Genomic DNA, 68,853 nt, shown 5'->3' with positions numbered 1-68,853 from the left:
TGAGTTCCTGACTCTCCTGGGCTACACATTTTAGCCTGGCGATGGTGGTGTGCACGCCTTTAATTCCATCACTCGGGAGGTGGAGGCAAGCAGATCTCTGTGAGTTCAAGGCTAGCCTGGTCTACAGAACGAGTTCCAGAACTGCCAGAGCTACCAAGAGAAACCCTGTCTCAATTAATAATGGTGATGGTGATGATGGTGGTGGTGGTGGTGGTGGTGGTGGTGGTAGAAGGGAGGAAAAGGAGGAGAACCCAGGCTCTTCTATCACCAAAACAAAACCAGTTTTGAGATGGAGGTGGAGTCAGACAGTGATTTCAGATTCCAGAGTCCCCTTAGCTAGATGGGGGTGGCTTCTACTGTCCCAGCACTCGGGAGGCCAAGGCAGAAAAGGTGCTGCAGGTTTGAGGCCAGTGTGAACTTCATATCTAATTCCAAGCCAGTCAAGGCTACAGAAAGAGACTCTGTTTCAAAAATCAAAACAAAAGTCACCTAGCCAATGTCCCATTAAGAAACTGACGAGAGTTGGGTGTGAAAACATCCCAGCACTCGGGAGACTGAAGCAGGAGGCTGGTGAGAATGAGGCCAAACAAGACCTTGTTATGTCTCAGGACAGAAGGCTAGAATGGAGGGAGAGAGAAAGGGGGAGGGAGAGAGTGGAGAAGAGGGAGGGTGGGGAAATAAGGCTGGCTGTACCAGAAGGCTAGCTCACAGCAGTGGCTCTGTCTGAGGGTGGCTGGGGCAGTCTGTGTGGTTGGCCAACGCTCCCTGGTCCTCTGACTGTCCCCATAAGGTCAGAGAAGCTCTGTTCACACCTGAGTCAGGGCAAAGCCCGTATTCTTTCTATTTACCAACTAATTCTGAACATGCTGGCTCCTATTTTAGGCTGTAGACACAAATCACACCATTTTTTCTTGTGTGGACTGCAAAGCCCAGGAGGGGAGACAGATAACGAGGAGGACAAATAGCAGGAGAGTGTCCTGTGCCGCAGCAGAAGGGGCCGCGGAGACTGAGGCCGACAGAAGGGAGGGGGAGGAGCTGGTGTGTGGGGGCGGCAATGCACTTTGCTGTAAGCGGGCAGGCAAGGACAGCTTCGCCGGGAAGTTGCCACGTGAGCAGCAGCGAGAAGAAAGAGATGAAGGAGGTGAGAAGGACGCTGAGATCTGAGAGGGGACCGAGAAGTAGGCCAGGGGAACTAAGAACAGGAAGTGGAGATCTGAAGGCCGAGGCGGGGAGTTGGGTGAGGAACAGTCAGGAGGCAGAGAGAGGTCGGCAGAATTGGCTTTGCAGCGGGACCAATGGGCAGCTGTGAGCCAGGCCTCAGCTCGGGGAAGGGGTCACACACTGCCCTGACCGGGGATGGGGTCGGGGGTGAGGAGTGTGTGGGGAGTGTGCATGAGTTCCTTCTGGCTGCTGGTAGGGGCAGACGGTAGGCCAAGAACTAGAGTCCAGACTACGACCTACACAGGACAGGGACAGAGGCTGTGCCAGCAGGGGGCAGCACAGGGAGGATAGCTGGATCCTGGGACTATTTCCTAGGGAGAACACAGGCCGAGTGGCACTGGCCTATCTTCTCACCTACTTATGAAGCTCAGGCTAGCAGACCACAAGTCTAGGCCTACCTGGGCTTTGGAATGAGTCCAAGGCCAGCCTAAGAAACTTAGAGAAAAGGGTCTTACAGTGAAATGTAAAAAAAGGGGGAATGGGAGGCTGATGACATTTTTGCACAGCAGTAGATCATCTGCCTAGAATTCCCTCAGTGAGGGGCTGGGGGCGTGGCTCAGTGGTAGAGCCCCTGCCTAGAATCCCCCAGTGAGGGGCTGGGGGCGTGGCTCAGTGGTAGAGCCCCTGCCTAGAATCCCCCAGTGAGCGGCTGGGGGCGTGGCTCAGTGGTAGAGTGCTTGCCTGCATGCATAAGACCTTTGGTCCAATCCCTAGCACCAATTTAAAAAGTAAAATTAAATGCACATCTCACAGATGGTGAACTAAACATCAAAGGATGCACCTGTTCAGCTCAGACAGCTCACAGCCAGCCAACCAGGGTTTGAACTCAGACAGCCTGCTGGCTTCCACATTCTCTGCTTAGGTTTGTGAAGAATTCTTTCCTTTCTCTGGCCAGTACAAACTCATCCACAGCAAGACTAAAAGCTTGCTGGAAAAAAGGGCCTCCTGCTCTGGGATTCAAGAACTGCCTGGCACCTCTCACTGACTGGTGCTCACCGTCCCCTCAATGCCCAGGATCAAGACAAGAACAGCAACATGGAGTCAGTAGGCGGCATTCCTAACTGCTCAAGAGATTTCCAACATATTAGGAATTTCAAGGCGGGGCCTGGGGGGTTGGGAAGATACTGGAAGTGTCGGGGGGGGGGGGACATTAAATGCTTGCTTCCTTCCTTCCTTCCTTCCTTCCTTCCTTCCTTCCTTCCTTCCTTCCTTCCTTTCTTTCTTTCTTTCTTTCTTTCTTTCTTTCTTTCTTTCTTTCTTTCTTTCTTTCTTTCTTTCTTTCTTTCTTTCTTTCTTTCTTTCTGGTTTTAGGGAGGCAAGGCCTCACTTGGTAGCCAAGATAGGGCTGGAACTTACGACTCTCTTGCTTCACCTTCCCAAGTGGCTGCCTGTCACCGCTGTGCTCCCCCAGGCCCACTTTATTTGAAAGTCATGTTCTGTGCTGGTTTTGCCACTTTCAAAGTCTTCTGTTCTGGTGTGCTGGACACCACCAGGTGTGCCCACCACTTGTCAGATATATTTAGAGGTCTGCCATTCCCAGAACAAAATAAAGTTGGGATACAGTCAGGGCTATGTTTTCTGGTCTGAGCCATCATTCTAGAATGTTCAGCTGACAGGGTGCAGGCACTGAGGGGCTAAGTGTGGGCATGGCTAGGTGGTAGAGCCCTGCCAAGAATGCCCCAGTGAGGAGATGGGGCGTGGCTCAGTGGTAGAGCCCTGTCTAGAATCCTCCAGTGAGGGGCTGTGGGCGTGGCCCAGCTGTAGAACACCTGCTAGGCAGCTAAGCACGTGTAAGATCCTGGGTTCTAGCATCAGTACTACAAAGGGTGAGGATGAGGGTGCTGAAGACACTGGAGACACAGGGTATTAGGGAGCAAGGGTAAGCCCTGAGACTAGAGTTGGAGAGACAGATCTGCAAGCCAAGGTGACCTGTCAGTCAGACAGGACCCTATCCCAAGAGTCTTTAGGGTTGGGATTCCATTCTGGAATGGTAGGGCCTACTGATCTCCTTGCTCTGTCATTTACTGACCTGTGGTACTAGGCAAGTCAGTCTGCTTCACAGAGCTTCAGTTTCCCCTGCTGCAAACACCGAGATGATAACAGCCTGAGTCTGCAGCTAGGCCTGAGATGTTAGCTTTCACTACAGCGATGAATTCAGAACATTCCTGACAAGGAACTGAGCAGGCGATACACACAACTTCCACCTGAATGACCCCGATAAGAGTCAGAATCTCACTGTGTAGCCCAGGCTATCTTCAAACTCAGCGTCTTCCTGCCTCAGTCTCCTGAGAATGAAGACGTGAATGCTACCATGCTGACCCTTGCCCCATCCGTGCCTTGCTGCTACATGAAAACGGGCTGTTGTAGGACTTAATGTACCAACCCCGTCAAGTCTCGAGGCTGGCCCTGGCCAGAGGTCAGCGTTTCTGAGTTCAGTCTGGATGACCGAGTCCAATGCCAACTGTTTCAAATTTGTAATCCTGTTTCTTCGAAAAAGCACGCTCCACCCCTCCATTACCGCCCCCTTCTGCTGCCCTGGATCACAGAGCCGCAGCTTGGAGCAGCACTGGGGAAGGAAGACTCAGTCCTTCATTTCACACGTGATTTCTGCCTCGATGTTCCTGTGGCTGCTTCTTCCATGTGCTGCAAACGTGCCCACAGCTCTGAGAGCTGTCCTGGCTCCATCACTACAGGCCACAGATTCTCTCGTCGTCATGACCCACATTGGTATAAAGGGCAGATAGAAGCCACTAGGTCGTCAGAGCTGTCTCTCTGGAATGTGTTTGACCGCATCCCATGATGTATTATGTGTGTGTATATATGTATATATATGCATACACATGTATATTACATATGTATATGTATGTGTATATGTATGTATATATGTATGTTTCAGCTAGGTGTGGTGATGCACTAATCCCAGAACTTGGAAGATGGAGGTTGTTGGAAGCTCAGGAGGTTCAGGGTCCTCTATAGTAAGTTTGAGGACAGCGTGGGTTGCATGAGACCTTATCTCAAAAATAAAACTAAAGACAATATATATAGATAGGATCCTCGTTGCTTACTTGTCTAGGATTTGGATAACAATCATACCCTTTGGAGGTAGATCTTAAAAGCTAAGCCAGGTTGGGTCTATACTTCTTGGACGGGAGTCTCCTGAGTCACTTAGACTGCAGCCTCTCACTTGGACACTTTGCTTCATAACTGCAATCCTGTCACTGGGAAGCTGAGGCAGGAGGATTGCCACAAATCTGAGTCTGAGTGAGTTCTAAGCCAACCTGAGCCGCAGACAAAATTCTGGTTCAAATACCATGAGAGACATTGATTAGAAACACAGTTAGCAGTCCCAAGAATGCTTAGAGTTCCTCATGGTGCTTTTCCTCCGGGACACCCTAGGGATCCAGGCCCTCTCTACTTACCTTGATACAGTGGCTCCTGCTCACTCCGCAGTAGGATGGTCACTGTGGAGAGGGGAGAGGGGAGAACAGGAAGGTTGTAACCCTCAGGGGTAGGGGAGGCCTCAGGAGCTTGAGGAGGGAGGGGTGTTGTCTCACCAATGGCCCAGGACGCGGCCCCAGCGCCTGTCAGGAAGAGCAGGGTAGCCACAGTGAGAGCTACCACCTTGGGTCTGGAACAGCATGATGCAGTCCGGCCACCTGCAACAGACACCAAGCTAGGGCCACTGCCAGGTCGGTCCTCAGCACAGCAAGGGTTGGGCACTGGGCCAGTCCCTTGCCAGGGAATGCAGGGTACCTTATCAGGCCTGGGCCTGTGGTACCTCAAGTCCTATTTTCCAAGGCTGGGCAGCTGGCAGGGCTGTCCCTCTCCTGTCGTGTGGACAGCCAGGTGTCTGACTCCCCAAGGGTTCGAGCTGGGAGGGGGCATGACTGGGCCTCCTGCCCCCACTCCCAGTGCTGGCGACTTCTCCTTTCCAATGACCAGGCACTTCTGGATTCCCCTGGTTGCTTCCTGCCAGCCTGTCCCCAGATCCTCTCTCCTGATAACTTTTCCAGAAGTTCTTACAACTTCGAGGTGCCTGTGACCTCTGATCTTTACCCTCTTTCTCACAAGACCCAGTTCCAAGATCGAATTTGTCCCTGGAAGTTTGAGAACCCAAGTTTGTTGTTGTTGTTGTTGTTTGGTTGTTTGGTTGGTTTTTTTGGTTTGGTTTGTATTTTGAGACAAGGTCTTGCTACATAGCAATGCTGGCATCCAACACATCTTATATTCAAGCTGGCCTCAAACTAGCGAGAGTCTGCTGCCTGCCTCCGTTAGTGCTGGGATGGTAGTCATGTGTCACTATATCTGCCCATATTTTGGTTTGTTTCGTTTTTGGCTTTTGAAAACAGGTTTTCTCTGTGAAGCCCTGACTGTCCTGGGACTTGCTCTGCAGACCAGGCTGTCCTCGAACTCAGAAATCCAATGGCTCCTGCCTCTACGGTGCTGGGATTAAAGACACACACCACCACTAGCTATGTTTTGTTTAGACTCAGGCTTGCCTCTGCTTCCTGAACTCTCTGATGCCAGGCATGGTACTATGCCTGGCACCCACTCTGAAATAGTGGCTTTGGAGAGACAACTCCACAGTTAAGAGCTCTTGCTGGGCAAGCATGGGATCCAGAGATAGGTTCCTGGCACCTGCGTAAAAGGCTAGGTGTGGTGGAGCACATCTGTAAGCCCAGCACTGCTGGGGTGGGCAGACAAGGGGGTGGCTGGGGCTCGCTGGCCATCAGCCTAGCTGCAGGCTCAGTGAGAGACCCCAGCTCAGGGGAATTACACAGAGAGAGATATAGGGCAGGACACACAAGATTCTCCTCTGTGCCATCCCCATTGTGTGCACAGTATCCACACACACTCAAGCACATGCTCATATGCATACGTGTGCACGCACACACACACCCATACACATACATGTACACACATGTACATGCATGTCCACATGTATACACACACGTACACACTCAAACACACATGTGCATGCACCCCCCACAACATACTCATACACATATGTGCACATGCATGCACATATGGAATATGTACATAGAAAATAAAATGCACATATAAATTGCACATATGCACATAGAAAATAAAAATACATAAAAGAAAGGATAAAATATAAAATAGCGGTCTTACCCTTTCTGGGCTGGGGTCTTGGACAAGTGGAACCTCCTCTGTGAGCCCCAGGTTCCTCATCTGTTAAATGAACACGCACCTAGCACACACTTTTAAAATGACTTTAAAGTTCTTTAAATACATCCTCACACCCAAGCCCCAACTGCCACCATCGTGTGCCCAGCATTATCTCTATCCCCAACCCACATCACGGTTCCCTTTTCTCATGGCTCTGAGAGATCAAGTCACAAATCTTCAGTGACTCAGCATGCGGTCATGTCCTGAACCCTGGGCACCCTGAGATCCAGGTTCCAAAGTAGTTCCGCAAGAAACCAAACCTCCTCTTGTGCTGTTGTGCCTGGCATACAGCCGATCCTCGACAGACATTGGTAAACCATTCTTGCTGTGTGACTATGGGCAAATGTCACTGTCTCTCTGAGCCTGGGTGTGTCAGTATGATAAAGCTCTATGCATCTGTCTGTTAAGCAATGTAGGGTTGGGCACCAAGGAAAGGGGAAAAACTCCCCAGGCAGAGATTATCTAAGACCTGCAAACAGAGATGACAAGGGGCAGAGCCACACCACACGTTGGAGGAACTACACAGGCTAATACCTGCAGGCAAGACTGAGGATGTCCCGTTAGAGGGCTCTAAGACCCAACAGTGGGAGTGCAGTGACTGCAGCGAGGTCATGGGAGGCGTGGCAGGAGTAGCTCAGAGAGAAGGGGACATCCACCCCACTGTCCCAGAGATCCTAGCATCTGAAAACAAGGGCTAAGAAAGCTTTGCAGTGACCCCAACCTTCTGCAAAGTACCCCCGAGGCTGTGACAGCCCCAGCCCTCTCACCAGGTCCCTCATAGCACGGCTAATGGTCACGCTACCAGACCAGCATTAGGAAGAGAGCAGGGAGTGGTTCAGGATCTTGCTAGAGCAGTTCCTGTTAGTGGTTTAAGACAAGGTGTCACTTACAGAGGAAAATAGCTCAGTAGCATGAGAACTGGGCACTCCTGATACCTTAGCATAGGACACCGAGCAGCACACTGGGCCCTGGGGCTCCTGCACACTTCCCCCTTTGCAGTCACCACATCTCTTGCTGTCCCAAGCCTGTCTGTCCCACAGCAGTCCTGTGTTAGTCCCTCATTCCCAGGCCCTCCTCCCCTCCCCACAGCAGTGCTGTCAGCCCCTCATCCCCAGGCGCTCCTCCCCTCCCCACAGCAGTTCTGTGTCAGCCCCTCATCCCCAGGCCCTCCTCCTCCCCCACAGCAGTCCTGTGTTAGTCCCTCATCCCCAGGCCCTCCTTCCCTCCCCACAGCAGTCCTGTTAGCCCCTCATCCCCAGGTGCTCCTCCTCTCTCCACAGCAGTTCTGTGTCAGTCCCTCATTCCCAGGCCCTCCATCCTGTGTCAGTCCCTCATTCTCAGGCCCTCCTCCCCTCCCCACAGCAGTTCTGTGTCAGCCCCTCATCCCCAGGCCCTCCTCCTCTCCCACAGCAGTCCTGTGTCAGTCCCTCATCCCCAGGCCCTCCTCCTCTCCCACAGCAGTCCTGTGTCAGTCCCTCATCCCCAGGCCCTCCTCCTCTCCCACAGCAGTCCTGTGTCAGTCCCTCATCCCCAGGCCCTCCTCCTCCCCCACAGCAGTCCTGTCTCATCCCCTCATCCCCAGGCCCTCCTCCCCTCCCTACAGCAGTCCTGTGTCAGCCCCTCATCCCCAGGCCCTCCTCCCCTCCCCACAGCAGTCCTGTCTCATCCCCTCATCCCCAGGCCCTCCTCCCCTCCCCACAGCAGTGCTGTCAGCCCCTCATCCCCAGGCGCTCCTCCCCTCCCCCAGAGCAGTGCTGTGTCAGTTCTACATCCCCAGGCCCTCCTCCCCTCCCCACAGCAGTCCTGTGTCAGCCCCTCATCCCCAGGCCCTCTTTCTCTCCTCACAGCAGTCCTGTGTCAACCCCTCATCCCCAGGTGCTCCTCCTCTCCTCACAGCAGTCCTGTGTCAGTCCCTCATCCCCAGGCCCTCCTCCTCTCCCCACAGCAGTCCTGTGTCAGTCCTTCATCCCCAGGCCCTCCTCCTCCCCTCCCCACAGCAGTCCTGTGTCAGTCCCTCATCCCCAGGCCCTCCTCCTCTCCCCACAGCAGTCCTGTGTCAGTCCCTCATCCCCAGGCCCTCCTCCTCTCCCCACAGCAGTCCTGTGTCAGTCCCTCATCCCCAGGCCCTCCTCCTCTCCCCACAGCAGTCCTGCTTTATCTCCCTCATGCCTAGGTTTTCTTGCCCTGCCCTCAGAGGCTCTCATCCTCCACACAGAGGCAGCTGTCTCAGGAGCCTTCAACCCGGGGCCTCCGTTTATCTGCTGATCACGTCCTGCTCCAGCTGCCAGGTCCAAGCCCCGCAATGCATTGTGTGTACTTAATACCAGATCTGCTCATCTCCCTGGTGGCCCCTCTATACAGAAACCTGGGAAGTGTAAATGTGAACCCAAACTGCCCCTTCTCTAAGAAGAACATTCCCCTAGGCCCCCGTGGTGCCCGGACCCAGCAATTCAAGCCCCCATCAGAATAAGCATGACCTTTAGAGACCAGATAGGTCTCTTTGAATTCTCAGATATACATCAGTAATTATCAAATAGCTAAAACAACTTCTACAGATTATCCCAAACCACAAAACTAACAAAGCCTGTCATTCTAGCTTTCCAGGAGGCTGAGGCAGAAGGATTGTTAAATCTGAGGCCAGCCTGGGCTTTATAGTGAGACTAGGTATCAAAACAAAAAAAAGAAAAAAGAAGAAATGAAGGCTAAGGACATGGCTTGGAAGTAGAGCCCCTGCCTAGAATCCCCCAGGGAGGGGCTGGGGCGTGGCTCAGTGGTAGAGCGCTGCCTAGGATCCCCCAGTGAGGAGCTGGGGCGTGGCTCAGTGGTAGAGCCCTGCCTAGAATCCCCCAGTGAGGGGCTGGGGGCGTGGCTCAGTGGTAGAGCCCCTGCCTAGAATCCCCCAGGGAGGGGCTGGGGCGTGGCTCAGAGGTAGAGCCCCTGCCTAGAATCCCCCAGGGAGGGGCTGGGGCGTGGCTCAGAGGTAGAGCCCCTGCCTAGAATCCCCCAGGGAGGGGCTGGGGGCGTGGTCAGTAGTAGCGCTCTTGCCTAGCATGTATAAGGGCCTGGCTTTGATCCTCATTATTTCAGGAGTAAAAGCAAAAGAACAAGGTTTAGAGCAATCTCTAGTACTACCATGTGGAGAGACCTCACTCTGCCAAGGACACTTCTGAGGTTGGTCAGCCATAGACACCATCTCCCTCAAACATCAACCTTGAGCACCCTGCCCCATCTTCCCCTGCCTGGCATGGCCTCCTTCCTCCCTGATCATTCCTTCTAATTCCAGGTCCCCAGCAGCAGTACTGGGAGCCCAGAGCAGCACACACTTCCAGGGCCATCACAGTCTCACAAACACCAGCAGCTGCGGCTGCAGAGGCTCTAGGGACCATACACCACTCACTTCACTGTCCTTTGAATCCCTTCAATCTGCGCCACCGTTGATGAGGACGGAGCTGTCATCTCCAGCCTCCCAGGCCTGCCCTCATAGAGCACAGAGAGCTGCCTGGGGATACGGGGTGGGGGGGGACATGCTCTGTCTATGACTTCTCCATCGCTCTCCACCCAGGCACTCCCTCCCTTCCCTGCCTCATAGACCCCAGAGCTGATACCTCCCTTCAATCATCTCCAGTGGGAAAACAATGGTCCCAAAGGGGCCAGGCTCTGCCCATCACCTGATTGCTTAGCACAAGGTGAGGGGAGCCCGGTTCACAGCGGACCTCAGCTCATCTCTGGAGTCTGAGCTGTTATCTGAGCAGAGACTGAGAGTCCAGGAGCCCAGACACCGGTGCTTATCACCGGGTCCAGACCTTTACTGCTTCCCATTGAGTCCCCCTCTTAGCACACAGCGACCATCTCCACTTAACAAAGGAAACATGACCAGAGAGGATATGGCATGTCCAAGGCCACACAGCTAGAAAGTGCCCAGGACTGAACTCAGCTAGCCTGACTCTTAGAAGACAGTCAAGGATGGGGGCGGCAGGGGGTGCAGTGGGGACTGTCCCTGATTAGCCATTTGGTCCCCAAGTACAGACAAGGGAGGGAGGGAGGGAGGTCTCCAGTGTGAGCAGCTGTCTTAGTCACCCCTGGGGTGGCTTTTCTGTCTCTCTCCTCTATCCGTCCAGGTCAAGTCCAAAGTCCCCCTTCTGCTCTTTTGCCCACAAAGCCAAGAGATAGAAGGACTATGCCTGGAATTGGAGGGGTCTTGGGTCCTTGGTTCTTGGGTTCCCACAGTGACTGACCTCCATCAGAACACCTCTGGGTTACAACACGTATCTCACACCCCAAGGCCCAAGCTGTTGCCTGTGTGTTCCATGATCCCAACCACCTCACGAAGGGAATATCAGTATCCATCTATACTTGACTGCAGGGAAATGTGGACGGAAGCCCAGAGACGTGAAGTTACCTGCCCAAGATCACACAGAAAAGACAGCAGAAGCAACCTGACTAGCCCGACTTCCTTAACAGAGATCGCAACGGCCGCAGCCCCCACCTCCACCTCCAGAAGAAAACATGTTGTTGGTTAGCTGAGAAATCTCTGAAATGTAAGGGGAAACTGAGGCAAGGCACTAAGGGGGGGTCATATGGGGTAGCGGGGAGGCACAGGCACACAGAAGGTCAGTTAATAGTTAATCAGATAGAAGAGGATTTGGGCCCGGTGGTCTTGAATCTGACAGGACACCAAGACAGGAGTCTGAGTACAGGCTGGGAGACAAACCAGAAGAGGGGTGTCAGGTCGGGCTGAAGCTGAGGCCCAGGGACAGGGGGACTCACCCTCCTTCGCCATGTCAGGGACTCTTGTTAATGATTCCCAGGTTGACCTGTTGGGCTGGGGCGGAACCTAGAGACAGGAACAAGGAGGCACGGCCTGGGGGAGCCTGTCCTGGCTCTGTCCTGGTGCCCCCAGTCCCAGGCTCTCATCCAGGGAGCAGCCGGCCCTGAGCTGGGGCCAGAGCATGCAAAGACAGAGGTTGGGCCCCGGGTCAATGGTGGCAATGTGTGACCAGCCACCAGGGGGACACCTGGAGTGACAAGGCAGAGCCCGGCGGGCAGAAGTTGAACTTCCAGGGGACTTGAGGGTTTTTGAGAGAGGAGAACTTGGGGGAGTCCTCGGATTTCTGAGTTAGCAGGGAAAACAGGTTAACTGGGGTTTTCTGGGATCTCTTAAACGGGCTGCTGGGCATCAGATTGGTGAGAGATGAAGGGCTTCGCATTCTGTGCCTTACCCTGGGGTTCGCCGGAGATGGTGCAGGTTTGGGGTTAGTCTCCGGGCCTGGATAGGGGCATGGTGTCCCCACAGCAGCGGGCAGCCCGGAAGGTAAGGGTGGCAGCAGCGGCCAGCAGCGTGGGGCCTGCCGAGCCTGCGGCCTCACCTGAGGAGGAGGGGGCTGGGTGGGAGGCGGGGACGGGGCGGGGAAGGGCGGACCCCAGGACGGGCTGCCACAGAGGCCACCTGGCTGATGGGGCGGGGCCCGCAGGGGTTGGACCGGGCAGGCTCAGCTACCAGCCAGGCCTCCCACCTCCACTGGGACTCAGGTGTGTCTGTGACAAACTTGGGGGCGCTCAGAGGCCCTAAGGCTAAGATTCCAAACTGGAGGAATGAGGCGGAAAGTTCTGGCTGTCCCCGGTCCACCATGCTTGTAGCCATGTGGTCCTCCATTTGAATTTTCCTCCATGCCAGTGCCCTGCCCTCCTCTGATCCAGTTCATACCGACATGGGCCTCTAGCCCTTCCTGTCCCTAGCGGGGCCCAGCCCCTCCCCCAGCCACTTTCCTACAAGTCACGGGGGCGGTTTGTTTTGGCAGCCGCTGTGCTGCCTGCCCAGTGACCTCTGGAGCCCGGAAAGTCCTGACAGGGGGATGGGGCCTCGGCCCTGAAAATGCAGCACTAGTTGCCCAGGCCCAGGCCCAGGCCAAGTGGCTGGAAGCGGCTAGACGAAAGTGCTTCCGGTCCCACCAGAAGCCAAGGGCCACTAGCGTCAGACCCCAGATCTGAGCCAGATAAACAGCCCAGAAGGCCATCTCCACCTGCCTGTGGCCCCGCTGGCATCTGAGTCACAACAGCTGTCCCCACACAGCAGGCCACCCGCTTGCCCTCTCTGCCTGTCCCTCTACGTCCTCCAGCCTCAGACCTAAAGCCTCTCGGGCAGGATCACGCTGGTTCTGCCAGGGCAGTGATCCTGGCTCCTCTCTTCCTTTGGTCCCCACCACACTTCTGTCTCTGCTCCTGTCTCGTTCTTTCTGCCTCCGTCCATGCTGGCTCTGTCTCAGTGTATTGCTCTTTCCATCCCCCCAAAACTTTTACTTACAGTTCTCAGAGTCTAGGAAGACCCACAAACCCCTAACATCCTGTTGTTTGTCCTGTGGATCCCAAAGCCACCTTCTGGACTCCATGAAATAATGACTGTCAGAGCCACTTTCTTTTCTTTTCTTTTCTTTTTTTGGTTTTTTGGTTTTTTTGAGACAGGGTTTCTCTGTGTAGCCCTGGCTGTCTTAGAACTCACTCTGTAGACCAGGCTGACCTCGAACTCAGAAATCTGCCTGCCTCTGCCTCCCAAGTGCCGGGACTAAAGGCGTGCGCCACCACCGCCCCGGCAGAGCCACGTCTTAGAACCAAACTCTAAGCCACTTCAACAGCTCCGGTTGGCACCTTTAAATGTGGCAGAGTCTTGCTGCTTGCTGGGTATGAAGATTCCCAAGAAACACCATCATGAGGTCCAATGGCTGGGGTTGAGGAGTGGGATGGGGTGGGGGTGCCGAGGGTGTTAATGAGAGAATAGAGACTCCAGTCCAAGAATCTTTTATTTCATGAACAAAAACTACTTCTGTAAAGAGAGGAGGCCGAAGAGGCCCTTCCCAAAAGACCACAATTGAAGGCTGGTGAGAGAGGGCGGGTGGGCCAGGGCTAGGAGGTGTCACAGGGAGGGAACCCCAGGTCCAGCCGGAGGAAGTGGAGGGGAGATGAGGCCCAGAACCTCCTGCCCACTCCTGTCCCTGTCCCGACCCCATCGAGCAGAGGTGGGGCCGGCTGGCCTGGCAGTGCGTGTGGGAAGTGGCCTATGTGCAAATCAGCAAAAAGAAGGGGCGGGGCCTGCCCCCTCGCCTCACCGCCCCCTCCCCCAAACAGGCAGCAAAAGCAGGGTGGGGCGGCCATATTGCTTCACCCATCATGCATGGCGGTGGGAGGGTAGGTGGGAGGCGGTGGGTGAGGTGGGATCAGTCCCTGCTCGCTCCCACCCTGGTGGCTCCACTGCAGAACTGTGTGGCTGGGGAGACCGAAGGGCTGATCCCCACTGCCGGGGGAGGGGGGTACCCACCAGGGGCTGGTCCCCACTGCAGGGCGGGAGGGTACCCGTAGGGGCTGGCCCTTCCTTGAGGCGGAGCCCAGAGCCTGCAGGGTAAGAAGTGGAGACTTAGAGTGTGTCCCTGAGCCCTCTTGGGTGGCGATGCGCAGATCGTCGGTCCGAAAGCCTTACCAGCGCTATTCAGCCACCTGGACGCCTGTACAGTTCTCTTTGCTCTCAGATGTAATGGCCAGGTATTCCGAGCTGTGCAAGGAAGGCAAAGAAGACAGTGACCCTCCGGGCCCAACCCTGAATAGAACTTGAGTCCCTGTCTTAGGTACCCAGAGCTCCTGAGACTAGAGAGGGCTGTGGACTGGACTCCCCCGAGTCTGAATGAGCGTCTTCTAACTACAGGGCACCTCTGGGACATTCAGGAAGCTGTGGAGGCCCAGGACCTACAAGCTGTAGCTCTGCTAACCAGAAGGCTTGGGTTCGAGTTCCGGCTTGGCTGCCTGGTAGCGGTGTCACCCTCCTGTTCTCTGTTCTCTGGGTTTCCATTTTCCTCATCTGCGAGCCACTACTCTATTCGCCTCTGACACAGATACTCTGAGCGGAGCGACAGATGGCGCCTAGGTGGCCCCCGCCCTCCCTCCCAGCCCCACTCACGCGTTCTCCTGCGCAGCAGCTTCTGTGGCAGCGGCAATCTTCTTGTAGCAGTACACCATCTCAGCCACAAGCCATATGGTCAACACCACAATGAGGACGTACATCATGATCTCCGACACGATGGATGCCATGTCTCTGTTGGCTACAGGGCCGGGCATGGTTAGGAGGTGGCAGAGGCCTTAGCTCAGGGAGACAGAGCAGCCCCCACTGTGGAAGTATGCTTGCTGTGTGAGCTCAGGCAAGTGGTTCAACCTCTCTGAGCTTGGGCCACAAACAAAGTAACTATCTTGGATTTGATTCTAGAGGTGTTACAGTTATTCTGATAGTGGCAAGGGGCTTGGATGGGTCTAGGGCCAGAGTGGGTCAGATGTGGCATCTGTGACATTCAGGAGGGTATGCGCTAGCGCGCGTGCGCGCACACACACACACACACACACACACACACACACAGAGAGAGAGAGAGAGAGAACTACAGTCTGTAATTCTGCAAATCAAAACCCTTGAGGCCTGGCAGTGGTGGCACATGCCCTTAATCCCAGCACTTGGGAGGCAGAGGCAGGCAGATTTCTGAGTTCAAGGCCAGCCTGGTCTACAGAGTGAGTTCCAGGAAAGTCAGGGTTACACAGAGAGACCCTGTCTCCAAAAACCAAAATCCAAAAAAAAAAAAAAAAAAAAAAAAAAACAAAACAAAAAAACCCAAAAAACCAAAAAACAAAAAACACCATTGAGTTTAAATCTCACCTCTGCCAGCTGTGTGACTTTGAGAAAATGACTAAGGTTCTCTGGGCCTCCGTTGCTTCCAACAGCAGAAACAGAAAAACACGCCATTATCCCCAAAACCAACCAACAAACAAAAAACCAACAAGAAGCAAAAGACCAGTTTCTCACGACAGCGCACAGCCTGTCAGTGGGTGTTCTTTCTTAGTACTGTGGTAGTTGGGGGCACCTAAGACAATGACTGTAGACTGGGCCTACCACCGGGCTTTGGATTGGCCTTGCTTTTTATTAGCTGTGCCATCTCAGGCAGACGACTCTCTGTCCCTGAGCCCCCTGTCACAGAGAACACTCCCAGTTGCCGGGCAGAGGCTATAGGAGAACGTGGAGCTCGCGGCCTGAGAGCACTGCCCTGCATTGGCTGTTTGTGGGAAGCCTCCATGCTTCCTTCTGCAGTGCTGGCCTGCCTCCTCAGCTTCTCCTCATGGGGCCTAAATTTAAACTGTAGAGGAGCACATCCAGCCAGGGGACTGAAAGGGAAGGGCACTTTGGCACAGGTCCTCAGCCGGATTTGGCTGGTGTCCACCCTGTGTTCCTGGCCCCCGTGGGAGCCCGGATCTCGTTCCCTCAACCCCCTGCTGGTCCCTAAGGTCTTCCTCCTATGAGCCTTGTGCTTGCCACCCTGCCTGGATGGTGCTGCTGTTTCTCAGTCAGAGAGAAGGAGGACAGAGTGTAGGATAGGTGCTCCCCAATTCATTCGTTCATTCATTTATTCACTCATTCACTCACTCATTCATCTAACAGGCATTATCCACGCCATTACCTCAGGCTCTGTGCTAAATTATAGACTTTGTTTGAGAAGGGACTCTCTACATAGCCCAAGCTGGCCTTGAACTCACAACCCTCCTGCCTCTGCATTCCAAATGCTAAGAGTTAAGGCATGCAACAACCACATTCAGTTTGGTTGTCTTTTAGATCTACAGCCCATTTTCTAGACAAAGACTCCAAGGCCCAAATACAGCTTGGTGCTGAGCCAAAGATGTACAGCCAAGATGGGCTCTGAGCTAGGGCTCATCCCCAAGAATAACTGTTCAGAGTGCAAAGCCACAGTCCTGTGGCCAAGGCAAGCCCTAGTTACAGCTGTCAAACACCCAAGCTGTCTTTAGCAAGCTGTGGGGCATCTCGGGAGGAGGGACTGCGGGACCCCCACTTTACAGAAAAGGAGTTGAAGTGGAGGGAGATCCCACTGGATCCCGTGGGGGTGGGGCAATGGCTCCCTCCCCTCTCCTGAGGACTGAACCCAGACATCCGCAGGCAAGAGCTCTGCACTGAGCCACACTATTGGTCATGTGATGGTGGGGTTTTGCCGTGGTCTCCAGGCTACCCTTGAACTCTCTCTACATCCCAGGTTTCTGCCTCAGCCTCAGCTGGTATCACAGACCACAGACTCCATCTCTGCCCTCTTAAAACACCAGGAATCTTCTAAGACTGCCTGTGGAACCACACAGCAGCCCTCTGCTGGCCAGGTTCCCCAGCATCCTCTGAGGCTGTGAGGTTCAGGGCCTCAGGCCTGCCTGTGTGGTACTACTGTTCCCCTGTGCTGCCGGGCTGCCTCGCCCACCTGTGCTGGATGACCCAGTTGCACCCTGCCACCTTCCACACCTGTCCTGTCCCAGAAGGAGCAGGCTCCGCCCTTCATCCATCACCCTGCTTTGGGATGAGTCTCCATTGTGTTGCGGGGTTATTGGCTGATGGCTGATGCCAGAAACACGGCAAGACAAAGAGTGGGGACAACAGCTGGATCTGGTAGGAGTCAGGCAAAATGGCATGCACCCCCCAGGGGGAGAACCTGCATCAAAAAGCCAAAAATAGGAGCTCAGCTTACAGAGTGTTTGCCTGGCATGCAGGAAGCCTTGGGTTACCCCAATACTCAATAAGATGGGCAAAGTGGCACCTAGCTGTAATCCTAGTATGTGGGGGTCAAGAATGAGAATCGGGAGCTCAAGGTCGAGAATCGGGAGTTCCAGGTCATCTTTAGCTACCTAGCAAGTCGGACATTAGCCCGAATACCATTACATCCTGTCTTTGAAAGCCCCTCAGAAACATAAATAAAAAATAAAACATTTAAGCCGGGCGGTGGTGGCGCACGCCTGTAATCCCAGCACTTAGGAGGCAGAGGCAGGCAGATTTCTGAGTTCGAGGCCAGCCTGGTCTACAGAGTGAGTTTCAGGACAGCCAGGGCTACACAGAGAAACCCTGTCTCACCCCCCCCCCCGTACCCCCCTCCACCAAAATAATAAAATAAATAAAACATTTAAAACAAAACAAAATATATATATATAAAAAAAAAACATGACCTATGGTGTCACATGCCTTTAATCCCAGCACTAGGGAGGCAGAGGCAGGTGGACCTCCGAGTTGGAGGTTAGCCTGGTCTACAGAGAGCATTCCAGGGCAGCCAGGGCTACACAGAGAAACCCTGTCTCCGAGAAAACAAACACATTAGCCTTTGAGGTGTGGTATAGGAATCACACTTGTAATTCCAGCACTCAGGAGGCTGAGGCAGGAGAACTTGTTTGATCAGGAATGTGAATTTGAGGTTAGCCTGAGCTACATAGTAGAGAGCATGCCTCAAATTAAACGCATAAGTAAGAAAATTCCAGAATATAATATAATATGGCCACCGAGGTGGCTCAGCAGGGTAAGGTTCTGGCTGCCAAGCCTTACAAGCTGAGTTTGATCTCCAGGGTTCACACGGGGAGGAAGAACTGACTCCTACAAGTGACTCCACAAGTGCACCATGACACGCGCGTGCCATATGCCCCTCCCCCACACACACACAATAAATGAAAACACAGCGGGTAAGAGCACCGACTGTTCTTCCAAAAGTCATGAGTTCAAATCCCAGCACCCACATGGTGGCTCACAACCATCTATAAAGAGATCTGATGTCTAAAGACAGCCATGGTGTACTTGCATATAATAAATAAATACATCTTTAAAAAAATAAATGAAAACATAATACAGAATGTAAAGAAGCAGCATGATAGAGCAGTAGAAAACGCTAGATTCTTCTGGAAACATGAGCTCAACAGAAAAGGCTCTCTGTGTCCTGAGCACAGTTGGCTGTGCAGGCTCTGAGTTTTGACGGCAGGCTTTACGGTCACGAAGGCCTGAGCGGCCACCTCAGCTCTGCACATGGGCGTGCCCTGAGCGAGGGCTCCCATGAGACAGAGGCTGTGTTCTCCAGCTTCCCGCTCATAAGCTGGGGTGTGTGAGGCCTGGCATCAGGGCTGCCTTAGCTCTGCGGAACTCTGCCTAGGCAGGCAAAACTCTACTTTCTGTGGTCACGCCCACCCCACACGCAGCATGGTGACGTCCCCGTGACTCCCTTGAACGTGCCTCTCACTTGCCTTCTGTACCATTTTGATGAGAAACATTAAAAAAGCTAATTATAAAAAGGATCCCAGAGGCTCTGGCTGACGGAACACAGACACACTCGAGAAACAGATTGGGGAGGGAGTGTCAGCCCAGGCAGGGCTGGGTTCGATTCCAGGACCCAGTCAGGTGACTTGGTCACAGGAGCTAAACTCCCTGAGCCTTTGCCTTTGGGTCCATAAAATGGGGTTGGTGAAGCTCCTCCCTTAGATGCTGGTGGGAGGCTCCAACGGGGGCTCTTTAAGAAGCCAGAGGTGAAGGTACCAGACCCGGGAAGATGCACACTGCTATCTATAGGCCCCCCAGTGACCCACTTCCCAGAGCTCTTCACTGCTTCCAGGCTTGGAATAGCTCCCCGACTTCCTAAGACAATAGGACACAGGACTCCGGAAAATTCCAGTACATGTTGATCAGAAGATGGTCTATCCTGTGATAGCAAGTCTCATTTGTAGTCCCAGCACTTGGGAAGCTGAGGCAGGAGGATCGAGAATCAGAGGCTAGGGGATGGATGGCTCAGTGGTTAAGAGCACTGGCTGCTCTTCCTGAGATCCTGAGTTCAATTCCCAGCGACCACCTGGTGGCTCACAACCATCTGTAATGGGGTTCGATGACCGTTTCTGGCATGTGCAGATAGAACACTCATATATATAAAATGAATACATCTTTTTTTTTTTTTAAAGGACAAGGTTAGGTTATACCTATTTAAAAAAAAAAAAAAGAGTTGGAGGTTAGCCTGGGCTACAAAGCAAAACCCCCGCCTCAAAACTAAAACCATAAAATGGTTTGGTGAAGAGGTCCAAGGCAGCTGAAAACAAAATGGTGGTTCCGCCCAGAAACACCACAGGCCTCTGCCACTCCACTGTGGCCCCAAACAAGGCCTCCAGCCTCTCCACTTTAGGGCCATAGCTGAGAGACACACCAAGCCATATAGAATATTCTCCCTGGGCCCTGGGAAAAAGCTTGGGGCTCCGAGATAGGAATACACCTGTCCGAGGTCACACAGCATGAGGGAGTGCGGTCTGACACACATACCATTCTGTCAGGGGAAAGGCCTAATCTGATCTCCGGTGGGCTGAAGAGCGCAAGATTCCAGAGCCAGCCGGAAAAGGGGTGTCCTTCCCCCTATGGCTGCGGGGTGTTAGCTGGCCTCTGTGTGCCACCAGACTGCCCCCTTCTTTCCATCTGTCCCTCCATCTGGCTTGCCGGCGAGTGACAGGCCCCACTCACCCTTGTCCACCACCTCCAGGTGGATCTTCTTGACGACGCTGGTGTTGTGCTCGTAATTATCAAAGAAGAGGAGACGATAGACGTGACATTCGTAGTCGCCAGAGTGGTTGTAGGTGACATTGGTGATAAAGATGGACAGGTCCTGCAGGTCCTTGGTGCCCCGACTACCGTTCCACACCACACGGCCCTCAAAGCGCTCATCTTCCTCCAGCTGCAGCACCTCATTCTCATAGCGTAGGATCTTGGGGGGTGGTTAGCGATGAGTAGGGTACATGAGTTACCCGCTGGGGCTGTCTTCCATACGCCATTCCCATCCTGACCCCCACCCCCTCAAGGATAGATGATGTATATATGGATTTTTTTGTTGTTGTTCTGGCATTGTAATGTTTGTACATGTGAGGCAGGTATCCTGCCATTGAGCCATACCCCATCCCCTTACTGGGTGTTCTACCAGTGAGCCACGCCCCCTGCCTCTCCCTGGGGGATTCTAGGCAGGGGCTCTACCACTGAGTCACGCCCCCAGCCCCTCACTGAGGGATTCTAGGCAAGGGCTCTACCACTGAGCCACGCCCCAGCCCCTCACTTACAGATTTTAAGTGTGTACAGCCATACAACCTACTCAGAGTACGTTGTTGCTGCTAAGCCCCGCCCCCGGTTTCTTACTGGTGGGTCTCACGCAAGCGCTCTTTCACTGAGCCACACCCCCAGCCCCCAGCCCAAGCTCCGGCATCTTGACAATGGACAGTGAAGGATCAAAGAAGCTGAGATCTTGCCCCGGACCATGGCAGCCCCTGACTGCTCTAACCTTGTGACACAATTATACACACAGTTTCACAGCAGAAGCCTGCCTGACTTCCGCGGCCTCCTTTCTCTACATTTCTTTCCTGCCTCCGGTCACATCTCTCAGTGTCCCTCTCCTGCCGCGTACCCATTTCAAAATATACACGCAGTGCAAAAGCTTTCACACTTTGATTTTGCTCTATGACTGCCCAAGACATTTTTGCTGGTGCCAAATAATCCCAGTGACTTTTCTTTTCTTTTCTTTTCTTTCTTTTTCTTTTTCTTTTTTTTTTTTTGACTTTTATTTTTCCTTACCAGCCATATGCCAGTTGCATCAACTCATTCAGCCTTTACTCAGTCCTAGGGGGTTGAAGCCAGCGAGATGGATTAGCAAGTAAAGGTGCTTGCCGCCACGCCCGCAGCCTGGGTTCGATCCTTAGGACCCATGTGGTGGAAGGAGAGAATGGACTCCTACACGTTGTCTGCTGACCTCCACACACATGCCATGGCATGTATACACACACACACACACACACACACACTAAAAAATAAATGTAATTTTTCTAAATGTATGGAGTAGCGACCATGACCCCTCAATGTTACGGCACTGGAGACACTTGCCCAGTGACTTGCCTAAGGCGATCAGGGTAGTCTGTGGTGATCTAAATCCAAGCTACCCACCACATCCACATCTTCATCCTTAGCAAAGCACTTAAATAAGCCAATCACAGGCCTGTAATCCCAGCACTCAAGAAGCAGAGGCAAGAAGCCTGCCAGGAGTTAGAACCCAGACCAAGCTACTTAGCAACACACTTTGTCAATAGCACTAAAAGCAGTACCCAAGCAAACAAACAGCCTTGAGACCCAGCACTGCCAGCTCCACCCTGCACCCGGGTGCTAGCCCAGCCCAGGCACCCACATACCTTGACAAATTCCTCTGTCCCCTTCTGGCGGAAGGTCCACTCCGTGAAGGTCTCGGCGGTGGTCTCACTACGACGCTTACAGGAGATGCACAGGATTTTGAAGGTCATCCCATACACTGCCTCAGTCTCGGAATCCACCTCCACGCAGCCCCCCCAGGCTGAGGATACTGCGGACACAGTGAGCTCCGGTCAGCGAGGCACCTGCCACCCGAGGCAACACCGGGCTCGCTGCCCCACGGAAACCATCTGTTTCCTTTCCACCCGTTTTACAGCCAGTGGATGCCAAACCTTGCTCACTGTGTGACCTTGACGAGTCACCCATCTCCTGAGAGCCTCAGTTTCCCACCTGCCTTTCCCCGGTCTGTTAGGTGGGAGAATCTGTCATCTTTATTCCCAGTAGTTGCGCATGCTAGAGGCCCCGGGAAACAGGATGTGACTCCACTGAAGTGCCCGGGTCCTCACAAAGCCAGTAGCCTTCTAAGTGGTGGCTCTGACATTGCTTGTCACTCTCACGATGAAAGAGGTCTGCAAAGCCAGTCGTGGGGTGAGAGAGGGGAAGGCTGGGTGAGGGGGTTCACTCCCGTCCTGTGTCCTTCTTCCCCTAGGTTCTGTGTAATCCACCCCCTCCCATCTTCACCATCTTGCCCTGTTCTTTCTTCCTCAGACTTACTCCCTGGCTTCAAGACCTTCACCCCAAGTTAAAAGCTGTTTGCTGTCTCCGGGTCTTGGCTTCACCACTGGGTTAGAAGCCTCTGGTCCCTCCCTCACCCTCTTACCTGCCACCTCTTGTGTCCCACCACACACTAGATGATTAAGTCATGTCTCCAACTCTACCTCTGGGTCTTTTCCTTGTCCCCCCAACTTCCTGATCTCTTCGTCTTCAGGGCTTCTGGTTCCCCTTCCCAGTTGCCCCGTCTCCTCCGCGGTTATTCCTCCTAAGGGTCTCTGAAGGTCCCAGCAGCAAGGCTGTATTCCTCTGTCTTCCCAGCACTGTATGTCTTCCCATTACTATTACTGTTGTTGTTTTAAACTCCATCTGGCAGGCATTCTGTCCCCGGGACTGCCTCTCTGTCTCCATCCCTTCTTGGTCTCTCCAGATCTTTCTGCTGCTCTCAAGTTTCTCTGTTCCTGGCTCCGGTTCCTAACTCTCTGCCTCCAATGTCCCTGTCTGCCTCAGTCTGTCTCTCAGTTTACCTCCAGGTCCAGGGCATGCCCGGAGTCGTCACTCGTTATCCATGCCTCCGGGTTTGTTTCGGGCCCCAGTCCCCAGGCGCTGCCTTCCCCCACCCCTCACGCGGCTGTGGGTGTCACATTGCAGCCTGCGGGGCTCCGCGAGCAGCTGACTCCGCGTCTCCTCGCCCCCGGCCCGGCGCCCGCGGCGGCACCTCTGTGCCAAGTGTGTCTCCCCAACCCCCGAAAACCCCTGCATCTCCACGACCCTTCCATGTCATCCAGGGTCCCGCGACCCCAACGACCTCGCACCGCGCACAACTTCCCAGGCTGGGACTTGGCGGGGCCCGGGCCACTCGGGCGGGGGTCATCCCGAGCGCCGATGGCGCGTGTCCCCCAGCAACACTCACCCAGCGCCGCGCCCACCACGAGAGCCAGCAACGTCCCCATGGCCGCGCAAGGCGATGGGTGCGCAAAGCGCGGCGACAGGCGATGGGCCCCGGCGGCGACTGGCCCGGGCGCGGGCGCGGCAGCTGCTGCTGGGGGGGCGCGCCCCCCCCGCTCCGGTTACCGCCGGGGGCCCAGCCCCGGGGCCCGGAGAGCAGGCATCCCCGCCGCGCGGCGGGAGACTCGGGATGCTGCGTGCGCGCGCGCCACAGGGCGCATCCAGGCTGCGGCGACCCCTGCCTGGCTCCGGACACTGCTCGCGCTCGGGCTCCCGGTGCTGGGGTGCGGACCGCGGGCTCCTGCGCACTGCAGCGGCGGCCCGGGAGGGAGGAGGGAGACGGAGGAGGGAGGAGGGAGCGGGAGGGGGCGGGATGAATCACCGCGGGGGGAGGGCGCGGCCGCCCAGCCTTTGCCGCAGCGGCCCGGGAGGCGACCGGGCACCGGCCTCTCTGGTGGCTTCGCGGCTTCTGCGTATCCGTTGCACGGTCTGGGTCACTCCGACTTCGCCAGACTCTCTGGGGTGGAGAGACCCTTTCCTCTTCTGAGAAAGGTCATCTCCAGACACCCAAGAGGACTTGGAGGACAGTTTAAGGGACAAATTTCCGCCTTCCCAATTATGGAGGTCAACCTTATCCAGTTCTTGGGGTGATAAGGCTGAGACATCCCAGGGACCTACTTCTGACACCTGAGACCCCTCGGACTGGAGGTCTCTGAGCCAGGACCTAAGAGGGCATGGAGGAGTTGAACTGGTCAAGCTAGGTATATATAGAAATCTCCAGACCTTATTCAAGCCAAAAGGGTACCTTGGCATCCCACAGCTCTGGGGGTCGGAGGTGCGGGGGTTTCAAATGGGCCATTCCCGCGATCCCCCGCTGCGACTCTGACGTCATCTTCCCAGCTCTCCTCCCACTCCGTCGTCCACCGTTCCTCCACCCCCAGCACACCAGCTCATCACTGCTTCAGGGCTTTTGCCCTACTTCCATTCTGCCTGGACACCCCCCACCCCAACCCCGCCTACCATCCCCAGGTGATGGAAGGGCTGATTGAGCTGAAGCCCAGGGCTCCAATGTCACCTTCACGGCATTTTCTGTGCTCATTTTGAGTAATCTGCTTCCCTCCTTACTGACTAGATCATCTCGGGTTCTTATGCGCTTTGTCAGAACAGTTGTCAGCACCTAACATCATGGGGGTTAGTTCTGCTTTTTATTATATTTTATTTACTCTGTTATGTGTGAGACCACACAGCAATTCCGTGGCACACACGAGAAGGTGAGAGGACAACTTGGGGAAGCTTCTTCACTATGTGGGTCCTGTATGTTGAACTTTGGAGACAGGATCTCACTATGTAGACCATGCTGCCTTCTAACTGGTGGTCTCCCGCTTCAGTATGGACCACCACACCATGTTTGTATTCTTTTTTATTATGATTTGCCTGTTTGTTGCCTGTACCTCTTCCCCTGGGAGAGGGCACCGTCCTGTGTCCCAAACAGGTCCCCGGCACCTTAACTTCTGCTAGGCTCATTGAAGGGCTCTGGGACACCGGGATCAAGGTGGGAGAGAGACTCTGGACAGCCAGGCGTTGGCTGGTCCTTGTCCTAGCTTCCAGTTCAGCATGAAATAAAGTCTCAGCGAAGCCACAGTGTGGGGCAGGTCCAGGGCCTAGCGGCAAGGAGCCAGGGACACCAGACACCTTTGTGGTCTGAGCTTTTGCGCCAGCACCTCCTAAGCCGTGAAATTCCTTGTGCAGAAAATAACCCTTTTGCAGCTCCAGTGGCCCTGGTGGGGGCTGGGAGGAGGAGGAGGTGCATCGAGGACAGACCTTAGCAATGGACACAGGGGCACCTCCTTACAGCCCTATCAGACCGGTGTTTGTAGAGGCTCTATGAACTGAAGCCTTACTCCGAGGTGCTGTCCTTCCGCTCCGTTTGCAGGTATGAGGAGCCATCTGCAGCAGGGTCCCAGCCTGGTCACACAGCTGCGGTGGAGGCAGGGCAGGCTTTGCCCTTTACTTGTTCCGGCTTTAACCCAATCTTTCCACCCCACCACTTGGCATGTGCCCTTCCAAAGATCCTTCTACCCAGACAGACTTCCTTTCTCAACCCAGGGTTTGGAGAAGGACGCGGCTGGGCTCTACCAATACCACAGATGGTTGATGGGGAGGTGCCTGGTTCAGGAAGGAATGGGGTCCTGTGTATAAATCTGAACATCGGGGGCTAGAAAGATGGTTCAGTGGTTAAGAGCATTTGCGGCTCTTGCAGAGGACCCAGGTTTGGTTCCCAGCGCCCACATGGTGGTTCTTGATCACCCAGAATTTTGGCATGGTGCATACACACACACACACACACACATACACACACACACACAGGCAAAGCACTCATTCATACACACAAAGAATAAATAACAAATCTAAAACAAAACGTTAAATCTGGAGATGTAAGGGGGAGGGAAAATGCATAGATTATACCTCAACGGCGGCCTTGAGGGTGTTAAGATTTTGTCACAGAGCCTTTAATCCCAGCACTAAGGAGGCAGAGGCAGGCGGTTCTCTGATTTGAAGGCCAGCTTGGGAAGTGAGTTCTAGGATAGCCAGGACTACACAGAGAACCTGTCTTGAATTCCCACACACACCCCCCTCCCCAAAAGCGATTTCGTCCCACAATGAAATGTATAGCTTGGTTCCCACTTGATCCCTACATGAGTTTCATTTTTCCTTCCAATTCTGTGGTAAATAGTTTTGACTTACTCTGTGCCAAGCCTTGTCAGGAGCCACATAAATGCTGACCCTGGTGGTGCAGGCCGGACATTCCCAGCTCCTCATGGGGCTGAGGTGGGAGCAGGGTAAGGTCAAAGACCTACTAGGACCTTACTGGGTGAGTTTAAGGGCAGCAGGCCATTTAGTAAGACTCTATCTCACGACAGAAAGGAAATTAGAGATCTAATTGTTAAATCTGACTAAAGGCGACCCACACTCTGGGGAGGTAGAGGCAGGAGATCCCTGTGACGGCAAGGCCTGCCTGGTCAACACAGTGAGTTCCAGGACAGCAGGGCCTTCGTAGTGGAACCTCACTTAAAATAAATACACATAAAATTTTAAATTAAGAAATAAAACAAGATGTGAAGAGCCTGGGGGGTGAGTGGTACTCAGTGGTGCAGTGTTTGCCCAGCAAATGTGAAGGCCTTAGATTCAATCCCCGAAGGCCATGGGTATCGATTCTCTCAGGTATTGATGGCGGTTCTCAAGGTGACTCCCCCACGTTCTTGTGCTCCCACTAAGGAGCTGCTAGGCATGCAGGCCACTGGGGCAGCTGCTTTGGGCTTGCATAAGGCAGAGCTGGCCTCGGTGACAGGAACAGGACTCGCAGAACATGGATCATGGCGGCAGGGTGAGTGGGAAGCCCTCATCTGCTCCCAGGACCCCACAGGCACAGCCATAGCCATTTCCAACCCTTTATTGGGGTTGTTATTTCCAAATAAATATAATACATTAAACCCAGAGGGTCTCGTGCACCCCAAAAGGTGCCCCCCACAACCCCAGCTGGGCAAAATAAGTTAGTCAGAGGGGGGGAGCCTGCCAAAGACCAGGCCAGCTCCCTGGCAGAACAGGCAGAGGCAGCTGGACTCGCACACACAGACCTAAAGTGCTTCTTGGTTCTATGGTCCCCAGGTCTGTGTGGCTCTTGGCGGGGCCACTGTGAGGGGCAGGCAGGAACCTCCCGGCAGTATTCACACTGTGCCAGCAGTGGCTGCCAGGGTTCCATGTGTCCTTCTGTCCGTTTAGGGGGCGTGGCTTTTCGATCAGGAGTCCTCAGGGAAAACTGTCATCAGGCTGTGGCTGAGTGTCCAGGGGAGGATCCGCGACAGTAATTCCTTGATGTAGCTTCTCCAAGGAGAACTTCATCTGCCGGAAGAGGTGGGGGAGGTAGGATGAGCACTCTCCACGCTATTCTGCATGGTCATGCTGCCTCACCGCCTGGTAACGTCTCAAGGTGGGACTCAGGTGGTCTGGGTTCAAATCCGGACTCTGCTATTACTAACAGTGTAAGGGTAAATCCTTTCATTGGTATGGGCCTATTTCCTTGCCTGGATTACAAGTGATTAATATAATCACCTAATTAATAATAATACCCCAGCTTCATAGAATTACGTCAGAGATTTGAGGGATGCTAGCGCCTGATCCACAGTAACTACACCAGGGGACCTTGACTAAGTACCTAGCCTTGAACCAAAGGATGCCCCCCCCCCCCCATACCTCCTGCCTAAATCCAAAAAGGGACAAGATGTTACTACTTAAATCTGAACCCACAGGCTGGTGTGTCGCCTGGTCCCCACTAGATGGCACTATAGCAGAAGGCTGCTGCCCTTCAGGAAGCAGGGCCTCCCCGACTACTTAGGTTACTCCGGGAGGCCTGTGAGAATCAGAGCCCATCCCCTAGCAGCTTCCTGACCTGCGGTTCTCATGCTCCCAGGACCCCCACCAGGACGGTCAGCACATCAGGGTTAGCACACGTCAGGAGCCTAATAAACGTTTCCTCCTTTCCTGATCTGACTGTGAAATGTGTCCCACTCTGTTTACACGCCCTTGAACACTTAATCCTCAGCTGGTCTGGGGAGGTTGTAGGACGTACAGGGTGACTCTAGCGGGTGGACCCAGGCCATTAAAGATGAGGCTAGTTGATTACAGCCTGGCCTTTCTTCCGGTCTCTGTGCCATCTCCACTTTTGGACAGAGCCTTCCCAGTGACCCTCATGCACTACATCAATAAGCTATGATAGCCAAACTAAGCCTTCCCTCAGCTGCTGCTCAGCGTGGCCTCAGGAGGAAGATCAACCAGTTCACCTTCTTTGTGTCACAGAGAAAGCCATTAATTCACGGGGCTTCCTGCTGTGAGGCTGGCTGGAGGACTGGTCACTTCTGGCTGGTGGTAGGCCAGCTCTGTTATGCTAAGAGCTCTTGCTTTTATTAAAGAGCCACGCCCCAGCCCCTCCCTGGGGGATTCTAGGCAGGGGCTCTACCACTGAGCCACGCCCCCAGCCCCTCCCTGGGGGATTCTAGGCAGGGGCTCTACCACTGAGCCACGCCCCCAGCCCCTCACTGGGGGATTCTAGGCAGGGGCTCTACCACTGAGCCATGCCCCCAGCCCCTCCCTGGGGGATTCTAGGCAGGGGCTCTACCACTGAGCCACACCCCAGCCCCTCACTGGGGGATTCCAGGCAGGGTCCTACCACTGAGCCACGCCCCCAACCCCCTCACTGGGGGATTCTAGGCAGGGTCCTACCACTGAGCCACACCCCAGCCCCTCCCTGGGGGATTCTAGGTAGGGGTTCTACCACGGAGCCACGCCCTCCTGCCCACTAAACAGAATTTCCATAAATTCCTTCAGTTCAGACCAGATGCCCTAAGGGACCAGACAAAGTCGGAGTCTTTCCCTCAGTCTCCACCATATCATAGTCACCCACCCCAGTACCACACATTTTCCCCGGTCTTCCTCAGCTGCAGTCCTCTGGGGTCTAAGAGGAACACTATATGGTGACAGTGTATTTATTCAGCACCTACTATAAGCCCGGACGAGGCTCACCAACAGTAAGAACATTAAGTGTTTACAGTGTGCTTGGCATTACTCCACAGGCCAGTGCAGTCTCAGCTTATGAAAGATAGCATTACTCTCCACTGATCAGAAGATGCAGCCAGGGCCCAAAGGACAGCCACTTATGGAAGGTCACACGGCAGTCTGACCTTGAGTATCCCCTGAACTATACAGGATGACTTCATCAATCCCTTTTTTTTTTGGAGATGAGAACCAAATGCCCTTGGGAGAGTCACTGTCTTATTAGCCAACCTAACTAAGCCCAAGTCGGCAGACAGGAAGCCAAGCCTGGTACAGCCTGACTACTCGGCTTGGAGAAGGATGGACATGTGACTCCAGCAGCTAATGACAGAGAGGACTATCCTTTACATGTCCCCTTAAACCAGCCTGCTACTAGCAGAACAGGACGCGGGAATTCTTACTACAGCCAAATGGCTGGATCCAGCCATGCCTGAAGGCTGCTTTTCCAGGCTATGAGTGTTCCTTCTGCTCCACAGACCTCCCTAGCAAGCTAAGAGGTCAGTACCGGAACCAGCTTCCTCATTTTATGATGGAGAAAACTGAACCCCTTGAAAGAGAGGCATCCTGACCCAAGGCCCCAACAGCCCTGCGGTGGCTGCCGCGTACCTCATCCAGGAGTTCCACGGACGCGCGAAGGATCTGCCTCCACTTGTGCACCTCGACGCTGTGGAAGTGCTTCTGCAGAGCCAAGATCTCCGCCCACTCCGTAGCTGTCTGGGGGAACTTGCTGTGGAGATGAAGAATCTGAGTGAATGGTCCCTGCCATCTCAACTCGCTCAAGCCCTGCCCCAAACCCCGCCCCCAAACCCCGCCCCAAACCCTCCCCAAGCTCTCTCCGCTTACCCCTTGGCCAGTGCCAGGCTGTGCCAGGACTCGAAGGTATGGGCCGTTCTCTCCAGAGACCAGAGACGGTAGAAGAGGAGAGCGTTGAGGGCGATGAGAACGATGAGGCTGGGGACAGAGTCCGGAATCAAGATGGATGTCCCCTCCAGTGAGGCTTGGAGCTCTGCACCCGCCCCCAGCACACTAGCATAACCACACCTTAAAAGGTGCAGTGATTACCCACCCTTTTCAGAGGAAAAAGGCTCAGAGAGGGTGACGGATATGCCTAGGGTCACACAGCCCATAAGCAGAAATGAGAGGGTTCGCGCTCTGTCCTAGGTCATGCCTACATGCTTGCTGGCCACGCTAGGCCATCTTCCCTGGAAAAGCCAGGGACATTGAACAGGGAGAGAATGCTGCGGGGGCGTGGGGGGGATGAGCAGAGAGAGGATGCCCTACCTCACACAGATCCTGCGGAGGCAGTGAGGGGAAGACAGAGGTGTGAGAACTGCCCAGGGCAGCAGGGCTGGTACCCGGTCTTCCTCCACCCAGGGCATCTAGCTCTGAGCCTGAAGACCACGGGGCTCCCGGGTGATCTTGGGAAACTGAGGCCTCAAGAGTCTGAGCATGTGGCAGGGTCAGCTCTAAGCTGGTGTGTTTGTGTGTGGCGGGGGAGGGGTCTTACTTGCTTTTCCTTAGTGTCCTGCCCCTCCCATCCACGCTGGCCTCCAGATGCCTTGTGCCCCTGCCCAAGCCCTACGGAGGTCTCAGCTCAGCTGTCACCGGCTCTCCTGAATCTGGGATGGCTTCTCATCTTTGGCTGCCACTGTCTCCTACACCAGCTCAGCCCCTTCCCTGAGCAACTCCTCCTCCATTCCCATGAGACTCTTGCTTCTCCATCTCCATTCAGCCCAGGATGCCGGCAGAAAAAACAATGTATCCACAACCTGACTATGTTCTTTTTTTTTTTTTTGGATTTGGTTTTTTCGACACAGGGTTTCTCTGTGTAGCCCTGGCTGGCCTCGAACTCAGAAATCCACCTGCCTCTGCCTCCTAAGTGCTGGGATTACAGGTGCGTGCCACCGCCGCCAGGCTCTTGACTACTTTTGAGTAGCTAACTTCACATACTTTGTCTCTTCTTCCAGAAATTTCTTCCCTCTGATCTCCCTTGGGCCCCAGGGTAGCTGCTGTCCCAGCCAGAAAGACTTCTCTAAGACAAATTGAGCGGCACGTGGGAACTCTGCCGGACATATGCAATCCTTGCTCTGGGTTGAACCCACATCCCAACGAAAGCAGAGGCCCAGAGAGGCCAAGCACGTGATCCACACCACACAGCCAGGCTGCAAACCCATGCCAGTCTCCTTACTCACACAATGCTGATGAGAACCAGGACGCTGGGGATGCCTGCCCCGGGGCCCTGATCCACGGATGGTTCCGAGAAGCGAGAGCTGAGGGAACCTGGAAACAACAAGTTGGGGTGAGCCAGGAGCACCCCAGGGGCCATCTCCTCCAGCTGCCTGTCTCGAGGTAAGGCACCTGAGGTGTGCATGCTGGTCTGGGTGCCAGGGTCTGGGTCTGGGTGCTGAGGTCCGTCTCTGTGCCCCCTCCAGCTCAGGGGCCGCTTCCTCCTCCGCAGACCTGACAGTAGTCCACGGGCATCTTTCCCTCCTTCCTCCAGGGACAGCTTCTCTGCCTTGGCGAGTTCTCGATCTGAGGGGGCAAGAGATGGCTCGATGTCGGCACCCTGCTGGGCCACGGCCGCCCCTGCACCACCAGCCTTCAGTCCCCTACCCAGGTGGTGGAAATAATCTTCGATGCCACTCCATGAGTTCTTCTCAATGAGAGACTTCACGAGGCTCCACGGCTGCTTTCGGTAGCGGATCTCTGAGGATACACTAGGAGGGGACAAGAGAGGTCCTGGGTCAGGTTTGTAGGGGGATCCTATGAACCCCAAACTTCTAATTCAGAGAAAGGTCTTTGTCACCTCAAATCTAGGCCTTGGACTCTGGCTTAAATCACACTTTAGGGTCTACCTATAACTGTCTTCGGCTTGGGCTATACTAGGGATTGAAATTCCTACCTGCTGAGCGAGAGTTCTAGGGTTGAGCGCTACCCTCGGCCCCTCCCTGGTCGATTCGACACTAGTCATTTTTTTATCCTCTAACAGGCTCTTATTTGAACTCACTGCAGCCTTGAACCTAGGATCCCCTGGTCCCAGCCTCCTTACTGCTGACACTGTGGGCCCCACTCTTGACAAAACCTATCCAGAATCCAACTATTGTCCTTTTTGCCACTCCCAACTGGTCCCAGCCCCTACTTCTACACCTAGACAGCAGAGTGGGAGGGCTCCTCTTGGTCTCCCACTCCACCCCCATTTGTAGCCAGAAGAAGCCTGTCTGTGGAGTTCATTCAGGGTCCTCTGGGCTCAGACTGATTCCCTGGATGCACCTCACACCTACTTCTCTTTATTCCAGCTACTCCCATGCTCCTGCTTTTCTACTCCAGCTACTCCCATGCTCCTGCTTCTCTACTCCAGTTACTCCCATGCTCCTGCTTCTCTACTCCAATGTTCCCACTTCAGGGCCTTTGTACTGGCCACTCTGAATGGAAGCCCCTTCCTCTGGCTATTACAAAATATTCTTTTCTCAGATGGTCCACCCTTGATCACCATAGTATAAAATTCTGCTGTCTCACTCCAGCCTCCTGTGAATTTCTCAAAATCCAGGTGAGGTAGTGAACATTCTGCCATCATTTAATTCACTGGAATATCCCCAGTGAAGTTTAAAGTCCCTTACAGGGGAATTTTTGTCCCTGAGACCTAGAATATCTATGTTTAGCATGTGCTCAGATGCTCAACGAACAGCTGAGCACATCAACTATTCTATTCACAATGACCTCTTCCAATGCTGGGTGGAGGCAGCCCTGACCACTGAGGTGAGGTAGAGATAGGGCACACTCGGGATCACCGAAGCCGGGCCTTGTTCCGGGCCAGACCCAGGATACAGTATCGGTGGGCAGTGTAGAAGTAGTCCTGGTACGGGATGCCCTGGGTGAGCACCTCAGAGTCCACCACGCACCCGCCCGCCTGTGGGCCGCGCCGGAACAGCGTCTGCAGGGGACAGAAGGAGCAGCCGGGAGGTCAGGGCCGCTCCACTGGGCCAGCCCACCCACCAGCTGCCTCCCCAGGCCTACCTGTGTCTCCACCACAGAGGCGCTCTTGGGGCCTAGCTGGTTGCTAATGGGGATGGTGTAGGTTAGGACTCTGCGCTGGTGGCACTTGCTGTCACTGCTCCAAGGGCTCAAGGTCACATCTGGGAGGATAGGAAACCCAGTCTTTTTGGAGGGTCTCAATTCTCTGGGGACTTGTCCCCAACTGCGCCACCCTATTGCGTATCTCCACTGTGCCGCCCACCCCACTTTTAGTTTAGAAGACAACTTAGGCTACAGCGGTAATGACAGATGGGGAGTTTCTGATGCCTTCTGGGACCACCTCGGTCACCACCACAGCCTCAGCTTCCTTCCTGTGCCAGACTTGGTTTCTCCCAAGCACCAAATGAAGGAACTCCAACCTTTGTGACACCTTTCCCTGGAGGTCGCCTGAACCTTCACACATTCCAGGTGCCACACTGAACCCAGGACCTCCCCACACCCTCCTGTTGGGTCCCTCTTGCACCATCCTTCAGGTCCCTAGAAGTCCTAGGCCTTTCCATGCCTAATATGTTAGGTCTATTGTCCTGGGGAAGGTGGGAAGGCAGGTCCGTATGTACATGCCGTGAACATGCCTGTGTGTCTTCATGAGTACAGCTGCATGTATGTGTGTGCACATGGGAGTGTATATGTAGAGGCCGGAGAACAACCAGCGGTGAACCTCGTTCCTCTTCAGGTGCTGTCCACCTTGTCCCCCTGGGACAGAGTCTGTCAATGGCGTGATGCTCACCACAGGGACAGGTCCGCTGGCCAGGCCTATTCTGCTAGTCATGTGCTTAGAAGCATGCGCCACAATGCCCAGCTTTTAAAGAATTTCTAGATCTATTTTATTCTTAGTGTTCTTTTGTGTGTGTGTGTGTGTCTGTCTGTATGTGTATGTGTGGTGTGGTATATGTACAGCTATGTGTGTTGTGTCTGTTGGGTCTCTGTGTTTATCATGTGTCTGTGTGTCTTTGTGTGTATGCGTGTGTGTCTGTGTGTGCGTGTTGTGTGTCTATGCCATGTGTATCTGTGTCGGTGTGTGGGTGTGTCCGTGTGAGTTCAGTGCCTGTGGAAGCTTAAGATGTTGGATCCTCTTGGAGCTGGAGTCACAACTTTGAACAGACCCATACGGTGCTAGGAACAGAACTTGGGTCGTCTGCAAAGCTGTGCATGCCCTGAGCCTCTGAGCCATCTCTGTAGCCCGTGTAAAACGCTTTTACTGCGTTTGTTTATTTATTTATGGGGCGTTGGCATGTGTGCCAGGCACAAGTGTGTCAGAGGAAAACTTGGAGATGGTTCCCTCCTTCTTCTATGTGGGTTTGGGGTGAACACCACTACTCACTAAGTCACCTTGCCGGTTCAGTCCCCAATGTTTTATGTGGGTTCTGGTTATCAAACTGGGGTCCTCATGCTTGCACAGAAAACACCCCAGGGAGTGAGCCATCTCCCCAGGCCAGCTCCACCGTCTTCTAGTCTCCTGAAGACTATGTCTGCTCTATCCAGGAATAATACCTGCTTAACACCAAGTCAGTTGTATGCTCTCTGCCAGGGACATCCCGTGGCTGCCGAGTACTCTGGGGGTCTGAGAGAGCTGGCACTAGTGTGCATCGGTGAGATGTTAGCCCAGTTCCTGCTGGAGGCCCTTTCCAGGTAGCAACTCGTTCACCTCTCACGCTAACACAAGTACGGCAAGCGCACCCAGTGTTCGCAAGAACCAGGCACGGACAGGTTGAAAGCCCTCTCCAAGGCCACTGCTAGCTAGAGGCGGCATGAAGCCCGCTCCCGCCGCCGCCGGTGCCAGACGTAGGGTCCTCGGCTTCCTCTGCCCCCTGACCTGTGAACTTGCGCTGCTGCAGGAAGCCTTGCAGGAATGGAGAGTCTGAGAAGAGCATCTGCTGCAGCCGCTCAGCGCCCACGTGGAAGACGGAGTTGATGAGGAGCCGGCCAGAGAGGTCAGGCAGCAGGGCAGCCAGGTCCCCTGGGAGACAAAAGTGTCCTCGTTATGTGGGTACGTCTCTGGGTTCCTCTGGGACAAACGCTCCTCCTCACTCCCAGGCCTCCAGGGGGGAAGGGCAAGCTCATCTTCCTGAACAAGAGACACCGGAGAACCTGAAACAACACTCAACTTTCCTATACCATAAGGTGGGCGCATGCCCCAGGCCCCCTACAGGCAACCGGCATCATTGGTCACGTCAGACCAATCAGAGCCCCATCTGGGATGTCTGCGGGGTCGCTATGCCATACGCTGTTGGGAAGCCAGACCTAGGGCTCTGTCTCTGGGCTCACAAGAGTCAAGTCTACCTGAAAACCAGTACAGGGAGAACAAAAATAGCCCATTTCACAGCCTGCCTTTTCTGGCCACGTAACCATCAAGGCAAGAGGCTGTTTGCCCAGCATCCCTGACCATCTGCATGCTCTGCCCCGTGTGCCAACGCCTCCGCTCTCACTGGTGCTCCTGCTCAGATAGAAGTGAGGTGAGTGAGTGGGGGCTACCCCGCCTCACCTTCCTCCCCAGTGGACGAGGATGAGTTACTCGTGTCCGTCAACAGCTCCTCTCTGGACAGCAGATCCAAGGGACCCAGGGAGGACGTGGGCCCATCTGGTGGTGCCGGCTCGGTACTCAGAGCTTCTGCTACTGGGGTCACTGTCTGGCTGGAGGAGGCATCCAGCTGACTGTCTGTCTGCTCTTCTTTGTCCTCCTCGGCCTGCAGAGAAGGGCTCCATCCAGTCTTCCACACCTCAACCCCAGCCCAAGGGTTCCCACGGGTCAACTCTGTCCACAAGAGTTTGATAGACTAAAGTTTAGGTCTGGGCCAGAATGACCAGCCCTGAAGACATGATGTTTGACAGAGGTCTCAGGACCACCCAGTGATGAGGGCTTCTGTGGATGCTTGACCCACAAGCTTTGCTGCCCGTCGCTCTCCTGTCCATCTACCGTGCTCCCCTGCTGTCTCCTCTTTTTCTTATTCTGTTCTATTTGCCTGATTTACCTCTATTTTTCATCGTCTGTCTTCCTCCCTCTGCCAAGCCCCTCCCCCTCTACTAATCTTCTGCCCTCCCTTCTCCATTCCCAATCTTGCCGTCTTTCCCCATAAGCGCCCACTGGCTCACCCCATGGTCTGCATCACTGCTGGCTCGAGAGAGGTTTGGGGTGACCCGTCCACGCCTCGAGCCCACAGGGCTTGGCTCCTGGCTGCGGTCAGCCGCCCCCGACGGGCTGATGTCGCTGAGTGCGATCACGTCTCCCACCTCTTTGGGACTCCTGCAAGGGAAAGGAGGAAGGCGGCGATGGCTGGACCCTCCACTCCACAGTAACCTCACGTCTGTCAACAACTGGTCTCTCAACAGCAGATCCAAGGCACCCAGGAAGGTCCCTTGGAAATTCTCGACATCCCTTTGAGTCACGTTCCACCTCCAACTCACCCAAGACCATTCAGTTGCAAGGGGCAGACATAGTCTTCATCTTCACTGGTGAGGCCCAGCTCGGAACCATAGCACTGATGGACCAGGTGCCAAAGCTCTCGAGGACTCAGGGTCTAGGCATAAGGGATATGAGGTTGGCCTCTCGTTTCTACTGCCTAGTCCCAGCAGTTCCCCTAGCTTCCAGGAGAGGGCAGCATGGCTACACACTCTAGAGTCTACCCATCTCCACCTAGCTGCTATCCATCTCTAGCCCTCCTCTTTCTGCAGAGCCTAGGCCCTGGGCCCTGCAAGCCACACCTTAGAGCTCCTAAGTCCATAGTGCTCTGGCTAGGGAAGATTCCCACTTTTACTGAGAAGGATCTGGAAACTCCATAAGGAGAAGCCATGCGCTCAAGGTTACACAAATGATCCTCAGGGATTCAAAGCCAGCCAGATTCCAGAGGGTCCAAGCTCGTGCCTCCTGGGCTGTCTGGTCTCCATCCTCCTCAATATATCCTCAGCAGCCCTGGGTGTCCCACTGCCCACGACTGGCTGGGCCCCAGAGACCACGAAATAATAACAGCTATTATAACAGCCAGGGCAGTGGCCGCTGCTGGCATCCCTATAACTGCTGCGTAAGTGCTACCTCTTAGATTCTACAGCAACACTATCAGGACTTCAAGATGAAATGTGCCCAGTAGCCCATCCTAGGTCACCCCGCTGGGAGGTGACAGGGCCCAGAGCCCCGGCAATGCCTAATCCACTCAGCTTGAGATAAGCAACATCACTGAGCCCAGCTCACACCCAGTCCTGGGAGCTCCGAAGTCGAGATGGTCTCCCTTGCCACACACACACAACTGCCTGGTGATGGGAATGGGAATGGAACGGAAGGGCCCTCCTCTGTCCTCTTTGGGGATGCTGCCCCATCAGGCTCCTGAGAGGAGGGAGGTCTCTCTCAGTCTTACTTTTGAGGATGGCCAGTTTGGAGCAGCCCTGGGGGATGAGTGCACCAGAGAGGGCGAGGCACACAGCAGAGCAGGGATGGGAAAGGGTGTCTCAGGGGTGTCAGCAGTGTTGACGGATAGGTCAGCAATGACTGCACAGGGAGGCTTCCCTCAGCATCGGGGACCAGCCTGTACCAATCCCCTCCTCCTCCTTCAGGGACTCCGCTTCAATGCTAGGCATGGGAGCTCCTGGCCCACCCCTGGCAAGACCTTTGGAGAAGCCACAGATGCAGAAAGGCCTGGCGCCCATGGAGAAGAGTTGGGAGTTTCCTATGAGTCCCAGGTCCTCCCTAGTTAACCACATCCTCCTGTGCATCATTCACACCCACCTTTTCAAGCAGCGCGTTCTGCCAGAGACGGAAGATGAGGAGGAAGCAGCGGTCTCGGGCCCCGAAGGAAGTGAAGAAATGCTGAAAAGAGAGGGGCATGAGGAGGGCTAGAGAGATGGCTCAGTGGTTAAGAGCACTGGCTGCTCTTCCAAAGGTCCCGAGTTCAAATCCCAGCAACCACATGGTGGCTCACAACCATCCGTAATGGGATCTGATGTGTCCGAAGACAGCTACAGTGTATTCGTCTACATAAAATACATCTTTCAAAAAAAGGGTGGGGCGTGAGGAGACAAGAGAGGCAGGATGGGGCAGGGTCACCCCGTGGTCATCACCATGGGGAGGAGCCTCCTGGAGGTGGTGGGAGAGAGAACCTTCCCCACGCCAGAGGCAGAAGCAATGCACAGTGCCTTTCTCAGCCCTCTGTGCTGTGAGGGATGGCTAACTCTTTCAGCTCTGGGCTGACAAAACACAAAGGGGATTCTGCTGTTGGGTCGTTCCCTGGCCCTTCCTGTTTCCTGTTAGGACCCCAGAGTGACACGGCTATCTCTCAACCAAGCAGAGATGAGGCAATAAATGGGGACAAATGCTTGGTATCGTTCTTGCTGGCCCAGTGCTAGGGCAGTGGCGCCAAGATTTGGAGTTCGAGGTCAGCCTGAGCTACACAGCCAGACCCAGTCTCAAAAACAAACAAACAAACAAACAAACAAACAAACAAACAAAGGTCGAGGGGCTGGAGAGATCACTCAGTGCTTAAGAGTTCCTGCTGTTCTCGCAGAGGACCCAGCGCAGGTTTCCAGCACCCACCTCAGGGAGCTTACAACCACCTCTAACTCCAGTTCTAGGGGGTCTGACACCCTCTTTTGGCCTTCATGGGCACTGCAGGCATGTGGCACACATATACGCAAGATAAACAGCCATACAAGTAAAAGAAAAATAAATAAATATTTAAAACAAACAAGCCAGCCTTTAATCCCAGCACTCAGGAGTCAGGGGCAGGCAGATCTCTGTGAGCTCAAGGTCACCCCGAACCATGCAGTGGGTTCCAGGACAGCAAGAGCTGCTAACACACCCTGTCCCCAAAACAAGAGCAAACAAAGAAGATCTAGGGAGATGGCTCAGTGGTGGGGTGTTTTTCTGGAAGATATAAAGCCCTGGGTTCCTATCTCATCTTTGGCTGGGGGTGGAGGTGGCAGCATCCCAACTGCTGGGTCCATGGGAAATTTTAGGATCAATGCACTGCAGGGCATCTACGTGAGGGGGCACTGCAGAGGAGAATACTGTAGGGGCCCCAGCCAAAATGAGTGGAGCTGGACCACTGAGGGGGGCCGAGACAATAAACGGGCCAAGGTCAACACACAGGGAGATCAGCTCTGATGGGCGTGTCTGGGTGAGTTGGGGGAGTCTCTGCTGTGATCCTGGTGTGTGGCCCCCAACATCGGTCCATCACCCACCTTCTCGCTCTCCGTACAGATCTGAATGGCATTGGGGATGAGCTTGGCGGTCTTTTCCTTCTTCAGACACGTCACTTCCTTCAATTGGATGGAAATCTTAAAGACAGAGAACAGGGCAGTGAGAACGAGCCCGAAGTCCTGCTGGCCCGGAGGCGCCTCTGTCTCCACCTCCACCTGCCGTTCGACTCACTGTGGTCTCCCAGCGGAAGATGTTGCTGTAGAAACAGATCCAGTTCTCAGAGAGGTAGAGGCGGCCCTGGAGGAGGATCTCCCGCTGCAGGGCGCAGGAGTAATCTGAGAGTGGCCGGAGGGAGAGACAGGGAGACACGTGAGTCACGTGCTCTGGCCCGGCAGCCCACAAGCCAACAGGGAGGCAGGAGAGAGGCCAGAGGCTCTCAGCTCAGGCCAGAAACTGAGGCTGGGGGCTGGTAGACTCACCCACGATGAGGCGTTCTGCTTCAGGAAGTTTGCTGAACAGTTTCCGGAAGTCCTCGTTGCGTTGTTTGTATGTGGGACACAGCATCTGTGGTGAGGTTTGGGGCATGGGGACGTCAGTGAAGATTCTGAGCCCCTATTTGTTTCCCCCAAACTTCCTATCCCTCTCAGTCTTCTTGGCCCTTGGGGATTTTTTTTTTGCTCACAACACACATCACCATAAGAATACCTGACAGTTACTGACTTTTAAAACGTTACAATGTGTATGAGTGTCTTTCTTATATGTATATGGGTGAGAGTGTCCAGTGCAGGTGGAGGCCAGAACTGGCATCTGGTCCCCTAGGACTGGAGTTGTGAATGGTCACATGGGCACTGGGAATCAGTGCCTGAGTCCTTTGCGAAAGCAGCCAGTACTCTGAACTGCTGAGCCATCTCTCTGTTATGCTGACTTCATATAAGAGCCAGGCCCTGTGCAAGGCACCACCACCAGCATCTCTAAATCTTACCTGCTCTTCCTTTTGGCCTCCCAAGGTTAGGCTAATCTCTCTCTCTCTCTCTCTCTCTCTCTCTCTCTCTCTCTCTCTCTCTCTCTCTCTCTCTCTCTCTCTCTGTTTTTCGAGACAGGGTTTCTCTATGCAGCCCTGGCTGTCCTTGAACTCACTCTGTAGACCAGGCTGGCCTTGAACTCAGAAATCCGCCTGCCTCTGCCTCCCAAGTGCTGGGATTAAAGGCGTGCGCCGCCGCCCGCTGCCGCCACCACCACCACCACCAGGCTAGGCTAATGTTTCTCAAGTGGAAAAGACCCACCCAGGCCATAGAGGCCATAAATAGCAGCAACAGGTCCTGGCTGTTCAATAGAAGCGTTAAAGCATTTTGTTTTTCTTTCCTTTTTTTAAAAGATTTCTTTATTATTATATCTAAGTTCACTGTAGCTGTCTTCAGACGCACCAGAAGAGGGCGTCAGTTTTCATTATGAATGGTTGTGAGCCACCATGTGGTTGCTGGGATTTGAACTCAGGACCTTCGGGATAGCAGTCAGTGCTCTTAACCACTGAGCCATCCCTCCAGGCACCTGATGCGTTGTTCTTTACTTATCGCCCCCTCCTTAACTGCTCTCTCTGGTCTGGTGCTCCCGGCAGGCAGACAGCTCCCCTCCCATACTGTTATCAAGCCCCACGTGCAGAGAGATACTCACACTGTACCAGCTCTGCATCTTCTGCAAGAGAAAGAAATGAGTCAGGAGGAGCCCTGTGTTCTCTGCCCTCGCCACCCTCTCCCGGCCCACCTGAGCTCACACCCACCTTACTGTTGCGGATGAAGTTCCGGCCGCCCAGGCTCTGAGTGCTGAGTGTCCCGGACACGCCGCTCTTCTCGGAGGAGCTGTCAGACCCCTTCTCCACCATGGTGCCTGGTTCTGGCTCCGGAGCCGGAGGGGGCCGGATTGGGGGCAAGAGCTGAAGCCGCTTCCGAAGGGACGGGGAGCTGCTGGGCGAGCTCCGGCCAGAGTGGGGCGTGGTGCTGGAGAGGGAGGGAGAAGGGAAGGGGGCGGGGTTAGGGGCTGGGATAAGCCCGAAGGTGCATCCATCGTCCAGTGGCCCCATCTGTCCACCCATTCATCCATCCAACTCTCTACCTGCCCATTCATGCATCTGCCAACCTAGCCATCCAGCTACTTATCAGTTTATCTATCCATCCATCTGTCTGTCCGTCCATCCATCCATCCATCTGCCACCTGTATACCCATCTACCAGTCCATCCATCCTTCCATCTGTCCATCCAACTATCTGTTTATCCGTTTGCCAACCTAGCCAACCACCAGCCTATCAGTTCATCTATCCATCTGTCCGTCGATCCATCCTTCTATCCACATACCCACCCACCCAATCACCTCCTTTCTGTCTCTCTAACCCTAGAGCAGGTCCGAATATCCCTCTGCCTTTACTGCTCCATTATAGCCCAGGGAATGATGACTCCACTTAAGTCATCATTATGTGGGATTAAAGAAATCAAACTGACTGGGTAGTGGTGGCACATGCCTTTAAAATCCCAGGACTTGGGAGGCAGAGGCAGATGGATTTCTGAGTTGGAGGCCAGCCTGGTTCCAGGACAGCCTGGGGTACATAGAGAAACCCTGTCTCCAAAACAAAACAAAACACCAAAATAAAATAAATAAATAAATAATAAAACTGTGACGTCTCCAACACAGTCAGGCACACAGTGAGCCCTCAATGACATGACTACAAGTGGGGGTCAGAGGACAACTTCTGGAAGCCAATTCTTTCCTTCCACCAGGTCATCAGGATTCTATGAACTGAACTCGGGCCATCAGGATTCTATGGCAAATGCTTTTACCCATGCCCAACACCCGATTTTTAAAAACACAATCTTACCAATTTACTCATGAAGCAAACCTTTATTGACATGCAACACTCAAAATGCAAACCCAAGTACCCCCTCTTTTTTAAAGTATTAAAACATTTTTAAAAAGTGTTATTTGATTTATTTGTATGTGTGTGTTGTGCATGCACTGTTTATGAGCACTACAGATGTGCAGTGCTGCTGTAGACCAACAGAGGGCGCCATAGGCCCTGGAGCGGGAGTTATAGGCAGTTATGAGTCACCCTATGGGCACAGGGAACTGAACCCAGGCTCTCTTGCCCCAGGGATGCCAGGTCTCCAGCTCCAAAGCACCTTTCTTAATGTCCTTCCTTTTCTCATCTCTAATCTGTCTGCAACACCGCCTCCCCCTAACACCACCTCTAAAATCCACTTCCATCTTTCTTTTCGTTACTGTCTCTTCATCCCATCTTCCATCCCTTTCCACACAGACGGCACACAGACTTTCTTCTAGTTCTCTACTGCTATCTCTGCCTCAGTCTCTTCTCAGCCCAGGACGCTGGTGACCAGCTAGCTGAGTGAGATCAAGGTTCTCTAAGCCCTACCTTGGCTGTCCCTTTCTCCAGATGAAAACAAGTCTTGACTTCCATTTGACCAGGTCTCATTATTTCCCGGGCCTCATGCCCCTCTCCTGTCCCAGTATTCCAGCCTCCTCTTGTTCTTTAAGCTCCCCAGGATCACACCCTGCATCTGTGGGTGCCTCCATCTGAAAAGCCCACCCACAGTTTCAGCATCTACCTCACTCCTCCAAGGTCCCTCAGCCTGAAAGAGCTCCCCCCCTCCCCCCTCCCGACTCACCCACACTATCTCAGCTCACCCTGTTCATTTGTTTACACAGTTTCTTTATTGCCTGCCCTAAACTGTGAACTGGAGGACGTCTTGGTTGCTGTCTGTATCCCTAGCACGAGAACTAGAGACAGGACTCGTAATTAATGCTTATAAATACTGTGAGACCGAATAAACAGCCCTGATCTGGCTGTGCCCAGTACTAACAGAGACCTGAAGTAGGGCTTGGTTCTGAGGAGTTAACATCCTGCCAGAGGCGACGACGTTAAGCAAACAGAACATTCTGGTTACTGTGCAAACACCAACTGCCATCAGGGCGGTGGGGGTGATTAGCGGGGACTTTAAAGGGACACGGTTGTTGACTTCTTATCGGGATTCTGTCAAGCACTCCTAGTGATTGATTTTTATCGCCGCTCAAAAACAATGTGTGCTTGGACGCAGGACTGTCCAGCTTCACGGTGGAAACCTGGAAACCGAGGCTCTAAGCGAGAGGAACCGGCAGAGGGGGGCGCACTGGCTGCTGGGAAGGATTCTAACTCCAGGGACACAGATCTATTTGAGTACAAGTGGTATCTCCTCTTTCGGGAGCTTTTTCAGGAATTGGTCCTCTCTACCACGTGGACTCCGGGAACACAACATGGGTGGTTGGCAAGCCTCTTCACCCTCTAGACCATCACCTCTGCTCCCCCAGGAAGTTCCTTCAAATATGTTTCTCCTGTCTAATCTTCAGTTCATGCCGGTCTCCCTGGCCACACTGCCCTTGATCTTCTTTGACCTGCAATTTTTTGAACCTAGAACATGGTATATGTTCAGTGGACATTTTACCACCTAGCCACGCCCCCAGCCCCTCACTGGGGGATTCTAGGCAGGGGCTCTACCATTGAGCCATGCCCTTAGCCCCCCACTGGGGGAATCTAGGGAGGGGCTCTACCACTGAGCCACGCCCCAAGCCCCCTCACTAGGGGATTCTAGGGAGGGGCTCTACCTCTGAGACACGCCCCCAACCCCTCACTAGGGGATTCTAGGCCGCTGTTCTACCACAGAGCCACTCCCCAGTTCCCCTTTTACTTTTTATTTTGAAGCAGGGTCTCTCAATAAACTGTACAGATTGGCTCTGAACTCACTCAATGGTCTAGACTGGGACTGAACTTTTGGTTGTCCTGCCTCGGCATTCTGAGGTGTAAGAGGTCTGTGCCGTCCGGCTGGTGTTGCTTCTGTAATCACACTAAGAAGTCACTAAAGAGTCACCTACAGGCTGCACTACCATGCCTGGCCCTTGCAAATATTGCACAACACTTCAAGACTCGAATGGACCTCTCTGTGTTCTGCGGGCTCCTATACCTTACTGGGGCAGCAGTCTGTGACAGCTCTACCGGCTTCTGGGGACACACCTGAGTTCTTGCTCTGCCGCAGCTCTGCTCTGATGGGGTGCGAGAGAGGCATTCACATGAGTCTTATAAAGTAAAGTCATTTTATAAATGATATGAATAAATAAAAGGACATAAACGGTGGCCTGGGCCGCTACGGCTCCCCTTGTGCCAGCCCAGCGCCGTGGTCACCGTTGCTCTGGTGTTGGAACTCAGTCCCAGCTTACAGCTGGAGAAAGAGCTATTCCCACATTGAGCAGGCCAGAGACTTCCTGGTCGGCAGGGTGGGCAGGCTTTCTCACCCTCCGTACCCCAGGAAAGCCCTTGAAGGGAACTCCCTCTTCTCCCACCCTAAACCCCGCCCCCTTCCTACCCGCCCCCCAACCCGCCATGTTCGACAGACCGATCTCCAAGTTCTATTTGAAGTCACACAGCCCTCTGTCGATCCCCCTCACCTTCTCTGACCTCAGAGGGTCTGCCAGAGACACACTGTTTCCCCTGGCTCTCCATCTTGTTCCCCTTCGCCTAGCAGGCACCCATGAGTAGGCGCACACCACCGTGGCCAGAGCAAAGTGATCGTCAGCTTGCTTGCTCCCTCCCGGAGCCTGGATTCAAGCACCCCTTGGACTCAAAGGACCTAAAGGCTTGCAGCCTCAGAGCCGCGGGGTGGCGTCTACACTGTCCCTAGCCTTGCTTCCACCTGGCTTTCCTATCTCCTTGGGCTGCGTGAAGAAGAAATGATATGTAAAGGGACGAAGAAGCAGTGCGTGACAGCTTCTCCTTGGCACAGCTGCAGAAATAAAATGACAGCAATGTCACCAATCTTCCTGAAACTGTCCAAGAAGCTATACTGACCCTGGAGGGACCTCAGCTGGTGCCTTAGGCTGTCCGATCACCGTCTAAACACACGCAGGCAGGGCACAGTGGGGACACTCTCTGCAGCAGGTCCCAACTATCTGACTGCACTAAGCAGGGAGCCAGATCACCACAAAACACAACAAAACAAACAAAACGACAGGAATTAAAGTGATGGCTGCTGACTTGTGCCTTTGCTGTAAAGTTCAGCACAGCCCCCCAGAACGCTACCCACCGGTTAGGAACCTGTTTGAAATGCAGATTCTAGCCAGAGGCAGTGAGACACTCAGCATTCTAGTGCTGAGGCAGGAGGATCATAGAGTTTGAGATCAGCATAGGCTGTATAGCAAGATTCTGTCTTAAGGACTCCAGAGTTGGGGATGTGTAGTTAAAGGGCCTTGAACCCAGTGGCTAGGGCCTGGGGCATGGCTCGTCAGTAGACTGTCTAGATGTTACCAGTGAGGAGCTGAGCATGGGAGGCAGTAGAATCTACCCACCAGAAGTTGGAGGATATGCCTTGCGTGTACAAAGCCCTGGATCCCATCACCAGGACGGCCACAAAACAGAAGAGAAACAAAACTCAAATATGAACCCCCACCCGCATCAGAAACCTCAACTTGCAATTTGATGCACACTGAATTCTGACAGAGTAATTAAAAGCAGAGAGGGTTTCTTAAGTGAGGCAGACTGACTACCAAGGGCTTAGCTGGGCAAGGCTCACTGAGGCCAAGGGCTGGGGACAAAGAACAGAGCTGGCAAAGTGTGGGGGAGACAGTGCTGGGCTCCCTCAGAACAGCAAATTTCGGGGCCAGGAAGGAGGCTGGCAGGTCTGAGAATAGCGAGCGGCCAGCGGAACCGAGGACGCGTGGGCTCTCAGGGAGATCTGAAGTCCCTGGGCCACCTTGTGTGTCCCTAGAGAGAAGATGGCCGACCATGGGGGTCCCTGTGGGTCTCCTCTCACCTCTGGGCTAAAACTCCGGCCTGGCCTATTCTGAAGCCGCAGGTCCACTTGAGCGCAGGCAGGAGGCACAGACAAGCTAAGTTCATTCCATTTGCTCTTGGATGAGACAAAGAGGAAGTTCTCAAAGGGCCGGTAGCAGAGCCCTAGGGTGGCCCACGCCAGCCAGCCAGCCAGCCAGCCAGCCAGCCAGCCAGCCAGCCTGCCTGCCAGTCCTGGGAGGGGTCAGAGTGGCGAGAGGAGGACCGTTAAGGGGCGGAGACTCGGAGGAGAATGGCGTTTTCAACTGTGCAGACAGAGGCTCTGGCTTCCTGGGCGTCAAACTCTGGCCTCAGCACAGAGGGACAAGAGCACACACAGGTGTGTGGGAAAGGGAGAGCTGGCTGAGGATGCAGAGGGTCACCGACGAACTTGCCTGTAGGCGAACGAAGTCTCTCCCACCTGTCTGCCTTCCACACTTACAGAAGTGTCACAAGCATAAACAAGCACAGCATTGTAAGTATGCCAAATTCACATGTAAATGCCAGGAATGTTTTACACACCACACACACACACACACACACACACACACACACATGCCACAAATATGCTATAGTCACACAGCAACCCTGAATCAATTCCAAATTCAGAGAAACACAGTAAGTCCACTATAAATCAGCTTCACATATACAACCACGGTAAAGTTTTACAGAGACACAGAAGACCAAAACAAACAGGAAAACCCACACCAACACTACTCAGACATCACCTAGTCACAGGACCCAGTGACCCACACATGCATTCCTATGGGAAGGTAAGTCATCATATCAAGCTACACATCCTGACGTTCCCTCTAACTGCAGGGTGTTCGCCAGGCAGAGAAAACAAAGCAAAAGCCAGTTCTCAAGGGTCTAGGAACGGAATTATCAGCTGTCACGGTGACAGAGAACCCAGACATTCCCCTAGACAAGGGGGACGTGGGAATAATCCTGTACCAGATATTGAAGGGTCAGTATGAGGACCGGGCAGGCTTTACAAAGTAGTTAAGGTTATACCCAACATCCCAGGAGGGAGGGTCCTCAGACGAGAAAACCACAAGGGGTCTCTGTCTCTTTCAACAGACAAAGCCACAAAGGGTCTGGGAGACACAGACCATCTCCCACACACCCAAGGCATGCAACAATGCCACATTTGGATACACTGGAACTTTCCCACTGATGGAAGCAGAGGTGAATGAGCCACCCACAGGGCCCAGGGACACAACACTGTCACAGAGAGACAGACACATGCGATTTCTACTTGTTCGCTGAAGCAAAAGACGCTCAAATGTGGATGACAAGCAGCCAGCAGCCGAGCCCCAACCACACACACACATATTAAAAATCACATCGAGAGCTCACATACTAAAAATCACAACGAGAGCTCACGGTGGTAACTCACAGATGTAATTCATGGTAGATTATAGGCACAGCCAGCCAAGAGACCGAAGCGGAATGCTGTACAAGTCACAACGAAGCAGAAGCTCAGAATGTGTGATTTGCACATGGTGCCACAAAGAAAATGAGATATGCCTCACACACAACCACAGTGTGTCCAAGAGCCCCAGATGCACTCGACCTGGTTGGTAGCCATCACACTGAAGATGATGGATAACACACAACACACAGACATTGCCCCAACATTGTTGCCACACAACATTGCCCCAAAGGATCCCAGCTGTTACACACACACACACACACACACACACACACACACACACCACGCTGAGCCCAGACACTTCTAGAACATAATCACAAACGGAAACCCGCAGGTGCGGGGGACGTGTGTGTGTGTGTGGGGGGGGGGGGGCAGAACACACACGACCCTCCATCCCGCCGAGATCTCAGGCTCAAAGACGCTCCTTCTCCCCAGCTCCCACGACAAATGGGGACCAGCGACCAGAGGAGCTGCGGGGCCTGCCCAGTACTGGGGATGGGGGTGGGGGATGGAGCTGCTCGGGGTCCTTTCATCAGGGTGCCGGGTCAGGGCTCCTGAAGGGGGACGATCCAGGCCTAAGGGAGCTCCCTGCTGCCTGTATGCGTCCCAAACCGGCAGTGACGCCCCAAGCTTGGGTCTCGCCGCCAGGCTGCAATCCCTCACGCACCCGAGACACGTGTACCCCCTTCCGGTGTCCATCGGGGTCGCTCCTACATGCACCAGCTTGGGAACCCCACTCCGGCCCCCTGCCCCAGCCTGATCTCACCGCCGTCCCCGCTCCCCACCCCGAGGCCCGGTGCTTACTCGAACATGGATGCGGCGCCCCGGCTGCAGGGCAGGACCCGGCCGGCTGCGCTGAGATGGGCCTCCCGGGCCTCGCCTGCCTCGGCCACCACCTCCACCGGACCCTGCCACCCGCACAAAAGGCCGGAGCCGCCGGAGGCCGCCTCGGCGTCAGCGACACCCCCTTCCTGCTCCCGCCCCTCGCGTCACGGCGCCGCCCCCGCCGGGAGGGGGACCTGGACGCGAGCGCGGGCCTAGGCCTAGATGGCTGGGGAAGAGTCCGGCTGGGAGACTTGGCCCCACCGATGGACAGAAGAAAATTTTTCTTTAAAATGAGCAGCCTGGGAGGGGCGTGATAGCGCACGTCTCACATCCCAGAGGTGGAGGCAGGAGGATTGCCATGAATTAGAGGCGAGCTTGGGCCAGACTGGAATGCAGAGTGAGAATTTGTCTTCAAAACAAAAAAGCAAACACCCTGGGCTTCTCCCCTAGGACCCAGAAGAGTCTCTGAGAAGTGGGGTGGAGGTGGGTGACAGGCTGATGCTGGGAAGAACTGGCCTGGGGCGGAAGTCTGGGGGGGGGGGACCGCAGCTGGGGGTGTGTGGAAAGCCTCTTCCCGCTCTCCCCACCCAGCCTCTGAGCCTCAGTTCCTGACTTAGAAGCGTTCCCTTTTCTGCGCGTGCCAGACCTAATCGTGCCGACCACGTCAGACTCCAGCCCACCCGGCTCCTAGCAGTGCTGTGTGAGCTTGGGCAAGTCCCTCCCGCCTGGGGAGCCCCCTGTTCCCAGGCAAGGGGTTTCCCCTAGAGCAGCACAGGGGCAGGGCTCATCAGCTCTTTTGATACTGGGAAGCCTGCCGAGCCTCAGGACGGGAAATGACCATACATTGCAGTGTAGGACGAGTTCTCTGGCCAGCCAGCCAGCCCTGCACCCACCTCTGCAAGCCTGGCGCAGTTGTCCTTGCTGGAGAACACGATGTGAACCTCTAGCTTTGGGACCCAGCCCAGGGATTTCTCCCCACCCCTCTCCAGCCTTCAGCCTCTTGTCCAGCCACAGGAGACCCAGTTCCACTTTGTTCCGTTTCCATTCAGACCCGACTCTGTTACCACTTAGAGCCAGAGAGCCTGTGAATCGCCAAGTCCGGCCAGAGGCCTCTTAGCTTCAAACCCTACCCTGGCTCCACCTCATTCCTTGTTAAAAAAAAAAAAGTGCTCACCTAGGTTGGCTCCTTTCACCTGTCTACTGATTGGCTACTCCTTAGTCTCCTGGTTGCTTATTCCAGGTGTCAGCCTCCCCTCCCCCAGCTCACCCCACCTGCCTGCGGCCTCAGGACCTTTGCACTGCTTTTCTTTCCACAGGAGGAAGCTCACTCTTCTTGCATGGCTGACTTCCATTTTTCTGTGTCCGCTGCTCTTTTTATACTTCCGTAGCCTGTTTACTCGTAGAAAGACATTTACTTTGGTGGTGAGGGTGTGGAGGTGGGCTGGAGGGATGTCCAGGATTTCAGTATGTCGCCTGGGCTGGCCTCAAATCTCAGTATGTAGCTGAGGCGGGGCTCGAACTCAAGAACTTTCTGCTTCAGCCTCCTAAATGCTGGGGTTACAGGCAGGAACCACCAACCCCAGAAATTTTTACATGTTTACCTTAGAGAATATTCATTTCAAATAGAAAAAAATGTATAAGGGCCATTAGGGTCCCCACCTCCGTGTGAAGTTAAGTATGCATAAAATGTCTCGTTGATTTCTTTAAAGGTTCTGACTTGTATCTAAGGACAATGGAAAGTCATTAAAGTATTTAAGTGGGAGGCGATTTGCTCAAATTTGCATATCAAAAAGATCCAGTCTTCTATGGGTTGTGAGTTGCTTTTGTTGGATTTTTTTGTTTGTTTTGTTTTTGTTTTTTGGATTTGGTTTTTTTTCCGAGACAGGTTTCTCTGTATAGCCCTGGCTGTCCTGGAACTCACTCTGTAGACCAGGCTGGCCTTGAACTCAGAAATCCACCTGCCTCTGCCTCCCAGAGTGCTGGGATTACAGGTGTGCGCCACTACCGCCCGGCTGGATTTTTTTTTCTTTAGGATGAATTAAACTGTTAAGCTGATGCGGTATGACAGGCCCTAGAGGCTCTTGGGAGACAGAGGCAGGAGAATTGCTGTGAGTTTTAGTCCTGCTTGGTCTACATAGAGCGTTTGGACTTGCCAAGGTAATGCAGGAAACAGTCTGGAAGGTAGGTAGGAAAAGAAGGAAGAAAGGAAGGAGAAAGAGAGAAGCGGGGAGAGAGAGGAGGGGAGAGGAAGGACTGGCTAGCTGTTAAATCCCATGTGGTGTCACACCCCTCTGAAGGCTGAAGCAGGAGGAGGACCTTGAATTTGAGCCTAGACTATAAAGCATGAGCCTGTTTCAAAACCAAACAGGGCTGTAGAGCTGTGTTCTGCTTTTGCAATTGACCTGAGTTAGGTTCCCAGGACGCATTGACTTCAGATCCAGGGGATCTAGCGCCCTCTTTTGGCCTCTGCGGGCACCGACATGCACATGCACAGATACACATGAAGATATATTTTAAAAAATACACCTTTAAAAACAGATAAACTATAACATTTACCACCAAAGGCCCAAGTGCTTACTCCTCCTGTCTCTGCCTGGGCAGGTAGGGTACCTATGGCCCTGGAGTCAGTGTGGATCCCTCCTGTGCAATTTTGTTACAACACAGGAGTCAACAAGCCGACCTCTCATTTAGTATCTTTGGAAGATATACACCTAGTCCCCTTTGTATCCTTTCGCAGCTTGCCTGTCCCTCCCACTTGATTATCCTTGCTTCTGAGACTTTTTTGGTGCGGGCAGAGCTCTGCTCCCTAAACATTTGGTCTTACTCAGCATCCACAGTTGGGAAGAAACCCCAGGGCACGGTTCTTTCTATTTAAGGTCAGTCTGCTGGCTTCTTTCCTTTGTTGATGCTCTGCCCTTGAAGCTCTTGTTTCAGTTTTTCTTTGGAGAGGTTTTGTTTGAATGTTTTACACCCACCTGTGAGCCACAGCAGGAAGTAGCTCTTGTGGCGGCTGGTGGCACACTTAGAAATGTGTCTTGCCACCAGAGTCGCAGGAAACCACATTTGTCCTCACTTTGCCTGGTCCTTGGTATTATTTCCAATTTTTAAAATTTCTTTTTGAAAAGATGTTTTTATGTTTTTGAATAGTGTGTGTGTGTGTGTGTGTGTGTGTGTGTGTGTGTGTGTGTGAGAGAGAGAGAGAGAGAGAGAGAGAGAGAGAGAGACTATGTTGCATGTGATGGAATCTGGAAGAAGAAAGCTGATGCCCTGGAATTACAAGTGGCTTCGAGCCGCCTGGTGTGGGCGCTGGGAACCCAACTCTGGTTCTCTGCAAGAGGAGTTCTTGCTCGTTCTTAACCACTGAGCCATCACCCCAGGCTGTTTTTCACGTCAGCCTATTTCCATTTGGAAACCAAATTGTAGTTACAACCTGCCACCTTTGCTTCCTAGCCCTTATCCAGGCCTGAGCTACAGCCCGCGCTGGCTATGTTCCTCTTGCTGGCAGCATGCGGCTGGACCCACAGTCACTGGTCCTGAAAGCACATTCCGGGCCTTTATTTGTGGCTTGTGCCGCTTAATTTTGCTGATGTCATTGGACTGACGCATCTAGAGCCTAACAGGGAGTGCATTTCCAGGGTAGGGGGAAGAGTAGCCTCGAATGTGTGCAGCATAGCCCTGAGCTGGGGTCCCAGACTGAATACAAGAGGGGAAAGAGAGAGAGAGAGAGAGAGAGAGAGAGAGAGAGAGAGAGAGAGAATAGTTTGGTGTACCCATCTCGTTGCTTCATGGTCCCCAGAGATGTGAGCATGCAGCCGCCGCCGCCTCCGCAGCCACAGCCAGAGCCGTAAGACTCCCCTAGCACTGACCTTCCTTACCGTGATGGACGGTACCCTTAGATCATGAACCCAAACAGATTGTTCTCTAATGCCTTCTTGTCAGGTATTTGGTTACATGTAAAAGAAACATACCTAATATACATATCTATTTCATGGCCTCAAATCAGGTCTATGTGGGCTCTGGCTAGATTCTAATTGAGCCTCAGTATATCAACCAAAAGGAGCACTTGAGATGAGACAATACAAAAGCCACCTCCCATCCCGTTCCCAAGTCTGACCTGTCCAGAGACAAACACTCTGGGTCCAGGGTCTTCATACTCTGAAGTCGAGGTGCACGTGGGGTGCCTGGAGGTGACTCCCCATCACTGGATGGAGTTATGTGAATAGTAGGCACCCGCAAGAGCCTCCAGGATTTAGGGGAGAGGTCAGCCTGTGTGTGTGGCTCAGCTGAAGACCCAGATGAGTTCTGGTTACCACCCTGGGGCCCCTGGGGAGCCCAGGGAATCAGAGGAAGGAGATCTGCCATGGGGAGGCACTGGGACGGAAGTGTGGCCCCTAAGGGAGAGAAAGGAGACATAAATCAGAGAGCCCTGTCCAAGCAGGCCCTACTGTTACCGCCACTTGGGTCTGGTAATGCCAGCCCAGAGCTTGTGTCTCCTTATAGGAGAAGACAGCAAAGGCTTCTGCGACCCAGCTCATTGGGGGCAAGGGAAAGGTGACTAGTTTAAAAAAAGACCCTGACTCTGAGACCTTCTGCGGACATCGTGCTCCCATGACTGAGCTTCCGTTGCTTCTCTCTTGTCAGACTAAAGGTTCTATGGAGATAGAATGTTCCAGAACAAACAGCCAGTGCTGAGTGTCCAGCCCGTCCAGCCTCACACAGCCCGGCTCGGAGCTCGCAAACAGCTGTTCACGTCCCCAGGATGAGTGTCTCCCCTGAGCATTCACTGTGACTGTACTCTAAGGCCCAGGCACCATGCTCCCTGTACACACAACGGCCAGGAGAAGATCCAGGCTTCCCTGGGCTTCAGCATAGCAAGCCAAAGCTGGGGTAGATACAGGCCGACTTGGGACTTCCCATTGGTGTTTTCCTCAGGGCCTCAACCAAAACAAACAAAGGGAAGGGGTATTGCACAGCCGGGAGGAAGCAGGCCCTACTGTTACCGCCACTTGGGTCTGGCAATGCCAGCCCAGAGCTTCTGTCTTTACAGCAAAGGCTTCTGCGACCCAGCTCATTGGGGACAAGGGAAGGGTGACTTTAATTTAAAGAAGATCCTGACTCTCAGGCCCAGCTTGGACCTCACCAGCACTCTGGAGACCCAGGACCCCTACCTTGTGAGTTCTTCCTTCAGTCTCACAGGATTCACACTTCTAGTCTAAGAAAAAGCCTGGCCCTTCCTTTTCTCCCTGAGTTGGGCTGGGCCGGAGACTCATGACCTTCAGGCCGGAACAGCTAGTCTGAGTGGAGTCCTGTTACCCTGGGGCCAGCTGTTCCAGGAAGAAAGTATGGAGAGGGGGAGGGGAGGTGTTCCTACTACCGAGGGCACCTAGGGAAGGCTTCCTCCTCTCCCCTTGCTCCTCCCTCACTCTGCTCCTTCACGCCTCTGACGGTCTCTTGCTTGTATTGGCGATGGGTGTAGCTTCGGCCCTGTGTTTCCCAGAGCTGCTCCTTCAAGCTCAGAGACGACCTTGAGGGTCAGAGCCTTCCTCTTCTCTCTCTCATGCACACCTCTAGCCCACACCAGCCTTCCACACAGAGTAAATGAGGTGTTTCCCCCTCCCCGCGCTTTGCCCATATTTATGGGTGCCCTTGTGAATGGTGATTTGAGTGAGAATCACTTGCGTAGGTTGTGGTACTGGAACACTTTGTCGCCAGCTGGTGGCGCTGTCTGGGGGGAGGTTGTGGAACTTTTAGGAGGTGGAGCCTTGCTGAAGGAAGGACATAGTCCCTGGGGCAGGTTTTGTGGATTTCTAGGGTCTTGTCACTTCCTGCACACACACACCCATTTCCCCGTTTCTCTCTTCTTCCTGTGTGTGGGTGGAAATGTTACCAGTCAGCTTCCTGCTTCTTCTTCTTTGTCTTGTCTATTCCCAGGCTTTTCCCACCATGATGGATTCTATACCACTGGAACCATATGCCAGAATAAACCCTTTCTTCCCTAAGTTGCTTTTGCTCCTGTGTTTTAGCACAGCAACAGAAAAGTGACAAAGCCATGCCCCCTACAGGCACACCTTGGGACTGCTGGGTAGGCCCCTGGTAGTGGTCTTTGGGAAGCTTTGGCAACTTTGAGAAATGAGACTTACCCAATGGAAGTAGGTTTCCTGGGGGGTGTGGTGGGGCACCCTTGAGCCTATCTTGGCCCTGACTCCTTTCTGTGTCCGGTTCACCTTGCTTCCTGTACTCCAAGAAGGGAGAAACTTCCTTGTCCCACACTCTCCCACCAGCATGGTTTTCTATGCACGCACACAGGGGCCAAGTGTCCATGGCTTCGATTCTCTGAGATCCTGTTCTTTCGTTAAGTGTTTCTGTTGGGTCACAGCAGCCAGAAAAGGAGCACCAGGCTGCCTTAAGCCACACCCCATCTCACTCTGCTGCTCTTCTAGAAGCCTCCAGGGCCTTCCCTTTGGATCGCATCACTTGGTTCTTCCTCCGTTAATTTCCCCACGTTGCTATGTGCAGCCAAACAACGTGTCTTCAGTTACACTTGCTCTTGAGCGTTATAAAATTCAGTCCTACCATGTGTCATCTTCTAAGACTTTTTTTTTCTTAGTCAGCACTACAGTAGTGCATCTTATCTTTGGGGGATGCTTTGAAGTGATGGCTAACACACACTTCATGGATACGTTGGACGAAGCTGTGTTCTGTATCCTGGGTAGGACAAGCCAGAACTGCCCAAACGTTCACCCCTACTGAAGGGGTGACATGAGTTACGGTTTATGGATTAATCATTTCTAGAATTTTCCATTGAATGTTTTTAGATCACCACTGACTAAGGATCATTCATTGGAAGCCTAAAATGGGAAGCCATAGACAGGAAGAACCAGGGTACTTCTCGGGTTCCCCCATATGTCTGTTGGTCAGCTGTGCTTTATCTATTTTACTGGGTGTACAATATTCCACAGTAGGAATGGATTGCAACTCATGCATTAATTTTTTTCCTATCTGTAGACAGTGCATTTGTTTTTGTTTTTGTTTATTTACTGTGATGTGTGGGGCCTGGCGTGGTGTGCCTATGTAAGTAAGAGGTCTGCTCATTGCCAGCTACCCCGCCGCCTCATCTCCATAAGCCAGATTCGGCGTGATTGGGCCGGACCTGTTGATTTGCTATAAAGCCCTGAGCGACACGAATGCTTCAATTACATCAGCCCCACGATCAGTCTTAGTAATGAATGATGTCATCTTTTCCTCTTGCATCGAGGAACTTAAGAGTCAACTTCAGTTGTAAAAGAGAGGAAAAAATAATGGTGGAAAGTTCTGCTCTATTCAACCTCCTTTCTGACACAGGCCTTTCCTTAATGTGAAAATCTGAAATCCCAGACCTCTAAAATCATGTCACAAGTCTGATGGTTTGGTGCACACAAACTTTGTATCATACATAAAATTATTTAAAATGTTAATTAAAATCACCTCCAGCCTCTGTGTATAAGACATCTATAAAACGCAAATAAGTTCTGTAGTCCCATCTGGGTGGATAATGTATACTGCATGGATTTGCTGGACAAAGTTACGGTCCACCTCCTGTGTAGGATGGAGCACGTCTCCGTGACATCTCATCCTGCCACTGGAATAGAGCACAGTTTTCTATTTAGAAATATTAGATATCACATTATATACATATATACACAGATATTCCAAAAATCTCCCAAAGTAGATTTCAGTCTATAATGAGTGAGGTTTGCAAAGCGCCCCACGGCAGCAGTTTTCAGGCTGCGGGTCGTGACCTTTGAGGTTTCCATATCAGATACTCTGCACGCCAGATATTTACATTACAATTCATAACAATAGCAAAATTACAGTTATGAAATGGCAATGACACAGTTTTGGGGTTGGAGTCACCACAGCATGAGGAACTATATTAAAGAGTCACAGAATTAGGAAGGCTGAGAACCGCTGTCCTATGGGGTCAGTGTCCCCCATCCATGCATGATCTTGGCCTGTTAATTTGTAATGAGGAGGCTAGCCTTTGCTTCAATAGATGAAGGGCCAGTGGAGAAGTGAGGTAAGAATGTTTTATAGAGAAAGGCTGGGAAGCACTCAGTGGGTCAGACGCTTGCTACACAAATGTGAGGACCTGCATTCGAATCCCCAGATGCTGTGTAAAGCCAGGCATGGTGGCATGTGTCTGTAATCTCAGTATTGCTGTGGCCGGGTGGAAGACAGAGAGGAGAATCCACAGACACCAGGGAGGCCAGCTAGCTCAGTGTTCACAGGGACAGACAGCACAAGAAGGAACCTGCCTCAAAAGGAAGGAAATGGCCAACACCCAAGGTTGTTCTGTGACCTGCACACGTATGCTGAAGCATACACACACACACACACACACACACACACACACACACACACACACACACACGGACCAACAGCACAAGAAGGAACCTGTCTCAAAAGGAAGGAAATGACCAACACCCAAGGTTGTTCTGTGACTTGCATACACACACACACACACACACACACACACCCATCACATATGTGCACACTAAAGGAAATCACACTTTATAGTAAGCTATTGAGAGGTCTGTGGAGAAAAGCTCATTAGAGGTACCATGAAAACCCTGAAGGGGTGGATGATAGTCGGTCCATCCTGGGCTGGGTCAGGGCACCTGGTGAGAAATAGTGACCCTGGGAGTCTATAGTGATTTCAGAATGGCCACGATGTCCTAAGTAGCTGTCACACTGCCCCTCACCTTGGGCCTGGGACATCAGTTCCCAGAACATACATGCCATCCTAGCCTGGGGTTATAACTGTTAGCACAGTCTACTGAGTCTTTGGAAGAGTTGGCCTTACAGTTAGTATATACTTCAGATATAGTTGGGGCCAGAGAGAGAGGGAGAGGGAGAGGGAGAGGGAGAGGGAGAGGGAGAGGGAGAAGGAGACCTAATGACGCTGGAAACTGGAGAAGCATGTATAGTGGCTTGAATAAAAATGGGCCCCATAGGCTCCTATATGAATGTTTGTACTCCAAGGAGTGGAACTACTTGGGAGGGACTAGATAAGGAGGTGTGGCCTTGTTGGAGGAAGTGTGTCACTGGGGGGTGGGCTTTGAGGTTTCAAAAACCCATGCCTGACCCATGGTGCATTCTCCCTCTCTCTCCCTGCTTATCTGTCTCTCTGTGTGTGCCTGTCTGTTCGTCTGTCTGTCTGTCTGCCTGCTTGCCTGTCTGTCTGTTTGTCTCTCTGTGTGTTTGTCTGTGTCTCTCTTTTGCTCTCTGTGTCTGTCTCTCTTTGTCTCTCTGTCTCTCTTTGTCTCTCTGTCTCTCTGTCTGTCTGTCTATCTGTCTGTCTGTCTGTCTGTCTGTCTGTCTCTGCCTGTGGATCAGGATGAGGAGGTGGCTCTCGGCTACTGCTCTGGTAAGCTTGTGCTCTTCCATTCTCCCCCCATGATGCTAATGGACTAAACCCCTCAAACTGTAAGCCAGCTCCAGTTAAATGCTTTCTTTTACAAGAGTTGCCTCGCTCATGGTGTCTTCATAATAGTACGCAGACCAAGACAGGGCACATGTGGGGCTGGAGAAACAGCTCCATGGATACAAGCACTGGCTATTCTCACAGAGTACCTGGTTCGGTTCCCAGCACCCACATAGCAGCTCACAACTGCCTGTAACTCTAGTTCCCACAGATCCTGTGTCCCCCTCTGCCCTCCTTGGGGATATGGTACACATACATACACATACATATATACATACATACATACAGGTAGACACTCATATGCATAAATTAAATAATTATTTTTAAGAGAATAAGCATATATGTATAGAAATAAAATCTCAGACACAGCAGGAAAACTTAAGAAACAGGCCTGTTTCCCCAATATTTAAGCTCTGTGGACTGAATAATAGCCTCTCTGTTAATCAGCTTCCTGTTACTGTCACGGACACACCAAGTGATAATCTGTGGAAAGGTTTGGAAGGTTTCTGTCCATGAGCATCACTTTGGCTTGTGGTGAGCCAACACTTTGTGGGGAGGTACACGGGGAAGCTGGTTACCTTGGGGTCCAGCCTGGGTCTCTTCCCCATTATGTCAACGACATAACTTCCTGTTACATGGCCCTACTACTTCCTAATGACATCAAGCTGGGAGGTGGTTTTGAACACTAGGCCTTTGGGGGTCACTTCTGTTGTAAATGGTAGTGCTTCCTCCGTACCGAGTCTTCCTTTCCACAGTTGGGGGAGTGACAGGGTCGCGAGACTGCCCACAGGGGCCCCAGATGAGATGGGACTGAAGCGTCTGTGTCCTTCCTAGAATTTCCCACATGAAGATGGATGAGCAGATAGCGTCCACACTCAGCCATCTCCATTCTGCGTGGGGCCCTCTCCACTTTGTGTGGGGGCTGGGCCACGCAGGCTTGTGTATCTCTGAAAAACAGTCAGCTATAGCAGAGTGGTCACACGCCTCCGTTACAGCAAGATCTGTATCTGTGTCTAGCCAACTGTGGCCCTGTTTGGTTTGGTTTTCTTATCTTCTCCTGAGTACTCCCACGCACAAAGTTTTGACACTCTGCCACACCTCACTGACATTCTCTGCATGTGAAAAACTTCTGTATCGAATGCATGTGGTTTTCACCAGACCCTATCACATGCTGCTTGGGAAAGTCCGGAGTTGTTTTCATTTTTAAGAAGGAGGCTTTGCTATAGAGCCAGGCTGACCTTGAACTGGTTATTCTCCTGCCTCAACCCCCAAAGGGTTTGAGATTGCAGACAGACATCAGCTACCACACCTTCCTTCATGTTCTACTCACAATCCTCGTGCATGTCCCAGGAATTCTGAAGGATTTCTGTGTGCTGACCAGGTTGGCAGGGAGACGCTGACAGGTCCCACCCACCACCTTCTGTGTGAAGGCGTGAAACATGGAAGTTCTGACTAGCAGATGTTTATTTGCGGGCAGATTCTGTGGTAGCAGCTGACCTCTATTGGTTGTTTTAAACAGTAAGATGGGACTCTAGCTGTGACGTAGGGACAGGTCAGCAAACTGTAAAATGAAAGCATACTGAGCCATCTGTGGTGGTGAAAGTCCCAGGCTTTGGCTGTGTTGGCTATCACCACAGTGCCACTCAGACCACTTGGTTCCCAAGGTGGAGGACATTCCGTTATAATAACGTCCCAGGCTTTCCCTTCTCCCACTGGACTGCATGCTCATCATCAGCTGCTTTTCTAGAACAGAAAATAAACTGGGTCTGGGGTACAAGCTTGCAATCCCAGCTACTTATGCGAGTGAAGCCAGACAACTGTAAGGACAAGGCCAGTGCCAGTTACAGAGAGTTCAAATTCAGCCTGGCCAATTTAGGATAAGCTTGTTTCAAAATAAATAATAAAAACAGGGATTAGGGCATAGTTAAGTATTTGAGCTCTTATTTAGAATCCCCCAGTGAGGGGCTGGGGCTGTGGCTCCATGGTAGAGCCCCTGCCTAGAATCCCCTTGTGAGGAGTTGGGGTGTGGCTCAGTGGTAGAGCCCCTGCCTAGAATCCCCCAGTGAGGGGTTGGGGTGTGGCTCAGTGGTAGAGCTCCTGACTAGAATCCCCAGAAAGGGGCTGGGGGTGTGGCTCAGTGGTAGAGCCCCTGCCTAGAATTCCCCAGTGAGGGGCTGGGGGCGTGGCTCAGTGGTAGAGCCCCTGCCTAGAATTCCCCAGTGAGGGGCTGGGGGCGTGGCTCAGTGGTAGAACCCCTGCCTAGAATCCACCCAGTGAGGGGCTGGGGGCGTGACTCAGTGGTAGAGCCCCTGCCTAGAATCCCCAGTGATGGGTCTGGAGTGAGCACCATCCCTAGAATCTCCCAGTGAAGGTCTGGGGGCGTGGTTCAGTGGTAGAGCACCTGCCTAACATGTGTGAGGCCCTAGTTTCCCTCCAGCACTGAAACAAGAAAGACAAGAAAATGGGAATTAAGTTGCAGATAAGGCCCCTGCAGTCAGTCAGTTTCCAGCCATCACCTGCATAGCGCGGGCAACATACGCAGGCACCTTACAAGATTTTAGAGGAATCCAAGGAGATCCTATCGGTAGCAGGCTTTCCCAGGTTGGCCCAGTCACTGCTGTAGAAAGCTATTGTTGTTTGTTCCCAAGGGAACGTTTGTGTGAGCTTCATGGTCACGATCGATCGTGACACCTACATTACACAGGATGCAGGGAGTCAGATGCTGGGCAGCAAAGCCAGAAGAGAGTTAACCTTTCTAGAATGCTTGTCATTTCCCTTAGGTTGGCCTTGTTGAGCTCGGAGTGTTTTTCCACACTGCGTACCGGGAAAACTCTTAAAAAACGAGCCAGTGATGCCTGCATGTTTGCAGAGAGAACAAAGCTGGGAAGAGCTGCGTGAGGATCCCGTTTCCTCCAGTTGACACCCGCCATCGCCATCATGAAGTATAGTTGCCTAGGTGACCTTCAAAGACCTTGGCCCACAGTCAAGGCCAAAGAACACACAGAAAAATACCAACAGTCAGGCGGGCGGTAAGTCAGCGTCTCTGACTGGAAGATGAGAGGAATGATCCTCACCAGAGCTTCCAGTCGCCATGTCGTTCCTCCGAAGCGACACGTGGTCCTTGGAGGGCCGAAGGTCTTGGGAGGTGGAAGGTTGATTAAGGTTTGGGACCTTAAACTAATGTATCTGCCCTGGGGTTGGTCATGCGCCAGTATGTAACTTCAGTAAACCCATAGGCTTGGATAGCATCTTTTTCTTTTTGCTTTCTTTCTTGTTTTTTAATTTATTTTTATGTATTTGCTTATCTATGTCTGCGCATGCGCATGTGACATAGCACTCGAGTGGAGGTCAGAGGACTTACCTGGGTCGGCGCCCTCCTTCCACCGCGTTGGTCCCAAGGATGGAACTCCCGTTGTCAGGTTTGGCAGCAACCATACTCACCCTCTGAGCAAACCTGCCGGCCCCAAAGAGCAGAATCTTTATTTTTTAGAAAAAAAATGTTTTTACAATTCACACACTGAGTTGGAGAGACAGCTCGGCTGTTAAGAGCCCTTCACTGCTAGGACCCCAGCATGCACAATAGTGGACAAAACCAGGTTTTTTTTTTTAGTTGTTGTTGTTTATAAATGTTTTTTTTTTTTCAAGATAGGGTTTCTCTGTGTAGCCCTAGCTGTTCTGTAACTTGCTTGGTAGACTAGGCTGGCTTTGAATCCACAGAGATCTGCCTGCTTCTGACTCTCGACCAAATGCTAGGATTAAAGGCGTGGGTCCCTGCTGCTACCACCACCCAGCTGAATGACCATCATGAAGAGTCAGGTGTGGAGGCAGGAGCATGAGGTGACTGGTCACATGGCATCCACGGTCAGGAAGCAGAGAGGGAAGGATGCAGGCCCTCAGCTGCCTTTGCCCTCTTTATTCAGTCCAGACGTCAGCCCACACTTAGGGTAAGACTTTCCTTCCCAGTTAAATTCCTGCAAATGAATATGAATTATGCTTCAAATGAATGAGACTCACACTGTGATTTATTTATTAGGCTCTGTACAATTACCAGGGGGAGGGGGATGGTCCCTAATCTAGTTCTCTAACACTAGTCTGGCTACGTCCCCAACTGTGCTCCCCAATACCTGCTGTTTGAATCTTCCTGGGTTATTTCTGCTCCAGCAGTCTGGTGTCAGGGGAGGCATTTCACTCGGGCATGGGCGTGTATGATGGTCCACCATGACTAACGGAGACCTCCTCTTCTCTGTCTTCTCTTCTGAGATCCCTCCTCTCCTCTCCTGTCCTCTCCTGTCCTCTCCTCCCTTCCCCTGCCCTCCCTCCCCTCCCCTCTCCTCCTCTCCCCTCCCCTCCCCTCCCCTCTCCTCTCCTCTCCTCTCCTCTCCTCTCCTCTTCTCTCCTCTCTTCTCTTCCCCTGCCCTCCCCTCTCCTCTCTTTCCCTCCCCTCCCCTCCCCTCCCATTCCTTCCCCTCCCCTCCTCTCTCCTCTCCCCTCCCCTGTTCTCCCTCTCCTCTTCTCTCCCCTGCCCTCCCTCTCCTCTCCCCTCCCCTGCCCTTTCTCTCCCCTCTCCTCTCCCCTCCCCTCCCCTTCTCTTTCTACCTATAGTCCCTACCCAACCTGGTAGCTCAAACTCCACCTCTTTCTAACACCCCCCCCCCTCCCGCCCAGTAACTGGCTCTTCCCAGTTTTATTTAACCAAACATTTTAAACTGGGAAGCAGGGTTTACACAGCAAAGGCTGGTGTCTGCAGGAATTTGCTCCTCTCAGGACAGCCAGGTCTTTGGATATAGAATTTAGCATGTGGGTACAACCAGCGCCAGACCAACCCTCAACAACCCCAAGGAATATCTGAATGCAGGCAAGTCAATTATCAAGATTAACCGTAGCCAGGCATGGTAGGATGCGTTTTCAATCCCAGCATTAGGAGGGCAGAGGCAGGTGGATCTTTGTGAGGCCAGCCTGGTCTACACAACAAGATTCAGGGTAGCCAGAGCTACATAGTGAGACTGTCCCAACAAACCAGCAACCAACCAACCATCAGATTTACCACTGCAGGATGAACGTTCACCTCCAGAACCATTGTTTCCGTTCAATGTGAGTTATCCAGTCCAAGGTTAAGATTAAGCCCCATGAGGTCAGAGACAGACCACTCCCTCAACATGTCACATTATAAAAAAAAAACCTCAATTGCACTACAAATACCCATTGGGTCGCTGTGACCAAAAATACCTCACAGAAATGGTTTAAGAGACAGTGTGAATCTGGCTCATAGAAGGATGTCTGTCTGTTGTGGTGAGGGAGCCATTGGAGAACAGCCTGTCAGGAGTCTATGCTGTCGCCTCCATGATGGCGAACCAGGACCCTGAGAGAACAGCACAGGAAGCTGAGAGAACGCCACAGGACGCAGGCGTGGCTGTAACCTTCAGTGGTCTGCCCCTACTGACTATTTCTGCCAGTCACACCTCCTAAGAGCCCCACAGCCTCAATACAGCATGTGGAGCTGGGGAACATAGTGTTCAAGGTATGACCCTCTGGGGCCATTTTGGATTCACACATCATCCAGTTCTCAGAACAAAACGATAGATTGGCCCAGGAAAGTCATTGGAAGCTCACTTGCTCTACCTGGCCATGTGCTGCCGTTCACCACATTAGGTGCCCAACAAGAAGGGTCTCATCTGATGCCAGCCCTAGGTCTGAGGACTTCTCAGGATCCAGAAGTGTGTGAGAAGCAGAGTTCCACTGAGAACGAAATGGAAGCACAGTTACCATAAACATGGCACAGAGGTGGGCCAACGATACCTACTTAATCTTATTTATTAACTTATCTATTATTTATTTCTCGTGTGTGTGTGTGTGTGTGTGTGTGTGTGTGTGTGTGTGTGTTTCCATCACCTACAGCCTTGGGGACTGAACTCAGGCCATTAGTCCCAGCAACAAACATGTCTACCCATAGAACCATCTTGACAGCCCTCCAGTTCTTTGGCCATGGTGCTGAGGATAATGTTTAGGATCCTGAGCCCTAGGACCAGGCTGTCTGAAGGAAGCCTGGCGGCTCCTCAGACTTTGCATCCCAGTGTCTCGGTTTCCTGTAAAATGTTAATAAAAATGGTACCTAGTTCCAAAATCTTTCCAAGTTTCGTACAGATTGAAAACAAATATAAATGGACACTATTAAAGTTATTATATTTTTTTAGACAAGGCTTCACTGCGTAGTCTAGGCTGGCCTTAAATTCCTGGCAATCCTCCTGCCTTAGCATCCTAAAGTGCTGAGACAACAAAGGTGAACCACTACCATGCTTCTGAACAAAGTTAAAAGTGTCTGTGTTCATTTCCCTGGGATGCTGTGACTTATGCAATGCCTGAAACAACAGAAATGGGCCAGCTGTCGGCAGGTGTATGTGGGTGTAGGTGTGCAACAGGCAGGGTTCTCTAGAGCCGCAGAACTTATGGGATGTCTCTATATATTAAGGGAAATTTTTGGGACGACTTACAGTCCACAGCCCAACTAACCCAATGACGGGCAGCTGTGAATGGGAAGTCCAAGAATCCAGTAGTTCCTTGGTCCCTTGAGGCCAGATATTTCATCTGGTCTTCTGTATAAGCTGGAATCCTGAAGAAGCAGGTTCCAGCAGATGTGCTGACAAATGCAAGCAGGCGAAGAAGAACAAACACTTACTTTTACTTTTGCCTTTATGTTGGCCTCCAGGGGAAGGTATAGCCCAGATTAATGGAGTGTACCATGGAGGTTTGGTCTTTTGCTGTGCTAAATACTGGTTGCTACCAGAGATGTTCTCTGGCACTTAGAATAGGTGACATTTTGTGACCTCCCCCCCAAGTTACTCCTGATTGGTGAATAGAGATGCCAACAGCCAATAGCTGGGCAGAAGAGCCATAGGCGGGGTTTAGGGTTCCTGAGCTTGAAGGGGAGAAGAATGTGGAGAGAAGAGAAAGCCATCATGGGGCTAAGAATCTTAAAACAATGGGCATGTGGGTTGACTAATTGAAGTTAAGAGCAGCAACAGGATTATTGGCTTACAAATGGGCCTAACATCATAGGGGGTAGGTATCTGCTCATCTCTTGTGCTGATGAATAAGGCTTATTATAAATATAAAGGTGGTGTGTGTGTCTTTTATTCAGAAACTAAATGGTCAAAGGTGGAGTAGAAACCCAAGGATGAGATTAAATAATGTTACAACAGTGTACTAACCACGGCTGGATTTGGAACCTGCTCTGCCCCAGGCTGGCCTTGAACTCAGATCTGCTTGCCTGTGTCTCCTGGGATTAACGGCATGTACTGACTACCTTGCCTAGGCCTAAACTTTTCACGGCCACTGTGCCTCAAGATCTGGATCACTGGTGTGTCCTCCATTTCCGGATTGTAGTTCATTCTGGATGTAGTTAAGTTGACAACCAGGAATCGCTGTCACAAGGTCTCAGGAGGCCTCCACTCCCTACCTGGTTGCCCCGCCTCATCCAGGTTCTGTAGGCACTAGACATGCCTTAGCTTGTCCCTATCTCATTCTGACCTCTGCCTCCATCTTTGCCCAGACCCACCCTCCGCCCCTGTGTCTCCCATGAAGATATCACTTGTTAGGTTTTCTGCTGAGCGTAGGGAGCCCACGCAGCCCAGGCTGACTGTGAGCTTACCTATGTAGCTGGGGACGACCCTGACTCCATATCTTCCTGATTTGGACTCAAGCATTGGGATTACCGCTGTAGACCACCACATCTAGTTTATGTCATTGGATTTTGGTCCATGGATAATAAGACAGCTTCAGGTCAGGACCCTAAACTTAATCTCTGTTACAATGATCACCTTTCCAAGTAAGGGCAGGGCCACAGTTATTCGGGGCTAGGGCATAAACTTTGGGGGTCCTAAACATAAACTTTGGGGGTTTGAATTGGCAGAACAATTCAACCTGTTACACCACTCAAGGAAAAAAAAAACCTCTAAATATCTGCTAAAAGCTACACATATAAGAACTATATTAGCAACTGTCTTCAAAGTATCCCCAAGTTTGAAAGAATGCAAATGTTTTTTGATGATAAAATGGTTAAACAAATTCTGAGAGGTTCATCACAGGGAATACTAAACCGTAAGGAAAGTGAGCACACAGGCCATGTGTGTTGGCATGTATTACCACCATTGGTACAGCTCTGAGTGGAACTAGGGGTGTGGGGACGGCTCAGTGTCTAAGAGCAGGTACTGCTTTAGAGGACTGGGAGTTTGATTCCGGGCACCCACATGACATGGCTTACAGCTGCCTGTAACCCCAGTTCCAGAGGAACTGAGACCTCCAGCCTCTGCAGGCAACTGCACTCATGTGTACGAGCCTCCACACAGACTCACGTTAATACAGTTTTAAACTAAGAAAGCTTCATCTTTGTATTTTTCCTTGCAAATAAAATTACTGCCGGAGTTCGTCTTGTAGAACAGTACCAGACCAGCAGTGAGAACCCAGAACGCCCTGCCCATTCACAGACCGAGCTGTTAGTGTCAGCAAGACCAAGCTGTGGCCCGGGAGGCAGAGCTTCTGGAGCAGTCACCAGCCTTTGAAAGCCCAGCTGTGGTGGTCACATCTGTCTGTTCTCCCAGTGGAAGAGTTGGAGGCAGCAAGATAAAGAACCCAAGGCCAGCTTTGGGTGCCTTGAGACCCTGTCTCCCAAAAGAAAGAGAGATAAAAGAGAGTCTGTGAAGCCGGAAAAGAAAAGTGTGGCCACAGTGATGGTCTCACAGGACACAGGAGGTCAGCCACGCTGGACAGATCAACAGTTGCTCCTTTTGAGTGCTGAAGACTGACGTGTACTCTGGTGGCTGGAACCAGATGATGTTGAGGTCTGCGGTGAGGGAATTCAGCACTAGAAGAGCCCGATGCACAAGTCTGGGCAGGAAACTGCCTGGCTGCCAGGGTCAAGGCGGTGCTGATGGGAGAGAAAGGCGCAGAGGCACACAGCACTGTATATTAGGAATGACACCACAAGTCACATGGTTCCTGTCACCAGGAGCATTTCCTGTCAGGAAGAGACAAAAGCTCTCCTCTCCCTCCACAAACCTCTTACTAGTTGGGACAAAGGAAGACAATCGCCTCTCAGTCTTGAGTCACAGTAACTTAGAGTCAGGCATAGGAGGTGGCCTCAGGGTAGGGGAGGGGTAACCCCAGCATGCAGGAGGCTGAGGCAGGAGGAATCATGAACCAGGGCCAAACTGGGCTACACAGTGCTTTGTCTCAAAACAAAAAATAAGGGTGAGAGACTTGGCGGGGCAGTAAAGGCACGTGCTATGCTTACAGAGGAGCCAGGTTCAGTCACCCACATGACCTACACTGTAACCCAGTCCCAGGGGTCCACAGCCATCTTCTGATCTCTTCAGGCACCAGGCATGTGCTCAGTGTGCATAAATACATGCAGGTACATAAATACATACATGCACTCATACGCACAAAATCACAAAATAAACAAACCTAAAAAAACCCCAAACACAACCGACCCCATATATGTGATAATAAGGGATGGACCGGGCGGGCGGGCGTTAAAGAGAGTGTGTTTCAAAATCTTGTCTTGTTCAAGAGGAATGAAGGTTGCTGGGAGAACTGTCAATAAGATGAAGCCTGCGTAAAACAATAGAGTGTGGAGTCCAGAATGGCAGCAGAAGTAGTCTGTCCACCAGAGGCAAAAGAAGAAACGTGGAGAGAAAATGAGATAAATAGAAAATAAAGAAGACATGGGATGGAATGGACAAAAGCAAAACGACAGACATGGGGTGTAGGGGGATGTGCCAGTGATCCTGTCACCAGGATCGTGGGCTGGAGGCCAGCCTGGGCTACACGAGTCTCGCTTCAAAATAAAACAGGAAACAAATAACATTGACAGAGCAGCACAAAAGTTCAGCTCACTGGGGAAATATCGAGATGCTAGACTTGGGTGTGCCGATGAGCAAAATTTATACAACGAGGAGTAAATCTGTATTCTTTTTTTTTTTTTTTCTGAGACAGGGTTTCTCTGCGTAGCCCTAGCTCTCCTGGAACTCACTCTGTAGACCATGCTGGCCTTGAACTCAGAAATCTGCCTGCCTCTGCCTCCCAGAGTGCTGGGATTAAAGGCGTGCACTACCACTGCCCGGGCGGAAATATGTATTCTTTTTATTACATACCAAACCTATTAAACTTTGGGTAGATTGGTGGGGAGAGGGAGGGAGAGAATGAAAGTCAGAGAGGAAGGCACTTATTCAACAGACATAAAAATAATAATGAGTATATTTCAATCAACTTCTTGTAAATCTATTTAAAACATGGTGGACCGCCGATTCCTGGGAATTGCTGAAATATATTCAAAAAAAGATCAAAGGCGTCACAGAGCAGGGAGAAACTGAGCTCTTGACTGAACACATCCCCCCACACCCCTTGCACCTCAGCGTCTCACCGTGTCATTCCGCCATTCCCACACAATCACAAACCAAAAGGTTCTGGACAGGGTTTCTGTCTAAGGTGAAATGTTCTCCAGAAAGAAAGGCGAGTGATGATTTTCTGGTCTGCCTTAGGATTCAGCTCCCCGATCGATCTCCAACCCGCCTTCTGTCCTTCCCTGTGAGGAGCGAATGCGCAAGCAAAGTGAGCAGCCAAGGAGATCTGTATCAATATGCGGCTGACAACTCAAGGGGGGAAATGGAACCTGGGGACTTGAACTCTTGGTAGCAGCAGGAGACTGGCAAAGCATGATACACGTTAGAAATGGCACAGTGCCGTAAGCCTCGGGGACAGTCGCCAGGCTCGGAAGTAGCAGGTCTCAGTGTTATGGTCTGCTCCGGCCTCCTCACCACCCCCTGCCACACACACACAGCAGGGCTGTAGCCGTTCTGGTCCGTGCCTGCTGGCTATTTCATATTGTTGCTCTAGCAAGTCTGCCGGTCACTGACACAGAGAAGTGACTCGACTCAGTGAAGGCCATGCTGACCACACAGCCTGTTTCGTTCTGTTCTGTATGCTCTGAATGTTCTGAGGGCTTGCTAATCTTAAGAAATGCCACAAAGCTTTACGTAGGACCCATCAAATCGAAGGTCAATATGTTAATGTCTAAAATATCTTGAGTCAGGGCAGGCAGCTGTGGTGGTGCACGCCTTTAATCCTAGCACTTGGGTGGCAGAGGCAGGCAGATTTCTGAGCTCGAGGCTGGCCTGGTCTACAGAGTGAATTCCAGGATAGCCAGGGCTACACAGAGAAACCCTGTCTTCAAACAGACAAACAAAAAAAAATCAGTCTTGAGTCAGAGCTGACCACAGGGTCAGCTTCCTGTACCTGTGTATGAGCTCGTGCTGTGTATGTGTGTCTGTGTGTATGTGTGTGTGTTTCTTTATAAAGCTGACAGAAAAAAAAGATATCTGCTGTCATAATTTAGATAATTCTGAGCTTTGCCCTTGGTCTGATCCGTTTTAGGGTGTGCGCTCAATAAACTGTTCTTGCTTAA

At 52.7% G+C, this 68,853-nt stretch overlaps 3 protein-coding genes and 1 long non-coding RNA gene across 8 annotated transcripts in view; 1 reads left to right on the top strand and 3 right to left on the bottom strand.

Moving 5' to 3' along the window:
* The window catches only part of Hpn (hepsin), a 17,403-nt gene extending 5,632 nt beyond the window's left edge, over window positions 1-11,771 (bottom strand). Inside the window, exons 1-5 of one of the 4 annotated variants that reach the window (XM_052165803.1) lie at window positions 11,631-11,771; window positions 11,179-11,245; window positions 6,355-6,414; window positions 4,776-4,877; window positions 4,641-4,682 (exon numbers count right to left, since the gene is read on the bottom strand). In XM_052165803.1, coding sequence (XP_052021763.1) covers window positions 4,641-4,682; window positions 4,776-4,877; window positions 6,355-6,414; window positions 11,179-11,191 — 217 coding nt within the window. In that variant the 5' untranslated portion in view covers window positions 11,192-11,245; window positions 11,631-11,771. Of the gene's footprint in view, window positions 1-4,640; window positions 4,683-4,775; window positions 4,878-6,354; window positions 6,434-6,671; window positions 6,755-11,178; window positions 11,246-11,630 lie in introns of those variants that run through there. The other 3 variants (XM_052165792.1, XM_052165811.1, XM_052165796.1) reach the window with 3 other exon arrangements.
* Window positions 11,772-13,187: 1,416 nt separating this feature from the next.
* Window positions 13,188-23,372, bottom strand: Scn1b (sodium voltage-gated channel beta subunit 1). Its single transcript, XM_052165782.1, has 6 exons — window positions 23,016-23,372; window positions 21,436-21,602; window positions 19,733-19,973; window positions 14,354-14,495; window positions 13,880-13,951; window positions 13,188-13,794 (listed from the first exon to the last, which is right to left on the bottom strand). The coding sequence occupies exons 1-5, from the start codon at window positions 23,053-23,055 to the stop codon at window positions 13,885-13,887; spliced, it is 657 nt and encodes a 218-aa protein (XP_052021742.1). The 5' UTR covers window positions 23,056-23,372; the 3' UTR covers window positions 13,188-13,794; window positions 13,880-13,884.
* A 3,113-nt stretch (window positions 23,373-26,485) lies between these two features.
* Gramd1a (GRAM domain containing 1A) lies at window positions 26,486-48,371 on the bottom strand. Of its 2 annotated transcripts, none has more exons than XM_052165766.1 (19): window positions 47,912-48,371; window positions 40,591-40,807; window positions 40,485-40,505; window positions 39,293-39,377; window positions 39,045-39,148; window positions 38,855-38,950; window positions 37,404-37,484; window positions 36,092-36,204; window positions 35,780-35,930; window positions 35,172-35,373; window positions 34,503-34,646; window positions 32,672-32,790; window positions 32,446-32,588; window positions 31,271-31,374; window positions 31,016-31,189; window positions 30,850-30,937; window positions 29,501-29,608; window positions 29,264-29,384; window positions 26,486-26,950 (listed from the first exon to the last, which is right to left on the bottom strand). In XM_052165766.1, exons 1-19 carry the CDS (start codon window positions 47,917-47,919, stop codon window positions 26,858-26,860), a joined length of 2,172 nt encoding a protein of 723 aa, XP_052021726.1. In that variant the 5' UTR covers window positions 47,920-48,371; the 3' UTR covers window positions 26,486-26,857. The 2 variants fall into 2 exon arrangements, with proteins under 2 accessions (XP_052021726.1, XP_052021716.1); XM_052165756.1 differs by lacking the exon at window positions 47,912-48,371 and adding an exon at window positions 45,656-45,756.
* Window positions 48,372-52,381: 4,010 nt separating this feature from the next.
* Window positions 52,382-60,643, top strand: LOC127671094 (uncharacterized). Its single transcript, XR_007974662.1, has 2 exons — window positions 52,382-53,103; window positions 60,176-60,643. It is a non-coding gene; the product is annotated as an uncharacterized LOC127671094 (long non-coding RNA).
* The last annotated feature ends 8,210 nt before the right edge of the window (window positions 60,644-68,853 follow it).

This window comes from Apodemus sylvaticus, chromosome 1, assembly GCF_947179515.1.
Source record: "Apodemus sylvaticus chromosome 1, mApoSyl1.1, whole genome shotgun sequence".
NCBI classification, from domain to species: domain Eukaryota; kingdom Metazoa; phylum Chordata; class Mammalia; order Rodentia; family Muridae; genus Apodemus; species Apodemus sylvaticus.
Note: the sequence above shows the minus strand (reverse complement) of the source record. Positions and strands in the feature narration are given on the sequence as shown.

Bases quoted from the DNA above. Each gene is read 5' to 3' on its own strand.
- Scn1b (XM_052165782.1), bottom strand. From the start codon at position 23,055: ATGGGGACGTTGCTGGCTCTCGTGGTGGGCGCGGCGCTGG. The intron at 21,603-23,015 runs GTGAGTGTTGCT...CTGTGTCCGCAG, and splicing joins CGTGGTGGGCGCGGCGCTGG to TATCCTCAGCCTGGGGGGGC. The intron at 14,496-19,732 runs GTGAGTGGGGCC...CCGGCCCTGTAG, and splicing joins CCTGGAGGTGGTGGACAAGG to CCAACAGAGACATGGCATCC.
- Gramd1a (XM_052165756.1), bottom strand. From the start codon at position 45,741: ATGAACTTAGCTTGTCTGTGCCTCCTGCCTGCGCTCAAGTGGACCTGC. The intron at 39,149-39,292 runs GTGAGTCTACCA...GGCCACTCTCAG, and splicing joins AGCAGAACGCCTCATCGTGG to ATTACTCCTGCGCCCTGCAG. The intron at 36,205-37,403 runs GTGGGTGTGAAT...CCTTATGCCTAG, and splicing joins AGAACGCGCTGCTTGAAAAG to ACCCTGAGTCCTCGAGAGCT.